The sequence below is a fragment of the Microcaecilia unicolor genome, chromosome 6, assembly GCF_901765095.1.
Source record: "Microcaecilia unicolor chromosome 6, aMicUni1.1, whole genome shotgun sequence".
NCBI classification, from domain to species: domain Eukaryota; kingdom Metazoa; phylum Chordata; class Amphibia; order Gymnophiona; family Siphonopidae; genus Microcaecilia; species Microcaecilia unicolor.
Window position 1 is genome coordinate 324,851,920 of NC_044036.1, and position 60,948 is coordinate 324,912,867.

At 45.1% G+C, this 60,948-nt stretch overlaps 1 protein-coding gene across 2 annotated transcripts; it reads right to left on the reverse strand.

Annotated features, from left to right (window-relative positions):
- Positions 1-42,264: 42,264 nt before the first annotated feature.
- Positions 42,265-60,624, reverse strand: TMEM100 (transmembrane protein 100). Of its 2 annotated transcripts, none has more exons than XM_030206432.1 (3): positions 60,556-60,624; positions 46,861-46,995; positions 42,265-43,703 (listed from the first exon to the last, which is right to left on the reverse strand). In XM_030206432.1, the coding sequence occupies exon 3, from the start codon at positions 43,630-43,632 to the stop codon at positions 43,228-43,230; it is 405 nt and encodes a 134-aa protein (XP_030062292.1). In that variant the 5' UTR covers positions 43,633-43,703; positions 46,861-46,995; positions 60,556-60,624; the 3' UTR covers positions 42,265-43,227. The 2 variants fall into 2 exon arrangements, with proteins under 2 accessions (XP_030062292.1, XP_030062291.1); XM_030206431.1 differs by lacking the exon at positions 60,556-60,624 and adding an exon at positions 60,312-60,543.
- Between the last annotated feature and the right edge of the window lie 324 nt (positions 60,625-60,948).

Sequence of the window (60,948 nt, forward strand, 5' to 3'; positions counted from 1 at the left end):
TGCTATTAGATTGTAAGCTCTTTGAGCAGGGACTGTCTTTCTTCTATGTTTGTGCAGCGCTGCGTATGCCTTGTAGCGCTATAGAAATGCTAAATAGTAGTAGTAGTATTCTGTGAGATGCACACGTTGAAGGTGGAGATGCCCTTGGCCCGCCCACACCCTGCCCATGTGTATACACCCTGTGCAGGTCTGTGTTAAGGGACTTACGCACTACCTTACGGAACAGTGCATAGTGCATTAGGTTGCATAACTGCCCGTATAGGGGTCCACTTGGGCACGCAAAGGCATCATTTCTAGAGCTGCCTCGTTTGACTCCATTTTTAAAGACTGACAGAATGATCCTACAAGGAATCTGATCAGTCCTATAAGATTTTCATGTCTGTCTGTCTCTCCCTCTGCTTCCAGCAGATAAAATTGTTCATCTAATGTCATTCAAATTTATGCCGCAGATTCACGCATTTCATGTTCCCTTGATGCATCAGCACTTAAGAGTTTCTTTCCTATCGGAAAACAAAGCCAGTTCAGGGGATCCCTCAGCTGAACTCTCAGGGACGTCAGAGCGCATCTTGAACTTGCCCTGCCCTTGGTTGACATCAGTGTTTTGAAAACTAGTCTAGCGAAAAAAGGAGACGAACTAGCTTTTGCAGAAACAAAACAAAAGCACTCAAACAGCAAAGGTGACACAAAGAGTCCCAAAGCAAATGGTGTGGTGCAATAATTTATTTTAAGTATCAATAATCATTGTAGGTATCAGTGACTCAACACAAGCTGTGTTTCGGCCGCAAAGACTGCCTCAGGAGTCAATACCAACTGTCTCACTTGATTAAAGCATTCTTCCAAAATACAAAAATGAGCGCACCAAAGGAGCTCACTGTATGTAATCTACCTTATCGTAGCGCCGGCGGTTTGTGCTTTTGAAAACTGGTCTGCCATTGCTTTGTAGTCATCTCCCCTTAAGTTCCTACCCGTAACCTCTGCTCTCAAGACAAATCCCTCCTTTCAGTACCCTTCTCCACCACAGCCAACTCCAGGTTCCGCCCTTTCTGCCTCGCCTCACCCCATGCTTGGAATAAACTCCCTGAGCCCAAACGCCAAGCCCCCTCCCTGCCCATCTTCAAATCCTTGCTCAAAGCCCACCTCTTCAATGTCGCCTTCGTCACCTAACCACTTTACCTCTATTCAGGAAATCTCGACTGCCCCAACTTGACATTTCGTCCTTTAGATTGTAAGCTCCTTTGAGCAGGGACTGTCCTTTTTTGTTAAACTGTACAGCGCTGCGTAACCCTAGTAGCGCTCTAGAAATGTTAAGTAGTAGTAGTATAACCATGTGCCAAAGAAGGGAAACAGACATCATGCAAAGTTCACACAGCTCCTTATTTTTCTTGTATAAAAAGCTAAATCAAGCCACCCACCACTCCACTTCCCTCCAGCACTACTACTGTTCCTTACCCCATCAGTTACTGGAATGGGGGTAGGAGTGATCCCCTGCCACTCCTGTCGTGCCACTGCAGTAGTGACTGCCACATGTTGACCAAGGATTGGGTAAAATACAGAATTGGGAGAGGCAAGAAAGAGAACATGTCCGGGTAAATCCGGACATATGGTAACCCTAACCTTAGTATCCATCTTTGTTTTGTTTACGACGGAGTTCTAAGCTTTAGAAGTCGTTATGTTTGGGTAATCAAATGTGCTATCGAAGCGCCCTTCCTGATGCAGCCACAAGGTTGGCGAAACAAGGCGCTCTTGTTGAAGGGTTGACATCAATTGCCGATTAAGCTTCTAGCGTGGAGCAGCAAATTCTAATGGGACAGATAAGTAGATTTTCATCAAAAGTTCCAGGATTTGACTTGATGTGGAGCTGTATTAACTACCTATAAGTTGTGATGGATTTTTTGTCCTCTGTATGTAACAGCAAGTGGTAGGGGGACTGTTTGGATTTTTTTCAACAGTTTAGGACTTTTTTCAGTCTTTTACAAGTCCCATCATTTATTTTTGGACTGCTCTTTTTGAATAGAGATTTTTCCATGGTAGTTTACTACACATATGGGCTGGGGTCAGTTAGTTTGAGTTTGGTGTCTTCTTATGGGTTATTGATAAGGAGGTAAAGAGTTTTTCACCTCATTCGTTTTTTTTCTCATTCTTAATGAGTTTTTTACGTCTGCGTTTTTTTTTCTCTTATTCCTCCTTATGGGAACCAGTGATAATAATTGACTCCTTAAAGCATAGGGATATTGCTTATACATTTTTGTATTTTCCTTATGAGGAGTTCTAAGGTTCTGTTTTGATTATTTGGATCTTTAGGATTTCCGTGTTGGAGTCCTCACCATAATTTAGTAACTAACTACTATTTCTCAAACTCCTTTATTAGGTTGAACCCTAACCTTAGTAAAAGGACCCCTCAATTTGCTTTAACTGAAGGAGAACAGCTTTGACTAGGACCGTGAATGGATTTTGAAAAGATGGTACCGATCTCCATGGAACTTAGCACATGTAACCAATTTCTGCCTTTCTTTTTTACATTTTAATTACACAGTAAAAGTTCACAGGCCAGAGATCTTACTGATGAGACCAACACCAAGCTCCCTCCGTAGAGCACAACAGACCGAGTGCGTTTACAGTGGAGGTCTGCACTTCAGACCCCACAGACAGCTCCTTTGCACATTCTGGTTTTCATTTGAAGGCAACTTCTGCCAATACTTGCTTGAAAATGGAGCTTTGAATAAACAAAACCACTTGTTCATATGTTGTAATGCTAAACATTTTGATTTATTTTCTGGAACACTGCTGAGGCCCTGCTTAATGGTTGACTCTGGTGTTTAGATTACAGGGTCCTTATTTTGGCTTGAAGTCATAACTGACGGAGCTGGTTCCTGTGGTCCCAAACAGAACAGTTTTTTGCAGGTATGGAAATTAATTTGATTCAGAGACCAAGAGGCATGTTTACCAGGGATGTGCTTTAGTTTGAAATGACTTGTCATGGAGCTCATTTGCAAAAGAGAAAAACGTCCAAAAAGTGGCATAAATTTGCATTTTGATGTTTTTCTCACAAAAATGTCCAAATTGGTATTTTCAAAACCAATTTTTAGACTTTTCTATGAAGTCTGTCAGAAGTGCATTCAAATCACAAGGGGGTGTGTCAGGGGCGGTATCTGGGCATTCCTAATACTTGGGCGTTTTTCAGCCATAATGGAACAAAACAAAACCGTCCAGGACTAAAACTAAGACGTTTTGAGCTAGACATGTTTTTATAATGAATAAGGCACAAAAAGGTGCCCTAAATTACCAGATGACCACTGGAGGGAATCAGGGATGACCTCCTCTTACTCCCCCAGTGGGGTTCTACATGGAATGTTGCTACTAGTTGGGGTTCTGCTAGGTACTTGTGACCTGGATTGGCCACTTTTGGAAGCAGGATACTGGGCTAGATGGACCATTGATCTGACCCAGTATGGGTATTCTTATCTACTATAATAAAACTCACCCTCAATGTTCTGAAGACAACGTTCTGAAGTCACTCAGTCACTCCCTGAAGGGTTCATGGATTCATGGTGGTGAAGCCACAACACTGACCATGTCTCTCTGCCCCGCCCTCGCATGACAGACCAATCAGAAAAAACACCCTCAACATTCTGAAACACAAAGGACCATCACAACACCGTTCCCAGGCAACACTAGGCAACGTAAGACGGACCAATCAGAGGAAACTACGTGACAATAAGGGAGGAGCATTCCCCAGCAGAATGGCTCATTATCTGTGCAGCACGGAGAGCACAGAACCACCGCTGGAACGAGAGAAGAATATTCCTGCTGTGGGTATGTGCAAAAATAGACCGGGGGGGGGGGGGGGGGGGGGAGAAACACTCACTCACTCACACACACACACAAAATAACTCTGTGACACATACACACATACACAAAAAAAGCCACATGCTAGCGGCCGTTTCATTGGTTTCGGAAACGGGCCTTTTTTTACTAGTGTTCTTAATATAAAAATATAAGCATTGCCACAGTGTGACAGACTGAAGGCCCATCAAGCCCAGTATCCTGTTTCCAACAGTGGCCAATTCAGGACACAAGAACCTGGCAGGATCCCAAAAGAGTAAATGGTTTTTATGCTGCTTATCTTGTAAATAAGCAGTGGATTTTCCCAAGTCCATCTCAATAGTGGTTTATGGATTTTTCTTTTAGCAACTTGTTTAAACCCTGCTAAGCTAACTGCTTTTGCCACATTCTCTGGCAATGAATTCCATAGGCAAACTGTCCCAATCCCCTCTCCAAAACCATCCCTCCAAAGAAGAACCCTGCTACAGCCTCTAATCCCAAATGTCAAAAGCAGCAACCCAATCAAACAGCTCTCATACTGGAAGATGCTAAACCAATACATTTGTTCCTAGAAAATAACAGTCTTCCTCACTCATCATATATAGTAGCAAGGAATTCTATAAATTAGGACCAACCACTAAAAACATCCTTTTCCTAGTACCAGACAGCCTGGGTTCTAGACCAATGTGTACAACAGAATTTGTTTATTTTACGTTAAATTTCATTGGTTGCCCATTGAAGCTAGAGTTCTTTTGAAATTGGGCTGTTTTTTAAATATATGACATTACATTGACTGGCTCCAAAGTATTTATATTCCCATTTCTAATTCACTGTCTCTTTAAGAGACAGAAGGCTGAATTGTCCAACTGGCATTTCAAGCCGCTAGTCTTTGGAAAGAGTTTGCAGGGACATTTTGGTTATCTCACTCTTTATCTGTCATTTAGGAAGAATATTAAGACCCTGCTTTTTCAGAAATTGTTACTACAAAAAGATTTTTAACCATAATTTTAATTGCTGATTTTTTTTAACTGTCCTCCCAGAGGATTGTTCTGGTTTCCTGTTATCCACTTTGAACTGCACAAGAGTGAGAAGAGGAGAGAGATAAGGTGGAACAGAGAACAGAGAAATGGAGAGCAGGATGGAAAGAAGAAAATTGCAGGGGAAATCTTTTTTTTTTTTTTTTAAGGTTGTGCTCTAAGTCAAAGGAATGCATTCACATGTGCTTGTGATGTCATGCTGTAGAAATAATTATGTAATCTCAAATACTACAAGAATAAACACTGGATGGATTTACAGTCCCTGAATGTTAGCATCAAATCATTACCAGAAGACACAGGCATGTAAGGGTTATATATCTGATACACTACCTTTCAGTGCTACAACCAAAGCAGTTTACATACTTTCTCTGACTCTAGTGGGATCACAATCTAATTTTTGTACCTGGGGCAATGGAAGGTTAAGTGATTTACCCAGGGTCACAAGGAGTCACAGTGGGAACTCAACCCAGTTCTCCTGGTTCTGAGCCCATTGCTCTAACCGCTAGGCTACTTTTCCATGTATGATGCGTCGATCACTGTTCTCAGGGCCATAATGTTAAAAGGAAAAAAAGGAAATCATTCCCCTGAGCCATTTGTCTGATGAAAAAAAATAAATGCCCCTTGGCCCCCCTCTCTTGCACATCAATAGTACCTCAGTGAAGATCCACTTCTTCCTCTAAACCCTGCTCCCATCCAATATTCTGTAAAAGACCTCATCTACTACATCTCCTAAAGATTCCCCTTCCCTTGCACCTCCTGGATCCTACCCAGGTTAAAACCCTTTAGTGTCCAATGTTCCCATCAATCTGTTCCCATATGGCTTGTTATTTATTGCATTTGTATCCCACATTTTCCCACCTATTTGCAGGCTCAATGTGGCTTACATAGTTTTAATAACATTGTCATTCTAGGGTATCAGATACAGTTAGTATTGTGCCGAGATTAAGTAGGGAAGAGAGAAGAAGAAGGGAGTGATTAGGGTAGTTATAGAAGGTGGGTTTTCATAACTGAGTAGGTTGGTGAGGTGGATTAGTGAGGTTATCGGTTCTCGTTGTAGGCTTTGTTGAAGAGGTATGTCTTCAGGGCTTTGCGAAAGATGGTTATTTCGTTGATTGTTTTCAGGTCTGTAGGTAGTGCATTCCATAACTGTGTGCTCATGCAAGAGAAGGTGGTGGCATGCATCAGCTTGCATTTTAGTCCTTTACAAACTGGGGAAGTGCAGGTTGAGAAATTTGCGGGATGATCTTGTGGCGTTTCTGGGAGGTAGGTCCACGAGGTTTAGCATGTAGATTGGGGCGTCTGCGTGAATGATTTTGTGTACAAACGTGCAGATCTTGAATGCAATTCGTTCCTTAAGGGAATATTGGACACTAAAGGGTTAACCAAAGAAACCAGCTGACCACTGGCTTTCTTTTGCCCTATATGTGGAGTTAACATGGCTTAGTAAATAGGATCCAGATTGACTGCTGCAGAGTGACCATAGTTCAGATTTCGAAAGGTAAAATGATTACATTGGAAATTCAAATCCAATTCCAACTATGTTTCAGAGAGATGTACAAGACAATAATAACGGTGAAGGACGTGGAGGGGCATAATCAAATGGAAACGCCTATCTCCATGGGCGTTTATCTCTGAGAACGGGTACGTGAAGGGGTGGGCCGAACCGTATTTTCAAAAAAATGGACGTTTTTGAGCTGGGCGTTTGTTTTTTTTAGCGATAATGGAAACTAAAAACGCCCAGCTCAAAAACGTCCTAATCCGAGCCATTTGGTCGTGGGAGGGGCCAGGATTGGTAGTACACTGGCCCCCCTGATATGCCAGGACACCAACTGGGCACCCTAGGTCAGTGCGGTGGACTTCAGAAAAAGCTCCCACATGCATAGCTCCCTTACCAAGGGTGATGAACACCCAACCCCCCTCCCCCAAAACCCACTACCCACAAATGTACAACACTACCATAGCTCTTAGGGGTGAAGGGGGCACCTACATGTGGGTAAAGTGGGTTTTGGAGGCCTCCCATTTACCAGCACAAGTGTTACAGGTGGGGGGGGGATGGGCCTGGGGCCACCTGGCTGAAGTGCACTGCGGTACCCACTAAAAGTACTCCAGGGACCTGCATACACGCAGGCCTCTAGGACTGGTTGCTGTTATATAACATTGGCACACCAGTTGACACCTGAAGACTAATCTCTCCAAAACGTCCTTTATTGGAATAACCGCCTTTACTCACAGTTAACTGCAGATCAGAGGTTGTGCCCCACTGGCAACGAGTCTCCCTGGTACTGAGATGAGCAGTAGGTCAGAGCTGGCAGAATGCTGTACAATGCCCTCTTTCAGCCACATTCAAGGGAAGAACTAAGTTCTGTAACGTGGCTAACACAGGAAAGGGAACTAAAACTGGCTTACAAAAATGGCCACAACCGCATGGACTACAACAGGAAACACAACAGGGCACACTCTGACCCAGTAGGCAGGGGGAAAAGCACCATGGGAGAAGAGCCTACCAACTACCAACATGGTGAGACTGTAACACAAGCTAATGAAATCACGGAGCCCAATACCTTACACCCACCACAATGCAATTCTGATGTGACCCTGTAGTGCACCCAAGAGCCACATCTGACCCAAGGAAAGGCTGTGACAGGATCGAACACATTCTGCTGTCATGGAGGTGAGTACGGCATTTGAGGCTGGCATACAGGCTGGAAAAAAAGTTTATAAAGTGGGTTTTTTTTTGGTGGGAGGGGGTTAGTGACCACTGGGGGAGTCCAGAGAGGTCATCCCTGATTCCCTCCAGTGGTCATCTGGGCAGTTGGAGCACTTTTTTGGGACTTGTTCGTGAAAAAAAAGGGTCCAAAAAAAGTGACCCAAAATCGCGGTAAAAACACCTTTTTTTTTTGATTATCAACTAAAGACGCCCATCTCTCCTTGGCTGATAACCACACCCTAGTTCAGCCTCCACCTCGCCTCCGACACGCCCCCGTCAACTTTATTCATTTCCGCGATGGAGTGCAGTTGGAAACGCCCAAAATCGGCTTTCGATTATACCGATTTGGGCACCTTTGCGAGACAAACGTCTATCTCCCGATTTAGGTCACACTATAGGCGTTTTTCTCTTTCGAAAATAAGCTGGCTAGTAACTTAGTAAATGATGGCAGATAAAGACCTGTATGGTTCATCTAGTCTGCCCAATAGTCACCATTATCAAATCGTTATCAAACCAATAATCCATTAGTAACAGAGATTGATTAGGATCTTTGAGAAGACCACAGACAGTAATAACTGAGGAGCCAAAGCTACTTATATCTGAAAGCAGTTTGTTCTTATTCTGCCTCTGAAAGACTAGGTGTCCACGCCACTGAGGAGAACCACCAAGGTAGAGGAACAAAGACACCACTACGTAGAGTCACAGGGCAGAGAAGATACTACACCATGTTCTGCTTTTGTGAATGGAGTGGAGGAGTGGCCTAGTGGTTAGGGTGGTGGACTTTGGTCCTGGGGAACTGAGGAACTGAGTTCGATTCCCACTTCAGGCACAGGCAGCTCCTTGTGACTCTGGGCAAGTCACTTAACCCTCCATTGCCCTGTGTAAGCCGCATTGAGCCTGCCATGATGAGCCTGCCATGAGTGGGAAAGCGCAGGGTACAAATGTAACAAAAATAAAATAGATACTATTGGAGATTCTACATGGAATGTTGCTATTCCACTAGCAACATTCCATGTAGAAGGCTGTGTAGGCTTCTGTTTCTGGGTCAGACTCACAGAAGCAGAAGCCTGCATGGCCACATTGGTGATCTGCAAAGGTCGACTTCTACATGGAATGCTGCTAGGGAATAGCAACATAGAATCTCAAATAGTAGCAACAGTGGAGGAGTGGCCTAGTGGTTAGGGTGGTGGACTCTGGTCCTGGGGAACTGAGTTCGATTCCCACTTCAGGCACAGCTCCTTGTGACTCTGGGCAAGTCACTTAACCCTCCATTGCCCCATGTAAGCCGCATTGAGCCTGCCATGAGTGGGAAAGTGCGGGGTACAAATGTAACAAAAAAAAAAAAAAAAAAAAAAGCAACCCTTTCATAGGGACCTCTTCTGTTCCTTTCAATAAGAACCATTTGAGCTCTGCATTTGGTTGCTCAGATATACTAGAGGTTGTTTATAGTGGAGTCCAAGGTCCCCTCTGATAACTACCTTGTCTCAGGGAAGGGCTATAATATATGGGAGATCCTTCTCTGATATATTTCTACTTACCATAGGAAATATACCATTTGGACCTGTGGGGCAAATAGGGTTTCTGCCTCCTTACACCCACCCCAAGATACAGTGGACAGAGGAAACAGAGACGACAGAGAAGACAGAGACTATGTTCCTTCGAAGGGGAAAGTCTTTATTACTTACCAAATTAATTTATTACTTACTGTGGTAAAGACTCAACTGAGTGACTCTTTACCACAGTGGTCTCTCTACCTCTCAAAACAAATTGTTATTTTTTACTGACTGATTGCTTTGTTGTTAAAGAGTCACTCAGTTGATCATCTCAGCCTCTGTCTAAATACCACACAGCAGCCACTTATATGCTCTTTTGCACAATGGAAATTCCCTCCCAAATCATACAACCTTGCAATTTCAGCTATTTTCTGTGTTACATCAGCTAATCTCTGTCTTACTTTATTGTTTACATAAAATGGAAAAACACTATCTGAATGTTATGGAATACAGAACACAATATCTACATGTTTATGAAAAACAGAAGTCCAAGGTTTCTTTCACAGGAGATTATAGTCGCCATTTTGCTACAGGAATCTTTCCAAGACCCAGGACTTTGTCATTGTTTTGTCTAATACCCTCCACACATCTTCGCTTTCAAACTGTTTACATAGTCTTGTCCTTGTCTGAGTCAGTCAACCCTGTCAGGGAGGGGAAGAGTGCTCCTTGCTGAATCAGCATGACCTCGAATTCACAGCTCTTAGCAGAGAGTATAGAAAAAATGCAGCTCTCAGGCATGTCAAGTTTTGAGCCTTTAGCTATGTAGTTCATGGGTCATAAGTGTCAGTGGTCAGAAAAGTGCAAATCAATTCAAGATTATACTTTCTAGACTCCTGATGTAGGCGGCCACACCGAAACATGGCACTGCGTCGATTTTTCATAGTGTTCCCTATCTAATAAACTTTTAATAGATTTGCATCCTACGGCTCCTTGGTTTTCTGTTGGAAGAGTCATCGGATAGCAAGCTAGCACCTACTGGCCATTTCAATTACGTTTAATGTGAGCAAGTGCAAAGTGATACATGTGGGAATGAGGAACCCGAACTATAGCTAGGTAATGAAAGGTTACAGATTAGGAGTCACCAACCAGGACAGGGATCTAGGCATCATTGTTGATGATACATTGAAACCCTCTGCTCAGTGTGCGGCGGCAGGTAAGAAAGCAAATAGAATGTTAGGCATTATTAGGAAAGGAATGGAAAACAAAAATGAGGACATTATAATGCCTTTGTTTCTCTCCATGGTGCGACCACACCTCGAATATTGTGTGCAATTCTGGTCACCGCATCTCAAAAAAGTTATAGTGGAATTAGAAAAGGTACAGAGAAGGGCGATGAAAATGATAAAGGGGATGGGATGACTTCCCTATGAGGAAAAGGTAAAGTGACTAGGGCTCTTCAGCTTGGAGAAAAGATGGCTGAGGGGAGATATGATAGAGGTCTATAAAATAATGAGTGACTCACTTGTCTACTCTTTCCAAAAATACTAGGACTGGGGGGGGGGGGGCCCACAAATGAAGCTACAAAGTAATAAATTTAAAACGAAATCAGAGAAAATATTTCTTCACTCAACGCATAATTAAACTCTGGAATTTGTTTGCCAGAGAATGTAGTAAAAGTAGTTAGCTTAGCAGGGTTTTAAAAAGGTTTGGATATCTTACATAAATACAAAAGTATTGCCACACTGGGACAGACCAAAGGTCCATCAAGCCCAGCATCCTGTTTACAACAGTGGCCAATCCAGGTCACAAATACCTGGCAAGATCCCGAAAAAGTTCAATACATTTTATGCTACTTATCCCAGAAAATGGACTTGGGGAAAATCCACTGCTTATTTGTATGATAAGCGCATAAAATGTACTGTACTGTTTTGGGATCATGCCAGGTACTTGTAACTGGATTGGCCACTGTTGGAAACAGAATGCTGGGCTTGATGAACTTTCAGTCTGTCCCAGTATGGCAATACTTATGTACTTATTTGTCAGCTGGTTGGCCTGGAATTAACATGTAGAAAAAATAATCGCACAATTAAAAAGAAACAATAAAACATGGATAATTAAATAGCACATATTAATACATCAGACATTTTGGACTAGATTCAACATATCATGCCTAAAAAAGTGGTGCTGAAAAGAAATATGCGAAGGTGTATTGAATACGCCTACATTTCAGTGCGGTTTATAGAATACACCAAGCACCCGTCCACGTGACTAAATTTAGTTGTAGACAGTTATGCCAAGTAAAATTTGGTGTAATTGTCGATGACTAAATTAGACATGGACTGGGTATAGTTTATAACAATGCACATAGATTTTATGTCAACATCCATGACCTGGAGAAAGGAAGGAGTGGGAACGAAACCAGGCTCTTCAAAAAACAGACCGAAGACGTCCAATGTTTCAAATATGAAGTTTATTGAGGAACGACTCTACAGGGTACCCTGTTTCAGCACGTAAAGTGCCTTCTTCAGGAGTCTTGGTACTTTGTGTCAGAGAGTAAGTTGACAAGACTTATACTGGAATAGAGTCTCTGATGAATCATGTATTGGTCTTGAAAAAGACCCTTAGTGCGCTGTTGAAAATGTGGTTGCTAGACACCGCTAACTGAATCATAGAAAAAAAAACATCCGTGACCTGCCCATTCCATGCCCATGGCCATGTCCCCCTTTCAGCTATGCGCATTAGAATTTATGCTCATTACATTACAGAATACGCTTAGACAGTTGTGCGTGTAAATTCTAATTAATGTCAATTAGGGTCAATTGGTTGTTAATTGGCAACTATCAGTGCTGATTGGCTTGTTAGCTAATTAAGCTGCACGCACAAATCTAGAATACGACCGGATTAGCATGCTATATAGAATCTGGCGGATACTGTACCAAGTGAGCCTCAAAGGAGTTCACCTTTTCACATGATGGATTTCAAAAGTAATGGATGTAAAGCGTTGAGGGTTCTTCACATTGAGCTGTTTTGTGAACAATTATCAGAAAGGAAGTTTGCCTGGGATTTTGAGCAGATTTCCCAGTGCTGGGCTCCTCAACAGAATGGAAGTTAGTTTTCCTGTTGTTGACAGTGACGTTTTGCAGATGTCTTTTAGGCAGCATTGACAAGCTGAATCCTTCTGCAATGCTGCTCAACGTGTGGTGTGATTAGATTACAGTATGCCAAGCATTAGGACTGATAGGGATTTCTGCTCAAAAAGTAGATTGTTTGCTTAGAAACACTGCCACTTTTCCATGTTTTCTTGATGGGGTGGGCGATGGGGTATGTTTTTAAAAACAGCTAAGAATGAATTAATGCAAGCATAGGAGCCAACTTTTCAAATACAGGGTGATGAAATCAACACAAAATGACACCTCCCTTCTGGACACAGTGAAGGAGTTCATTCAATATTAGGGGTGTTCAAGCACCCACTGAGCTGGCATCTATGAAGGTAAGCCCAAGATCTTCCACAAAACATTTGGATCCAGGACTCAGAGGTGAATCTTACTGCTCTAGTTTGGGATCATACAAAATTCAAACACACACAAAAAAACGACTCCTGCAATGAAAAAGTAGTTCCACCGGTTCTAAATTCCATATCGATGGTGAAACCTGACCTCCATTCTTTAATGTTGTTGATTCAGAATTACTGTGTGCAATTTAATCGAAAGGAGAGAAAACGTTTCAAAGGGATCTAGATGGCTGACTAAATTTATGCGTAAAAACGGCATAGCTGAAAAGGGGGCGTGACCACGGGCATGGAATAGGTGGGTTGTGGGTGTTACTAAAATCTATGCGCACAGTTATGGAATACACCCGGTCTGCACCTAATGCAGTCTCAGGCATTTACACCAAGTTTTACTTGGTGTAAGTGCCCGCGACTAAATGTATTTATTTCTTGGGATTTATTAACCGCCTTTATGAAGAGATTCACCCAAGGTTAGTGTTGCTTTAAAATGCAGCAGCCTTTTCTTATATCCAGGTGTACAGCAGGTACAGTTTAACATAAAACTTACAATTTTGTTAACAGCATAACAATAGTAAAATAACCAAGAATAAACATAAATACAATAAATAAGGTAGACTTGAGAACGGTAAATTGAAACCTAATAATACAAGTACCGTGAAACAGTATCAAAAGTATACACATTTAACAGCACTGGAATTCAAATAGCAGCATAATACTAATGATCCACCTAATAAGTATCATTACAACATTCAACTAACATAGATGGAGTGGAGGAGTGGCCTAGTGGTTAGGGTGGTGGACTTTGGTCCTGGGGAACTGAGGAACTGAGTTCAATTCCCACTTCAGGCACAGGCAGCTCCTTGTGACTCTGGGCAAGTCACTTAACCCTCCATTGCCCCATGTAAGCCGCATTGAGCCTGCCATGAATGGGAAACTGCGGGGTACAAATGTAACAAAAATAAAATAGATACTATTGGAGATTCTACGTGGAATGTTGCTACTATTGGAGATTCTACATGGAATGTTGCTATTCCACTAGCAACATTCCATGTAGAAGGCTGTGCAGGCTTCTGTTTCTGTGAGTCTGACGTCCTGCACGTATGTGCAGGACGTCAGACTCACAGAAGCAGAAGCCTGCAAGGCCACATTGGTGATCTGCAAGGGCCGACTTCTACATGGAATGTTGCTAGTGGAATAGCAACATTCCATGTAGAATCTCCAATAGTAGCAACAGTGGAGGAGGAGTGGCCTAGTGGTTAGGGTGGTGGACTTTGGAACTGAGTTCAATTCCTGGCACAGGCAGCTCCTTGTGACTCTGGGCAAGTCACTTAACCCTCCATTGCCCCATGTAAGCCGCATTGAGCCTGCCATGAGTGGGAAAGCGTGGGGTACAAATGTAACAACAACAACAACAAAAAAAAGATATGATGCTAGAGATTTTCCACAATACGGCTTACCATATAGCTGAGGGACCAAGAGCAGATATATGATAGGAACAAGATGCATGGTGCAGAGTCAGTTGGGATAATTTGATGGTTAGCTAAAATCAAGGCAAGTTCTTTGTGTAGTTTAACAAGGTGGATGGCCGCTCAACGTATTCTATAAACAGTGCCAAAATTTAGATGTTTTCTAGAAAGTACCCCTAAATCTAGGTGTACTTTATAGAATATGCCTAGTCGTATTTAAAAAAAAAATATTTTAATTAGATTTTAAAGATACATCAAACAAAACAACAACAACATGTACTATAGTACAACAGAATAAAATACGCAAAGCTGAGTTCAAATCGAAAAGTTAATCGGTAGATGAAAGAAAAAGGTCTAAAGTTCTCCATTTTCGAAGACTGGTTTTATGGCCATGAGTAGAATTTAATGTGGACTGCTCATATATTTTGTATAGTAGAATCCAGTTCCACCAAACAACCACGATAACTTGAGAATTGTCTTTCCAATGCGATATGATCAGTTTCAATGCAACTGAGACCAAGAAGTCAAACAGTAGTTTATCGTTTTCTGAAAATAGAAAATGTAATACAAGTATTTTTTTTCATGCATATTTTTTAGGTGTGATATATAGAATCTTGTTCTATACGCAGATAGCAGAGGACTACAACCAGCCTGTGCTGAGATTAAGCTTTCATCATTTACATAGTAACATAGTAACATAGTAGATGACGGCAGAAAAAGACCTGCACGGTCCATCCAGTCTGCCCAACAAGACAACTCATTTGTGCTACTTTTGTGTATACCCTACTTTGATTTGTACCTGTGCTCTTCAGGGCACAGACCGTATAAGTCTGCCCAGCACTAGCCCCGCCTCCCAACCACCGGCTCTGGCATAGACCGTATAAGTCTGCCCAGCACTATCCCCGCCTCCCACCACCGGCTCTGGCACAGACCGTATAAGTCTGCCCAGCGCTATCCCTGCCTCCCAACCTCCAGTCCCGCCTCCCACCACTGGCTCTGGCACAGACCGTATAAGTCTGCCCCGCACTATCCCCGCCTCCCAACCTCCAGCCCCGCCTCCCACTATCAAATACGATTGGTATCAACCCCTCCTACTCTCTGGCTTATTGCCAGTTTGTGCATAAGTGCACTAGGTGCTGTCCTGTAAAGTAGTGCTTAAGTGCTATGGAGGGGCATAATCGAAAGGCGCCGGCCAAATAGCTGGCCAGCCATCTCCGGGGGCACCTACATGTGGGTACAGTGGGTTTTGGGCGGGTTTTGGAGGGCTCCCATTTACCACCACAAGTAGAACAGGTAGGGGGGGATGGGCCTGGTTCCACCTGTCTGAAGTGCACTGCACCCACTAAAAACTGCTCCAGGGACTTGCATACTGCTGTCAGAGAGCTGGGTATGACATTTGAAGCTGGCATAGAGGCTGGCAAAAAAGTTTTTTTTAGGGTGGGATTGGATTGGTGACCACTGGGGGAGTAAGGGGAGGTCATCCCTGATTCCCTCTGGTGGTCATTTGGTCAGTTGGGGCCCCTTTTTGAAGCTTGGTCGTGAAAAAAAAGGGGACCAAGGAAAGCAGGCGAAATGCTCATCAAGCCTGGCTTTTTTTTTTTCATTATCAAGCAAAGTCGGCCATCTCATGAGCACGCTCCTGTCCCACCTCCGTCCCGCCTTCACTATCCTACTGGCACACCCCCTTGATGTTTCGCCGGCTCCGTGACGGAAAGCTTTTGAATCCGGCCAAAATCGGTTTTCGATTATACCGATTTCGCCAGGTTCAGGAGCTCGCCGGCCATATCCCAATTTGTGTTGGAAGATGGCCGGCGATCACTTTCGAAAATGAGCTGGGTGGGGTAAATTCTGTAAATGGCGCCTAAAAAATTGGCGCTAAAAAAAGGTTTAAGTAGTATTCTATAAGCCGTACCTAAAGTTCAGAGCAGTTTATAGAATATACGCTTAAGCGGTGAGTCGTGCGTAAATATAGGCATGGCCATTTGCACCAACGAAAATGTGGTGAAAATAGCTGCACCTACATTTATGCGCAGAGCACCATTATTCTGTAATTGCTCAAAGACACATCCCCCATTCCACCCCGAAATGCCCATGACCCTCCCATTTCTGGGCCTCGTTTTTGGAACACACATAAATTTTAGCTGTGGATCCTGTGCCTAACTTTACATGTGTTGGTCCCAATTAAATTTAAGTGGTGCCAATAATTGCTTGTTAATGTGGCACTAATTGGCTCGTTATTCAATTAAATTGCACATGCAAATCAGGAACAGTTACAGTTATTTTTCTTATAGTCCACTAATTCCATGTGCATAGTTCAAAGCAGATTACAGAAAGATACTAGATCACAAACCTGTTTACTTTCGAAGGAGATTGCCGGCCATCTTCCGACACAAATCAGGAGATGGCCGGTGATCTCCTGAACCTGGCCAAATCGGTATAATCGAAAGCCGATTTTGGCCAGCACCAACTGCTTTCCATCCTAAGCATATTCATTAAGCAGCACCTAGATTTAGGCACAGGATATACAATACGCTTAATTGATATCTCAGCACCTAAAGCTACATGGAGTAGAGGAGTGGCCTAGTGGTTAGAGCACCAGTCTTGCAATCCAGAGCTGGCCAGTTCAAATCCCACTGCTGCTCCTTGTGATCTTGGGCAAGTCACTTAACCCTCCATTGCCTCAGGTACAAACTTAGATTGTGAGCCCTCCTGGGACAGAGAAATATCCAGAGTACCTGAATGTAACTCACCTTGAGCTACTACTGAAAAAGGTGTGAGCAAAATATAAATATATGGAATGTTGCTACTATTGAAGATTCTACATGGAATGTTGCTACTTTTTGAGATTCTGGAATGTTGCTAATATTTGAGATTCTACAAGGAATGTTGGTACTATTTGAGATTCTACATGGAATGTCAATGTTGCTATTCCACTAGCAACATTCCATGTAGAAGCCTATCCTTGTAGATCAGCAACGCAGCTGCGCAGGCTTCTGTTTCTGTGAGTCTGACGTCAGGACGTCAGACTCACAGAAACAGAAGACTGCGCGGCCGCGTTGCTGATCTGCAAGGGCAGGCTTCTACATGGAATTTTGCTAGTGGAGGACTGGCCTAGTGGTTAGAGCACCGGTCGTGCAATCCAGAGGTGGCCAGTTCAAATCCCACTGCTGCTCCTTGTGATCTTGGGCAAGTCACTTAACCCTCCATTGCCTCAGGTACAAACTTAGATTGTGAGCCCTTCTGGGACAGAGAAATATCCAGAGTACCTGAATGTAACTCACCTTGAGCTACTACTGAAAAAGGTGTGAGGAAAATCTAAATAAATACATGCCCCCATTTACACCAACAAAAACATGGTGTAAATCCCAGCACATACATTTAGGCGCAAAGGGCCATATTTCCCCACCCATAACCATGCTCCTTTTTGCCTGCGCATATTAGAATTTAGGCACAGTGCATTACAGAACTTAGTGAGTTGCGTGTGTAAATTCTAATTGTGACCAATTAGTGAATTAATGCTCATTATTGCAGATACAAATCAAGGTAAGGTATACACAAAAAAGTAGCACATATGAGTTTATCTTGTTGGGCAGACTGGATGGACCATGCAGGTCTTTTTCTGCCGTCATCTACTATGTTACTATCCAGCTTATAATCGAAAGTGATCGCCGGCCATCTTCCGACACAAATCGGGAGATGGCTGGCGATTTTTTAAAAGCGGCGAAATCGATATAATTGAAAGCGGCATTTTTGACTACATCACCGCTTTCCCGTCGCTTCACCGTCGAAAGTTCAAGGGGGCGTGTCGGTAGATTAGCGAAGGCGGGACATGGGCGTGGCTACCAGATGGCCGGCTTTCGCCGATAATGGAAAAAAAAAAGCGGCGTTAAGCAGTATTTCGCCGGCTTTACTTGGTCCTTTTATTTTCACGACCAAGCCTCAAAAAGGTGCCCCAACTGACCAGATGACCACTGGAGGGATTGGGGGATGACCTCCCCATACTCCCCCAGTGGTCACCAATCCCCTTCCAAACTAAAAAATAAAACTAAAAACCTTTTTTGCCAGCCTGTATGCCAGCCTCAAATGCCGTACCCACCTCCATGACAGCAGAATGTGTTGTATCCTCCGACAGCCTTTCCCTGGTTGCGATGTGGCTCTCGGGTGAGTGTGACACCTTTTCTGTTAGGTGCCCTGCAGAGTCACATTAGCAATGCATTGTGGTGGGTGTAGGGTACTGGGCTGTACTCCCATGGTGCTTTTCCCCCCTGCTAACTGGGTCAGAGTGTGCCCTGTTTTGTTTCCTGTTGTAGTCCATGCGGTAGTGGCCATTTTTGTAAGCCAGTTTTAGTTCCCTTTCCTGTGTTACCCACATTAGAGAATCTAGTTCTTACCTTGAATGGTGCTGAAAGAGGGCATTGTACATCATTGTGCCAGCTCTGACCTACTGCTAATCTTAGTACCAGGGGACTCTTTGCCAGTGGGGCACAACCTCTGATCTGCAGTTAACTGTGAGTAAAAGTGGTTATTTCAAGAAAGGACTTTTTTCAGAGAGATTAGTCTTCAGGTGTGAACTGATGTGCCAAAGTTATACAGCAGCAATAAGTCCTATAGGCTGTATGCAGGTCCCTGGAGCAATTTTAGTAGGTGCAGTACATTTGTGGGTAGTGGGTTTGGGGGGGGGGGGGGGTTGGGGGGCTCAGCTCCCAAAGTAAGGGAGCTATGCACATGGGAGCTTTTCTGAAGTCCAGCGCAATGACCCCTGGGGTGGCTGGTTGGTGTCCTGGCATGTCAGGGGGGCCAGTGCACTAAAAATGCTGGCTCCTTCCACGGCCAAATGCCTTGAATTTGGCCGGGGTTTGAGATGGCCGACATAACTTTCCATTATCGCTAAAAAACAAACCCGGTCATCTCAAACCCGGCGAACTCCACGGCATTTGGCCGGGCTAAACCGTATTATTGAAAAAAGAGATGGCCGGCCATCTTTTTCGATAATACAGTTCCGACCAGCTGTAGCGCCGCCGCCAACATAGATCGCCGGCGATCTATTTGGCCGGCGACGTTCGATTATGCCCCTCTATGTTACTATGCTTGTTAAGACCTGTTATCAACGCTGATTAGCTTGTTAAGCCAATTAAGTTACGCGTGTTTTAGAATATGCCTGGATTTCGGTGCAGGAAACTAGGGGCGATTTATAGAATCCTTTCCTTCATGTGGTACTGGTCTAAATAGCCATCTGAGTCATTTATTCTGCTTAGTAAAAGAGTTGCAACCCAGCTAGGTGAAGGGAGTGACATGTTTATGCACATTAAGCAACTCTAAATAAATGCTTGAAATTTGATCCACTTCCTTTCCCACAAAGATCTGAGGGTCATTAAAATTTTGCCATATAGAGATTTGCTCTTAGTTATACGATGCAGCTGTTTGGACAGCGAAACTATAACAGTTGAAATCCTTCTCTTTAAACTTCCTGCACAGGAAATGTAGCACTCCACTCGTTAAATCAGCAATCATACAGATCGTTCTATGGCTGAAGATCCACATGCCAGGAGGCAAGTTCTGCAATCCTTCATATCAGATGCTTTAAAACATTCCCTGAGATACCCTGCAAAAATAAAAGAAACCAATTCCCTCCCTCCCTCCTTCCACAAAGCAGCAGAAAGAACTTCTACTCTGCGAGTTCTATTCATTCCACTTTTAGCTTGCGATTCAAAGCGAATCGCAGAGCAACTGGATGGAATTACATTAAAATCAATAATCTAATCTTAATCATCTATGGTGAAGCCCCGGATTATATGATTGATTTACTTGATCTTCCGGCGAGGAACAGAAACAGATCATCTCATAATTATATGAATCTTCATTATCCCAGTTGCATTGGTCTTAAATGCAAAACCACCAACGCGTCTAATTTCTCCTACTTAGGAACGCAGATGTGGAATGCATTACCGAACTGTGTGAAAATGCTGCATGAGCATCAAGACTTTAGGCGCTCTTTAAAGACCTATCTGTTTGTAAGGCCTACCCTACTGATGCTACTCAATAGACTCTACATTATATTGCCTCAAAGGACCATTTTATTCCTTATTATTTTGTACCTTATTTTACACATGTACCCCTCCCTTACCTGACCCTATTTCTTATTGACTTGTAAGCCACTTTGAGCCTGCTTGTGTGTGGGGAAAATGTGGGATACAAATGCTGCAAATAAATAAATAAATAAATATCCATCTAAGTCATCTCTCTATATAAAAAGCAACACCAACGTTCTATGAAGCCTCCATCCGGAAGTGAGAAGGGGGGCGAGATATCCGGTTTCCCTATGAGTGTCTGCCCCGCCCTCTCTGTAACACAGTCAGTGAAGGAAAACAGCAGAGCACGAAATCAAATCGCTGGCTCTGTAACAGTGAAGGACTCAGAGGGGGGAGGGGAGAGAGGCCAGAGGGCAGGGACACACACACTCCCACATGCACACAGAACAAAACATTGCTAGCCCCCGTTTCATTTGCATCAGAAACGGGGCTTTTTTACTAGTTTTTTTATAAAACATAACATTAGGAAACTGAAATGAATCTTTATCTGACTGCTGAATTAAGATCTAAAGGGTCATTTTCAGCCTAAATTGAAGCAAAACCATGGGAATGTTTTTTTTTTTTTCCATTGCACTTTCAAAGAGAAAGAATGTGTGTGCTTTTGCTTTGAAACATGCCATGGGGTACAAACTACCAGGAGATATTTGCACACATATTTGTACGCTTTTTTTAAAAAATTTGTATGGAAAATAATATATGTTACTTAGGATCCTTTTACTAAATCGTGTTCCTGTGGGCTAAGGGGCCCTTTTACTAAGCTGCGGTAAAAGGGCCCTGAGCTAGCGGCGAGGGGTTCTTTTTGCCGTTCGCTAAGGCCCTTTTTCCCACAGCGGCTAAAAAGGCCGAAAAAAGAAAACTTACCTCATGGCCATGTGGGGGGAGAACTTACCGCTACCCATTGAGGACAGCGCTGGGTAACCCCCTGCAGAAATATTTTTCGAATATTTCCACTAGCACTGGATGTTGCATGTTGGCACCTACACTGGGCTGGCGGTAGGCCCGGAAACGTGTTCCGTAAGCCCGCGTTGGGCTTACTGTCACTGAGTAAAAGGGCCCCTGAATTTTAACGCATGGCAAGCCCAAAACTAATGCTACCTGAAGAAGAGGGGGTTCCCACAGTTATTTTTCATTGCAGATATTGCATTAACATTTGGATCAATGTGCAATGTGCGATTTGATGTGGAAGCAGTGGTGTTCCTTGGTCGGCTGTCACCCGGGGCGGATTGCCGCTGCGCACCCCCACGGATGCAGCGCCATCTTCCCCGGGTGCTGTCACCTCCCTCTGATACAGTGTCACCCCCCCCCCCCCCGGTGCATCACCTCCAACCCCCCCCCCCCATGCATTGCTCTTACCTCCTGGGGTGCTGGGAGCAGCTGTGCGGCTGTCGGCTCCACCAGTTCCCTGCTCCCTCTGTCCCAGAACAGGAAGTAACATCCCCCCTTTCAAAGAGCTACAAATTCTCCCGAGTCGTAGGAAATGACCTGTGGGGACCACTCTCTTCAACTGACGTGGATGGCAAATAGAATATTGCAAATAATTGTTTACGTCCGTGGCCTTTCGACAGACTGTGGAGATAAGGCTATTTTGTCCTTTGACACCTTCGTGTCCAAAAATGAGACCTCTTTTTCACGGAATGAAACTGAAAGTTAGTTCATTCAAAGGTATCACAATTTGCAAACAGTCCTAGAATTTTCAGCCTAATGGTCCCAGAGGAGCACAAAGTTAGAGATCGCTCCAGTAGTGGAGAGAAAGATGGAGAACAGAAATAAAAGTATAAAGAGGGATGACATGGCTTCTTTTAGCTACACAACCTTTGGGCTTTTGGTTGCCTGCAGTTTCTTTTTAGAACAGCGTATGACCCGGGAGGATTACAAACCAAGAATAGCATCTTAGCATCACCTGACTCATGCCTCACTCCATAAATAATGCTTCCTTTCTTGTAATGTACTTTAAATTTCATTTATCACATAACACGCACAATACAATACTGTTATAGGTGAAAGAGAAAGAGAGATTTCTGAAGCATACAGAAAAGACCTCGGAATCATTAATTACAATCCGAAGATTTAACTTTTGAAGTGAGTATGTTAGGGATGTGTACGGCCCAAACCTTTCTAGTCCATTTTTTGGTTTGTTTGGTTTTTTTTTGTTTTTGGTTCATTACTCACATTTGTTTTAATAACATTTTATGTGAGGGCTTAGAGTGCAATGGCCTGAGAACCAAGGGAACTGGATCCATTCCCACTGCAGCTCCTTGTGACTCTGGACGTCACTTAACCCTAAGTACCTGTATATACTATGTAAACCACCTTGAATGTAGTTGCTAAAACCACAGAAAGGCAGTATATCAAGTCTCATTAACAAGATTCCATGCACAATCTCAAAGAGTAGCAACAATCCATTTAGAACCCCAATGAATAGCAAGATTCCGGAATCCCAAGGAGTGGAGGAGTAGCCTAGTGGTTAGTGCAATGGACTTTGATCCTGGGGAACTGAGTTCGATTCCCACTGCAGCTACTTGTGACTCTGGGCAAGTCACTTAACCCTCCATTGCCCCTGGTACAAAATAAGTACCTGAATATATGTAAACTGCTTTGAATGTAGTTGCAAATACCTCAGAAAAGCAGTATGTCAAGTCCCAGTTCCCTTTCCCTATTTGAGATTCTACTTGGAATGTTGAAACTATTTGTTGATTCTACATGGAATGTTGCTATTCCACTAGCAACATTCCATGTAGAAGCCTGCCCTTGCAGATCAGCAATGCGGCCGCGCAGGCTTCTGTTTCTGTGAGTCTGGCGTCAGACTCACAGAAACAGAAGCCTTTGCGGCCGCATTGCTGATCTCCAAGGGCAGGCTTCTACATGGAATGTTGCTAGTGGAGGAGTAGCCTAGTGTCTAATGCAGAGGACCAGTGGCGTTCCTAGGGGGGCTGACACCCGGGGCGGATCGCCGATGCGCCCGCCCCCCCGGGTGCAGCGCCCCCTGGAACAGCGTGACGCCCCCCCCGGTGAAAGAACCCCTGATCCCCCGGCGAAAGAACCCCCCCCCCGGGTGCACGCTGCTGGGGGGGGGGGGGTGCCACGCGCCTGCCGGCTCTTTGTTTTCATGCTCCCTCTGCCCCGGAACAGGAAGTAACCTGTTCCGGGGCAAAGGGAGCATGAAAACGAAGAGCCGACAGGCGTGCGGCACCCCCCCAGCGGCGTGCACCCGGGGCGGACCGCCCCCACCGCCCCCCCCTTGGTACGCCACTGCAGAGGACTTTGATCCTGGGGAACTGAGTTCAATTCCCACTGCAGCTCCTTGTGACTCTGGACGTCACTTAACCCTCCATTGCCCCAAGTATAAAATAAGTACCTGTATATAATATGTAAAGCACTTTGACTGTAACCACAGAAAGGCGGTATATCAAATCCCATCCCCTTTCCCTAGAACTTTTTAACGCATGGAAATCAATTGTGTGCACATTAATTCATAGGTTTACATGTGTGCAATTTCTTTTGTATGCACTAACATTTTTTAAGGCACCCAAATGAACACAGGGTTAGATTCAGTAAAAGGCACTCAAAAATCAATGTCAGAAAAGAAATCGGCATTCAGAGCTATTCTAGAAAGGACTGTCCCAGCTGAGCGCCCTTTATAGAATAACGCATAGCTTTGGGCATGAGGATTTATGCAAATCATGATGTGCAAGCTGGACATGCATCCCCAGTGTTCTATAACACTGCGTGCAAAATTTCGGAATGCCCCGGCCTGCCTGTGCCCCTCCCATGGCCATGCTCCCATCGGGTTGCACACTAATGGGATTTGGGTGCTCAGTGTTATAGAATATTGTGTCAACATCAATAATTGAATGTTAGCATCCAATTATTGCTTATTAATGGCTCGTTAACCAATTAAGTTGCATGTGTATCTCAGGATCACACCCAAATTTGGTGACCTTTATAGTATCTGGTGGTTAATGTACACTAATGAATGCCCATCCTAAAAGAGTATCACTTTAGCTATGGGGTATGCTACCAAGAATGTTAGGCTTTGGGTAGGGTTAGCCCAAATTGTATCTAACACCCTAGGAGAACCTTGAGCAGTACACCCCCATGTAATCCAGCATCTCCTCTTACCCTCCCTTACCCCCCACCACCAAGGATCTTCCCTTACATAGGTGCCAGCTACGTGAGTGCAGAACACCTCCAGTATTAAGCAACCTCCTTCATTTTCTAATCTATGTTGTGTTTAGCATCCCCAAACATTTTGAAAAGTTGACATCTATGTCCACTTTCCTTCCCTAGAACCCCCCTCCTCAAGGTCACCAACATCTTCCTTTCTCTTGATCCCACCATGGCTAGTACCTCTCTTTTCTTTTTGCCCCTCCTCTTTAGTCCAAATTCTCTCCCACATTGTCCCAGTCCTTTACTCCTTCTGACACCACCATCACCACCCCACAACCCCACCTCCCTATCTCTGCCCAAACACCATGAAGCACTGTAAAACAGCAAGCATGACATGGGACCTCTGAGCGAAAGGCACATGCTCAAGCTCTGCTCAGTCCTACCCCTTCTGGAAGGACGTCAGAGGGAGCAGGACCCTGCAGATTTGACCATGCACCTGTACTTAGAGACCACACAAGAGCCATACAATTTTACAGGGTTTCAAGGTGACTGGACAGAGGTAGGGTGGTGGTGGTGGTATCACAGGAGGGGGATGGAATAGGCTCTCTTTTGCTGTGCTGCTGCTCCCAAATTCTGTCATCCTAGGCAGATATCTAGTTTGCTTAATAGCAGGGTTGGCCCTGGCTTTAGGATCTACTAGTTCATCAAGAATAACAAAAGGGTCCTTCTACAAAGCTGTTTAGGCATTAGTGTGTGCCTGACGTATCAAAAAATGGCCTAACATGGGATGCACTAAAACTTCATGCATTAATTTTGGAATGTTTGCATAGTAATAGCACAGTAAATATGTTAAAAAAAATTTTCAAGGGGGCGTGTCAGGGTGGAGAGTGGGCAGTCCTGCACTAGCCAGTTAGTGCATCTATGTTAATAGATAATGCGAGAGCCCTTACTTAGGGTTACCATATGTCCAGATTTACCCGGACATGTCCTCTTTTTGAGGACATGTCCGGGCAACCGGGCGGGTTTTGCCAATCTGCCCGTTTGTCCGGATTTCTGGACGGCCCGTCCACCAGCCTGCCCGTTTGTCCAGAAATCCGGACAAACAGGCAGATTCCTAGCCTCCTCTCCCCTTAGTTACTACTGCCCTGGTGGTCTAGTGATCTCTTCCACCTTTGGGGCAGGAAAGAGCCCCCTCTTTCCTGCCCTGCATGCAACCTTCCTGTTGCTGATCTCGGCGCCGATTCAAAATGGCCACCGAGAGTTGAAGTGACCTTGTGAGATTTCAACTCTTGGCGGCCATTTTGAATTGGCACCGAGATCGCCAACAGGAAGGATGCATGCAGGGCAGTGCTCCGGGCATGAAAGAGGGGGCTTTTTCCTGCCCTGAAGAGGTCACTAGACCACCAGGGCAGTAGTAAGGTAAGGGAGGGGGTGACGGGGTGTGTGACAGGGGAGAGGGGAAAATGTGACAGGGGGCGGAGCGAGGGCATGAAAGGGGGCGGGTGGGGTGTGTTGTGGGGGCGGGGCATGTGTCTTCCTTTTGGGGGGACAAAATATGGTAACGCTACCCTTACTGGTTACAAAATAGGTGTCGGCAAGTGCTCCCTTAGTAATCTTTAAAAAAGGCTGTGAGCTAAGGGCAACATTAGTGTATGACCATAGTGGAAAAAATAGAAAATCAGGGTTTTTACAGCTGCAGTAAAAATGGCCTTAGTGTGTGGGAAAGACCAGCGTAAGGCCACTTTTTACCACAGCTTTTGAAAAGGACCCCAAAGATAATTAAAAAAAGAAACATCTCCCCTTCCATTTCACCTTCCTGTCCTACCGTGTGGCCCAGGTGGTAATTTCATTTTCTGCGTGTGCCCACTACGCACCCCTGAAAATTTCTGGTGCACGGCGCTAACCGGGCAGTAATCAGCATTGCATACACGCTGATGATTACCGTCCGGTTAACACGCGAGACTTTACCACTAGGTCAATGGGTGACAGAAAGGTCTCAGGCCTAAAATGGATGCGCCATTTTCAGCTAAAAAAAGAGGACTTTTTTGCAGGTGCGCTGAAAAATGGACCTGCGTGCATCCAATACATGCATCTACACCAGCGCAGGCCACTTTTCGGCACGCCTTAGTAAAAGGAACCCCTTAGATTTTTCTCCCAATTTTATTAATTTTCAATGCAAAGTAAAAAAAAAAAACAACAACAACAAAAAAGGGTCCAATATTCAAAAAAAAAAACAAAAAACAAACAAACAAAAAAACAAAAGACTGATCTCCTAAAATTAGACTCTTAGGCAGTCTTTTACTAAGCTGTGCTAAGAAATGTACTTAGCATGCCCTTAACGGGTCTTTCATGCATGCTAAGCTGATTTATTGCACAGCCGTGAAAAAAGCTTTTTTGTTTCTGTTTCATTTATGGCCATGCCCATACACTAATGTTTCAATGTACAATGTTCTGACCCGTGATGTCTGCAGTGTACCAAAGGGGTTCAGAATGATTCTGCTGAAGTCTTTTTTTTTCCATATAAGGGGAGCTCTTGATTCCCAGTTAAAGTTTTTTGAACAGATTAGGTTTTGTGGACAGCATGCAGTAATGTTACCGTTAGAACATGGCCATTTAAAAGAAATTAATGCAGGAGCCTTTACCACCTCCTATTTCGGTTCCTGCATTAACCCTGCGATAACCAGTTAGTGCACGCCAATATACACACATGAACTGGGTTACCGCTTCCATTCCCACTCTCTTTGCATTCTTCACTGCTCGCATGCCCCCTCGAAAAAAGTTACAAAAAGCTTAGCATGCACAAATGTCAAAAGTAACACAGGGTGCTTTAGTGCGTCCTGCGTTAGGCCATGTTTGCTGCATTAGGCGCATGTTAGCACTGAGCCCGCAAAAAGGTGGGAAAATGTGGGATACAAATGCAATAAATAAATAAATAAATAAATAAATAAATAACACAGCTTAGGGAAAAGGCCCTATATGTCCCTTTCTTTTTTCAGTCAAAATAGACGCCTACATTTTCTGCTGAAAATTTACCAAAATTTACGAGCTTAAAGGTTATGGGCCAGATTCTATATAAGGTGCCTAAAAAATCCATTGCGGTAAACATTTCCGGCTAAGCATATTCTATAAGTGGCACCTAGATTCAGGCATCTATATAAATAAAATCCCCCTCAGACATTCTGAATCCCCCTCAGACGTTCTGAATCCCCCTCAGACGTTCTGAAGCTCACCTCACTCCAACTGTGGCTCCTGACCTAGGCTATTCGGACTCCCGCACTCAGCCACGCCCACCTGCGCCCTAGGCCACGCCCCATCTGGACATAAAAAGCACTCTCAATGTTCCATTGACCACTGACGTCAATGAAGCCAGTTCGTTTGTTCGAAGCTCTGAAGCAGCAGAAACACAGTCTGTGGGCCCCGCCCTCGCGTCAAACGTAATGACGTTGAGGGCGGAGCACATTCAAGGAGCCAATCAGTAGCCGAAAGCAGGAGAGAGGGCGGAACGACGAAGAGGGACGTGTAGCTCCGCCCTCACATCACCACGCGATTACGTGGATGGCAGGGCGGAACAAACAGCGTCGCACATACACAACTTGGACGGAGATCCCGAGCCCCCCTCGGTAAGCGATGACGTCGACGGCGGGGCGGTAAAGAGAGCATCACACAAACACAACTTGCACCGAGATCCCGGAGCCACCCTCGGTAACCGACATCAACACACACAACCTAATCTCATAGCAACAGGGTCAACTCTGCCTGGGAGGGTATGCTGGCATGGAGGAGGAGGACATTAGGGAAGGAAGACAGAACTGCTTAACAGAAGGAAAAGCAGGTGGGGAGGGAGGGGCACACACTCACTCAGTAGAGATGGGGAGGGGGAAGGCAAGAGAGGGGAAAAGAGGGAGGAAATGGAGGGGGCCCAACAAAAGGGAAAAGTACGAATGGGGGGGTAAGTAACCAGACGCTCTGTCAAACACACTGTAGCTCTCGGAAAACTCTGTCTCTGTCACTCACTGTGTCCAACATACGCACTCGCACACAGTCATTCTGAAACACACACACTCAAACACAGATACACAAGCACTCAATCTCTCTCTCTCTCACACACAGTCACTCTCACACACACACTCACTCTAACATACACACTACGAGGAAAACCTGGCTAGCGCCCGTTTCATTTCTTTCCGAAACGGGCCTTTTTTACTAGTGGTATATAGAATACACTTAGTTGATATCCCAGCACCTAAAAACTATGCGCCTCTATTTACACCAAAAAATGTGGCGTAAAATACCTGCGCGTAGATTTACATGCACTGGGCCATATTCTATAACTACTTACTTAAATTTTGGAACAACCACGAAATGCCAATTTCTCTGCCCATAGCCATGTCCATTTTGAACTGCACGCATTAGAATTTAGGCGCAGTTCATTACAGAATACGCTTAGCGAGTTGTGCGCGTAAATTCTAATTATTGCCACTTAGTGCTTATTATTGCTTGTGAAGTGCTGAGATCAACGCTGATTAGCTTGTTAAGCCAACTAACTTACATGTGTTGTTATGGAGGCATGCTATATAGAATCTGGCAGTACGCACCTACATCAGTGGCGTAGCTACGGGTGGGCACAGGCCCACCTATTCTTGACTCAGGCCCACCCAGCGGCAGCATCCCACATCAACATCTCTCCTCCTCCGCGGCATCCTGGCATCTGCCTGCCCGTCGCTGAACCCCGTCCTTTCCTGGTTTGTCTTACAGGCATCCCCGGCGCCTGCAGTGATTCAGTTATAGCTGCCTGTGCCGGCCTTGCAGGTTTTCATAATTTCCTGTCTGGTGGGACCCGGCTGATGGAAGCCTGCGGAGCCGGCACAGGCAGCTATAATTGAATCACTGCGGGCGCCAGGGACGCTTGTAAGGTGCACCAGGGAGGGACGGGGGTTCAGTGACGGACGGTCAGATACCGGGACGCCGGAGAGGAGAAATGTTGATGATAGTGGGGTAGGTGAAAAAAATCTATAATTTTTTAAGTATCTCGGGGCCGGGGGGGGGGGGGGGGGGGCATCCAAAATACTGGGTCTGGCTATGCCACTGGCCTACACTTAGCCTTTTCATTCTTTTGCCTCAATTTATGAGTCTAATTTAAGTGACTGGTGCTGATCATTAGTGCCAACTTCAAAGATCCATGGAGGCCAATTTAAGAGCCTGACTCAAATCAACCCCAAAGAATTCTTCTGGTGGAAATAAGATGGGTTGAGTTGCAATCTCATACACATCATTACTTCCTCTCCTTGAGTCATCATCTCCTCTGGAGGGATCATTAATTGGCAGTTAATGCCCTGCCTGAAGGAGCTGAAAGCAGGAAGCCAAAAGGGGATGATTGTTCTGATAAGTGTTTAAAGGCTTTTGATGATGTTGGAAGCATCTACATGAACATTCCGAAGAGTTATTTTAGGAGATCAGCACCCAAGTGTTCCAGCTAATTCGAATTGTGCATTCTGTGATCTGTCTGTACAATTTTCCCCATCTTTCGCATTGCTGAGTAAGAAACAGGACCACAGAGAGAGAGAGAGAGAGGGGTGGGGGAGGAAAAATTCCCTGGGCCCGGGCCTCCAAGGGGGGCCTGGCGCCAGGGTCTCTCTCTCTCTCTTCCGCTTGTGATGGCACCTGGCTGATCATGTCCCGACAGGAGCAGGAGAGGGAAAATGTACTTATTTATTTGTTGCATTTGTATCTGGCGCCGGGCCCCCCTTGGAGGCTGGGGGGGGGGGGGCGGAGGAGCAGACACTGCAGGTCTTCCTTCAGCGCTGCTCTTCACTCTGCCCATTGCTTGCCAAGTGGCTGATTTTCCTCTCAGACTGTACATACATAGTAACATAGTAGATGACGGCAGAAAAAGACCTGCATGGTCCATCCAGTCTGCCCAACAAGATAAACTCATGCTCGGTTTGACTGTGAGAAAAAGCAGCCACAGGGCAGGCAATGGGCAGAGTGAAGAGCAGCGCTGGTGGAAGACCTCTTCTGCTGACGGGGTCTTGGGATCCCACCAGCCAAGATATTTATTTGCATTGCAGTTGCAGAGGTGGCAATCTGGGGGGTGGCAGCGGTGGCGAACCTGAGGGGGCAGCGGCCCTGCCCTGGGCCCGGTGGCAGCGGCGGCCCTGTCCCAGGCCCGGCTCAATCTCTCGGCGGCCCTGCTGTGAAACTAGGGAAAGAAGAAAGAGAATTGAAATCACTTTTAAAAGCATGGCATCTTCTAGAATTACAGCCCCAAAGTCTAGCAGCACCCTACATCATTCTGTAATGAATAAATAAATAAAAAAGGAGAGGGTTGGAAAAAGGTCTCTTTAACTAACTGTGTTTGAACTCCATCTCTGTGTTGCAGGGCAAAGTGTGTTAAAAAGCAGTAATGGCTGGCGGAGTGCCCAGGACCTGGTTTTTTCGCATACTTCAATGTTTCGTTCATACCCCTGGCTGGATGTTGTTTTAATGCTTCTGCATCCCACCCAAACATGTCTGTGGGTTGAAAAGCTGCAGCTCTGACGACTTGAGAGCTTTCAACTTATTCATGTTCAGGAATGGGAGGGTCAGGTCTATTGACACACACAGGCATCCTGCTGCCTATTGCTTCCTGCACATCCTGGCATCCCCCCAAGCCCAAACCCCCGAACATGACAGGTGGATGAAGTTCACAAGGAAATAATGTCAGGAGTCGGTTTTCCAGGAAAGCTGCTAACTTTTGTATTCAAAAACGAAGGCCCTGATGGGCCGAAGGGGAATATTACAGGGGAGACTGTCGCTTTGAGTGGGTGGGCGGGCATTTGCATTGTTGATAAACATAATTACATTCTTGAATGATTTCAGATAATTTTGTCAGGGTTCTATGCATATTCTGATGGCAATTTATCTTATACTAGTAAAAAAGGCCCGTTTCTGTTTGTAAGGAAACGGGCGCTAGCAATGGTTTTTTTTTTTTTTGTAACTGTAGAGTTGTTAGTAAAGTTTTACAATATAATGAGAAGGAATAATTGTTACATTTGTAAATCATCTGTTGCTGTGTTGTACTATCATGTGAAGCCACTGCCTTTCCAGGTGCAGTGTATGTTTGAGAGAGTGCGAGTATGTGTGTGTGAAAGTGTGTGTCTGACAGACAGAGTGTGTGAGTTTGATGGAGTGTGTCACAGAGACACACAAAGAGTGAAAGACTGTGTGTGTGTGTGTGAGAGAGAGAGAGAGAGTGTGTCTGTCTGTCTGTGTGTTTTTGTGTGTGCATGACCCCTTCCTTCTGTCCGAGTTGCAGGGTCAACCCCTCCCGCCCATGTGTTTGGATTTTCAGTAACTTTCCCTTGTTTTAATTCTGTGATTGTGTTCTTTTGCCCATGCCCTCCATCCATCCTTGTTTAACATTTGTCCTCTCCCCTTTCCCTCCGGTTCTGTTCTCTCCCCCCCTCTCCATGTGTTGTGTTGTGTGTGTGTGTGTATGACCCCTTCCTTCTGTCTGAGGTGCAGGGTCGTCCCCCCCCCCCCCCCCCCCCCCCTCCGTGTTTGGTTTTTCAGTTCCTTTTCTTTTTTTTTTTTAATCTTGCGATTGTGCTCTTTTTTTCCTGCCCTGTAGCTGCTGTTAGGAAAGTTGGTCCGTCTGCTAAGCTTTATGCAGCTTGCTTTGTAGTCCACATCCCCTGCTGAGGTGCCAGGAGCATGTGTGTTCCCTTTTTTTTTTTTTTTTTTGGTTAGTGCGGGACCGAGGGCCAGTTCCTGCCTTCAGCTTTGTTTGTTGACGTCATTGAGTTCCATGCTGCCTAGCAGACCACCTCCGTGCTGAAGGAGCCACGGTCCCAAGCACTTTAGAACATTGGAGGTGAGTTTTATTATATAGGATGGATATTCTAGAATCCTCTATGCTAATCAGGTCCTTTAACTTTCCTACAGGATTTTTTTCTTTCCTTTTTTTTTTGTTATATTTGTACCCAGCGCTTTCCCACTCATGGCAGGCTCAATGCGGCTTACATGGGGCAACGGAGGGTTAAGTGACTTGCCCAGAGTCACAAGGAGCTGCCTGTGCCTGAAGTGGGAATCCAACTCAGTTCCTCAGGACCAAAGTCCACCACCCTAACCACTAGGCCACTCCTCCACTGTTGCTACTATTTGAGATTCTACATGGAATATTGCTATTCCAACATTCCATGTAGAAGTCGGCCCTTGCAGATCACCAATGTGGCCGCGCAGGCTTCTGCTTCTGTGAGTCTGACGTCAGACTCACAGAAACAGAAGCCTGCGCAGCCTTCTACATGGAATGTTGCTAGTGGAATAGCAACATTCCATGTAGAATCTCCAATAGTAGCAACATTCCATGTAGAATCTCCAATAGTATCTATTTTATTTTTGTTACATTTGCACCCCGAGCTTTCCCACTCATGGCAGGCTCAATGCGGCTTACATGGGGCAATGGAGGGTTAAGTGACTTGCCCAGAGTCACAAGGAGCTGCCTGTGCCTGAAGTGGGAATCAAACTCAGTTCCTCAGTTCCCCAGAACCAAAGGCCACCACCCTAACCACTAGGCCACTCCTCCACTTTTTGTTTGTTTGTCACCTTTTTTATTGGAAAATTAAGGAAATAGAGCAAGAAAAAGAGAATAACAACTTTGTGAAAACTTACAATGCCTCCATGTATAGAGCAGCTAAGACCACAGAAATCAGTCATTGGAACCAATCGATCATGGGGCTGCCAAATCTGAGCGATCTTCCTTTTCCCAAAACTTTCTCCTCAGCTGCTATTTCAGACTTATGCATGACACACAAAAGTATTCCACCACATCTTAAAATCTAACACTGCGTTGGCTTTCCAGCCAGTTAAAATAAGTTTTATCATAAAGGAAATCAGGAGTGGAAATAAATCTAAAGTGTCCCCAATCCCACTGTCCTCCCTAACTCAGTTTTAACAGTTAATTGCACTTAAACAGCCCCAATAGAGTCCTAGAAGGACTTCAAATTGTGGCTGAGCAACAGCAGGTGGGAAAGACCAACATCTAGCATTTTGTTATCTGTAGTCATTTTGGCCACTTTAACTGCTGTCTAAATGGTTTCATGAACCAGGAAGAATATGGACTGGAGGCCTCTTTTACCAAGCTTTGGCACGCCGAGGCCCCCTTTTACTGTAGCTGGTAAAAGGGAAGTCTTGCTCCTGAGAAATACCTTTTTATGGGCTGCTAATAGCTTCTCCATTCCCTTTTGGGCTCCTGCTTCTAGAAGGGTCCAGAACTTTCTCAATTGTACTTACGTCTTAAAGAAAACCACCCTGTTTCCCCGAAAATAAGACCTAGTAGAGGTTTTGCTGAATTGCTAAATATAAGGCCTCCCCCGAAAGTAAGACCTAGCTCCAAATTGTATCTTCTGCCTCCCGCCCCCCCCCCCCGGCTGAGCCTGCCATCAACTCCCCAACATATTACCTTCCATTCCGTTCCGGACACTCCGCCCTGTGTTTAAAGCTCAGCTGTTATTTTAAGTCACTGCGGCAGCTTGAGTCCAGTCTCTCCCGTCAGTGTCCCGCCTTCCTCTGATGAGGTATTTCCTGTTTCCGCGAGGGCGGGACATTGAAGGGAAAGGCTGAAGTCGAGCCGCCGCTGCCCTTCCCCACAGACATTCGGCAGCCTCCTGACATCTTTAAAACTGGGTGAGTGTCCCAACAGAAGGTACATGGGGGGAAGGGGGAGAAGGGGGTATTAGGAACCCTAAGGACTAAGCTTACTTAGAATGCTGTACTTATCTTACGGTAGGTAAATGGAGATTCTGTGCACTGTATTGCTCAGTCTCCTTTTTCGTTGTAGGGGGTTGTTGTGCCGACTCATGTTTCACCAAGCTGTATCAAGGCTTCCCCTTAATTTACTTAATGCTGATTTTTTATCTATCTAACCCCTTTTTAAACTCCGTCAAGCTAACCGCCCGTACCACGTTCTCCGGCAACGAATTCCAGAGTCTAATTACACATTGGGTGAAGAAAAATTTTCTCCGATTCGTTTTAAATTTACCACACTGTAGCTTCAACTCATGCCCTCTAGTCCTATTATTTTTGTGGTAAGCCTTTTCTCGCATACTAAATGTAGATGAGGGCTTAAGGCCGTTTCTAAAAAGGCCCCTTAGAGCTGTAAAGTACCGTGCACCAAGTATAAGGGTGCAATGTACAGTCCCAGCCTCGTTCCCCACCCAGTTCTCATGCCATAACAGGATATGTGGTTGTCCCTGGATTCTATATATAGCACCCAAAGTCATGCACACAGCATTGGGCACGCTTCCAAGATGCATGCGCAAATAAAGGGCTAAATTCTGTATACCACGCTAAAAAAAAGTACGCCTAGGCATATTCTATAAAGTACGCCTAAATTTAGGCACGGTTTATAGAATACACTTACCTCCAAATCCTGAATATGATGCCTTAAGTTGTGCACGGCCAAATTGTGCACAGTTGATTGACAAGCTAATCAGTGCAAATAATTGGTACTTAACAACCAATTAGCGGCACTAATTGGATTTAATTAGAATTTATGTGCACAACTTTCTAGGTGTATTCTATAATGCGGTGCACGTAAATTCTAATGCATACAGTCAAAAGGGGGCGTGGCCATGGACATAGAATGGGCGGAGCCAAGAAACAAGGAGTGGGAACTGAATGTGAAATTAAAGATGTTTGTTTAAGATGACTCAACACGGTACCATGTTTCGGCTCACGCGCGCCTGCCTCAGGAGTCTTGATGCGTTTACTTGATAACCACGACTATCCTTGGCAATACGTCTTGTAAAATAAAAATAACTTGGTCTTTAAAAAGACCGTTGATGAAAGAAAAAGTATTGATGGCATATAAAATGCAGCCATAGTGCCATCAATACTTTTTCTGTCGTCAACGGTCTCTTTAAAGACCAGTTTATTTTTATTTTACAAGACGTCATCTTAAATAAACATCTTTAGTTTCACATTGGGAGTCCTGAGTCTGATTTCAAAGAGTCCTGATCCAGACAAAGCCCTCCTCTCAGTACCCTTCTCCACCACTGCCAACTCCAGGCTCCGCTCATTCTGTCTTGCCTCACCCTATGCCTGGAACAATCTTCCTTTACCCATACGCCATGCCCCCTCCCTACCCATCTTCAAATCTCTGCTTAAAACTCACCTCTTCAATGCTGCCTTCGGCGCCTAACCGCTCGAGATATATAGAATGCCCCAATCTATCCATCCTATCAGATTAACTGTTCACTCGTCCTCTAGATTGTTCACTTGTCTTTAGATTGTTCTCTTGTCTTTAGATTGTTCACTTGTCTTTTAGATTGTTCTCTTGTCTTTTAGATTGTTCTCTTGTCTTTAGATTGTTCTCTTGTCTTTTAGATTGTAAGCTCTTTGAGCAGGGACTGTCCTTCTATGTTTAAATTGTACAGCGCTGCGTAACCCTAGTAGCGCTTTAGAAATGCTATTTAGTAGTAGTAGTAGTAGTAGTTCTCACTCCGTGTTTTTTGGCTTTGTCTATCCTGTGGAACTTTTGTGTTCTTTCCACTTTTTGTGGTCTTTTTTTTTTGCATAGAATGGGCAGGTCATGGGCATTTCAAAAAACTATGTGCACTATGATAGAATACACCCGATCTGCACTTACCTTAGGTGCAGGTATTTAAGCTTGGTTTTAGGTGGCCTAAATGGGTGCGCCAACATTTTATGTGAATTGCGCCTAACTTTAGGCATAGTTTATAGAATAGCGCTAACCACGTGGCTTTACGGCACCGATTTTTAAGGCGCCATGTATAGAATTTGGGGGTTATCGCCTATCTGCTTGTCTACATTTAATCACGGGCAGTCATGCCAAGTAAAACTTGGTGTAAATACCTATGCTTAAATTAGACATGGACTGGGTGTCTTCTATAACAATGCGCACAACCCGCCCATTCCATGTCTATGGCCACTCCCCTTTTCAACTATGCACCTTAGAATTTACATGCATTACTTTTCAGAATACACTTACACAGTTGTGCACGTAAATTGTAATTAATGCCAATTAGTGTCAATAATTGCTTCTTAATTGGCAATTATTGGCATTGCTTGGCTTGCTAGCTAATTAATTTGCATGCACAAATCCAGATTATGACTGTGCCTTATACTGGATTCTCTCCTTGGTGTGTAAATTACTCTCATGCTTCTGCGGTGATGGTTTCTGAGCTCATGGGCTAATAGCATGTGAGATATTCTTTTGCTTAAAGGTTGTGGTGTATATGGAAAATGTACTAATGGAATAGTGTCATGTTCTATTACGTGTTTATGATAATGCTATTGGTTGTTATTTCATTGTTTTTAAGTGATGTGGTCAATTTGCTATAAAGGTGAAATATAACTTCTAGAAAAAGAACTCCCTTCCCCCACCCACCTTGCATGGTAGCCTTCTATGCTTCATGAAGGTCAGCTTCTGTCAGTTGAGAAATGCCCTGGCCACATGTGGACTGAAACTTTAAATAGCAAACCTGCTGTAGTCATGTGCTGGGAGTCCAGAGAAGTACTGAGTTCAATGAATTCCAAATTAAGGGGGGCCTTTTACAAAAGCTTAGCTCGAGTTATCTGCAGCAGGGCCCATTTTATTCCCAGGGGCCCTGCTTCAGATAACTCAAGCTAAGCTTCAGTAAAAGACCCCCTAAGCACTTTACTTTAAAATGGGGGTGGTTTGCATGAAACCTCAAGAGCCTTTCTCAAGAGGACTTCTCTGATCTACAGTAAGCTACTGACAATTCCAGATTTGAAAATCTATTTAGCTTGTAGGTTCCACCCCTGTTATGGGACTTTTACTGTGGAAGCTCAGTATGATTCCCGATATTGTTACTTCATGGATTAATCAGTATTGCCAAATGGCAAAATGTTTTCCAGCCCAATATTCATATAAATATTAATAAGGTAAACATGAATATTAATGAGGCCAATATAAATATTAATGGGTCAATATAAATAATAAGGTCAATATAAATATTAACGGGGCAATATAAATAATAAGGTCAATATAAATATTATATTAATTATATTATAAAAAACATATTATAAATAAATATTAATAAAGTAACCAAAATCATAAATGGTCCCCCCGCTACGAAGAAAAGAACTTACTGAACTCACCACACATGGCAGACTGAAGAGGTACAGAGTTACTCTGTGTGAGACTCTGAAAGGCTTCCTGCCGCCACGCAGGTGCACTCAGGCATTTAAAAGAAGCCTGCAGTCCAATTGGACCAATAGTAGCCTGCAGCCTGCCTATTGGTCCGCAGCAAAATATAGCCAACCCACAGCTGCGGCTTAAAAAAGCCGCCCAATATCCCACGACCTGCGGCTTTCAAAGAAAACCACAGCGTTCACGTGAACCCCCCCCCAATTCTGTGGCTGAACCACGGAATTGGCAACTTTGGAATTAATGGTCAATTATGCAGACACCACTAAATGTGATGGAAGCATTTCAAAATGCTGAGTGGGAAAGTCTCATCACTTAAGGGTCTCTTTACTAAGGTGTGCCGAGAAATGGCCTGTAGGCACGTGTTTTGGACATGCGCAGGTCCATTTTCCAGTGCACCTGTAAAAAAGGCCTTTTTTGGCCAAAAATGGACGTGCGGCAAAATAAAAATTGGCATGCGGCCATTTTGGACCTGAGACCTTACTGCCACCCATTGACATAGCGGTACGGTCTCGCGTGCTAGCCGGGCAGTAATCGTCAGCACGCATACACTGCCGATTACCGCTCAGTTAGCGTTGCATGGTAGAAAACAAAAGATATTTTCTGACACACATATTGGACGCGCGTAAAAAATGGAATTACCAACCAGGGCACGCGATAGCCGGGCGGTAATCCCAAATTAATGTGTGTTGGTTGTGCATAGGCACCTACATGTCTTAGTAAAAGGGCCCCTGATTTTCCAAACAAGCGGGGAAATAAACCCACCTTTATGTAGGGGGGGGGGAGGTGTAGCTCAGGGTATATTCACCTCTGTCTTAGGGCAATTTCCTTCTTTGCACAAATTGTTGCATATCTCCAAATTCTTTGGCAAGGATGCCGGTGAATACCTTTATCCGTCACATGCAGTGACAGTATATTTCCTTAGCATAAATAATAATAATCTAAAAAAAAAAAAAAACACCCAATGTGAGCATAGCAGATAGTGTCACCCAAAAGGCGCTGATCTGTCGGAAGCAATCCTCCTTCTGGTATTGAAGAAGAAAAACCATTAACTGGATCCATTCCCTCAAACTCTTTAGCATAGTCTGCATTCGTGCACAGAGTTTTATGTTGTAAGAGGACACCCTAATATTTTTAATGGCCTGGCCTTAAGGGAAGAGATTGACACTAGATCCCAGGGTCAGATGTTCTGATGACGCAACACGTACTCCCAGCTGCGGGGAAGTTTCCTGTCATCATTAGTTTAGGGCTCTGACAGCGATCAAATGTGTTGTCAGCTTCCCTCTGCTGCCAGCAATTTATTACAGTGTCTGGCAACAGAGGAGTCTAGTAACGCAAATGCTGACTTTAAATATCCTTCTCCGCCAACATGTGTAGCCTGCTCTATTTAGAAACTGGAGGATGTGCCGTGTCCTTTTCATGTGCGCTTTCCTCGCCCCATTCCCTACCCTTTCCCCACGTTTCCCATAGCGAATATTTTCCTTTTTGTCCATGCTGTTGGAATAATAAAAAGACAACCAGCTTCACGACTGACGTTTAGCCCCTTGGATAAAGAAGTGGAGTGTTCATGATAGTAGAGAAATAAATATGAATTAAAAAAAGACAATAAAACAATATCTTTTTATTGTTGAGTAGTTTTCAGGAGCTGAAGGCCCTTTTCTCAGTTCAGGGCAATAAGAGGCCCTTTTACTAAGCTGTGGTAAAAAAAAAGGGAGGGCCTGCACTAGCAGCAGGGGCCATTTCTGCAGTGTGCTGAGGATCTTTTTACCGCAGTGGGTAAAAAGGCTGAAAAAAAGAACATACGAGTAGCCATATACTGGGTCAGATCAATGGTCCATCTAGCTCAGTATCCTGTTTTCCAAACAGTGGCCAAGCCAGGTCACAGGTACCTGGCAGAAACCCAAATCGTGACAACATTCCACGTAGAACCCCAAAGAATAGCAAGATTCTGGAATCCTAAAGAGCGACAAGATTCCATGCAGAATTTCAGAGTAGCAACATTCTATGTAGAACCCCAAAGAATAGCAAGATTCTGGAATCCTAAAGAGTGACAAGATTCCATGCAGAATCTCAAAGTGTAGCAACATTCTATACTATAAATCGCAGGGCAAGCAGTTGCTTCCCATGTCTGTCTCAATAGCAGACTATGGGCTTTTCCTCCAGGAATTTGTCCAAACCTTTTTTTTAAACCACATCCTCCAGCAAAGAGTTGCAGAGATTAACTATTCGTTGAGTGAAAAAATATTTCCTCCTATTTGCTTTAAAAGTATTTCCATGTAACTTCCTTGAGTGTTCCCTAATCTTTATACTTTTGGAACGACCGAAAAATTGATTTACTTCTACTCGTTTTACACGACTCAGGATTTTGAACACCTCAATCATATCTCCCCTCATCCTTCTCTTTTCCAAGCTGAAAAGCCTTAACCTCTTTAGCCTTTCCTCATATGAGAGGCGTTCCATCCCCTTTATCACTTTGGTCGCTCTTCTTTGAACCTTTTCTAATTCCATGGCCATGAGGTAAGATTGCTCTTACCACATGGACAACTGGGGAGGGGGGGGGGGGGAGGAGGAGCACTTATTGCCACTCATTAAAGTGGCAGTAAGGGCTCCCATGCTAACCCGGTGGTAACCGGGTAGCATGTGACGCTGCTCGAGTACCACTGGGTAAACCCCTACAGAAATATTTTTTAAATATTTCTGCTAGTGGCTGAAATGCCGCACGCTGGGGGTAGAACTACCGCTGGTGCCCGCATTGGGCCGGCAGTAACTCCAGATTGGCACGTAATAAGCCTGTGGTGGGCTTACTGCTACTTAATAAAAAGGCCCCTAAAAACATAACGAGGTCCTTTTACCAATGCATGCTAGAAAGTGGCCAGTGCATGGGTTTCCTGTGTGCTCCAGCCTCTTTTTAGCATGGATTAAATTGGCAGCAGTTGTCTTTAAAAAAAAAAATGGCCACATGCTAATTTCCCCATTAGCACGTGGCCATTACCGCCATTCCTGCGCTAATCAAGTAGAGTGTGGTAATGTGCCCATGTTATTATTATTATTAACATTTGTATAGCGCTACCAGACGCACGCAGCGCTGAACATCCAACATAGAGACAGTCCCTGCTCAAAAGAGCTTACAATCTAAAAAAATCCGATTAGCACAGGCGTACCTACTCTCTGCCACCAGACATGCCTCCCACGCTGGAAAATAAAAAAACATCGTCCAGCGCAGGATTAGTAAAAGAGTCCCAAAATGACAATACTAGACTATTCCAGTGATAGTTTGAAAGGGGAAATGTAGATGAGAGGGGGGAGATGGATGTCTGATCAGAAAGTGGCAGGCGGTAGGATTTTATAATACGTTAGAAAACCCAGTTCTCTTTTTAAGTCCTTCCTTTTAGTTTCAATGATTCTGACTATTTTGTCTTCGAAAATGCTTTAGTTTTCTGTGGTTATCTCTGACCCATTCAAACAGAAAGATTTGCTGCCTCATGCAGAAAGAACTGGGGATTTAACCATTTTTAAAAGAGCTCACATCAGGGATAGGCTGCCCTATTAGAGGCAAACCCTGCTGGGCCCCCTGATATAAGCAGCGTGCCCCCCTCGCTCTCAGCCTTTTCTCTTACAGTAGTTTGTAAGCCACCAATATAGGAAACTCTACCAATTCATGAGCTCCTGTGCCTTTAAAGAGAGGAAACTTGGGGGGGGGGGGGGAATTTTGCTGCTGGAATTTTTATTAATATCAGTTGAGGTAGGGGAGAAGCAGCACAGGCCTGCAGCATTAAGGTTAGATGGAGGAGGTGGGGCAGAGGAAGGCCAGGGAGACTGAGAGGAGAGGAGGGGCTGGGGGCAGGATCCCCACTCCTATGCTGATTTTTGGTTGCAATCTATCCCTGGCTCACATCTCAAACTCATCCCGTGGTTTTTGTTCTGATTCCAAGGGTAAAACCTGCTGGTAAAACACAGCTGTACTTTAATGTAAAACAAAAGAGATTCTTTATTTTTCTAAGCCCTTTGGAGCAGCTTCATGGAAAGCAGTATGCAATATACATAATCAAACCAGCATGAACAGCTGAAGCAATGATCTCAATGAAGCAGAAAAAATATAACAGTTTCATCTCATAAAGGGGGGGGGGGGGGGGAAGTCACTTACTAACAAAGGGGTCCTTTTACTAAGTTGCGCTGAAAAATGGCTTGCGGTAGTGTAGGCGCTTGTTTTGGCCGTGCGCAGGATCATTTTTTAGGGTAGTTGTAAAAAAATGCCTTTTTTGGGGTGGGGTGGGGGGGGGGGGCCAAAAATGGACATGCGGCCAAATGAAAATTGCCACGCGTCCATTTTGGGTCTGAGACTGTATCGGACCCGGTTAACGCGTGAGACCTTACCACTAAGTCAGTGGGTGGCGGTAAGGTCTCAGGGCCAAAATGGACGCGTGCTGATTTTTATTTTGCCGTGAGTCCATTTTCAGCAAAAAAAGAAAAAAAGGCCTTTTTTGCAAGCGCACTAAAAGTGGACCTGCGTGCGTCCAATACACGCGCCTACGCCAGTGCAGGCCATTTCCTGGTACGCATTAGTAAAAGGGCCCCTAATTGCTGAATATTGCACTTAATCAGCTATGTGTTTACCAGCTTCAGAAACCAGAAAATTCAATGCTGGTGCTCAGACAAAACCCGGCGTTGAATTTCCAGGTTTAATGCCAGCGGTGGGTCAGCAAAATGCTGATTACCACCAGCTGAATATTGAACCCTTTGATAACAGACATCTGATCAGACTTAGGGCCCTGTTTACTAAGCCACCCTAGCGTTTTTAGCGCACGATAAAAATTAGCGCATGCTAACGCTAGAGACACCCATAAGAATATATGGCTGCCTCTAGTGTTTCACGCATGCTAATTTTAGCGCACGCTAAAAACGCTAGCGCACCTTAGTAAACAGGGCCCTGATTTAATCATCTCCATGACGGACAATGTTGAAAAGCAGCATTCAACGGGCAAATCATAGCCACCTGCATACAATAAGACCCCAAAGCTAGCGAAAAATAACAAAACTTCAATAGCAGCACTGAATACTTATTATTTTATAGGAAATGTACATTTTTAAAAATTTTATATAAAAAAAATGGCCACAAAGTGCTGGTTGAAAACTATGATGATAATTTACAAAAAAAAGTTGCATTTTAGCTATAGTCATACCTTGGGTTGCTTGATTGGACATAGGGATTTACAACTAGCTGCCTAGATCTAATCAATCAGGTAATATTACTCTTTAATATTAATAACAATAACAATAGTAATATTAATAACAAAAATAAAGTACCACAGAAAAGTCATTCATGTGAACCAATACAATGACATTCATAAACCAGATAATTCATTTTAGAAAACAGAGAAATAAAACAAACAATTTATCGCTGTTGTGTTTTAGATGCTAAAACGTTTTACCGCATTCTCCTCATTTTTGGGTATTAATATGTCTTAATCCACTTCCTTTCAGTATGATCACACTCTTGCCTTAGCTCCTCTTGCCAGTTCTCTGAGTGCTGACAAGTGACCTGAATCGCTCTTAAGGTTATTACTTTTACAAGTGTCAAACTTAACGAAATGCTTTCTTCTTGGGAAGAGGGATTGGCTTTGAAGGAAATATCATCATATCTTAGTTTCTGATAGCGTAGACTTACAAGCATTACCATTATTGTAATGCAGGCTTTTGGTCAATGCCCTCTGTCATCCACCCCAGTCGATGTTTAAACATCTGCAGCTCTGTCTGTAAATAAATGGTATGTTGGAGGTGGGAAGGGTCAACAACTCTATACATAGTTTCTAGCAATTTCAATGCAGCTTTAGGCAAACAAGCTTCTCTGGTTGGCTACCAGTGCGGTCTGACTCTCTCGCCTCTTAGCTCTCTTGCTTCTCTGTCTGATTTTCCAGCAAAAAGCACTGGACAACACCAACAGAAGTCCGCATGACAAGACGACCAGTCCGAAGACAGAAATGATGGATCCGTGGGAATTGAAGCTGTACGCCACCGCTGTGACGACCACTCCCATTATAAGGACGACCACACCGAAGGGGATGGTGCAGCGGTAACAGGACAGCTCCGCACCCCCCGTCGCAGCAGACAGCTGGGATTCACCGAGCCGCGGTGCAGCAACAACTGTGCAGTCGTTGTTGTTGGCCTTTTCCGTCAGTACGGGCTCTGAATACTTTGGATCCCCTAGGACCTCCTTGATGGGCTCCTCTGTCATCTTGAAGCCACACCCTGGAGTGGCTCCCAGAATCCTTAGACAAGATTTCTTCGGCACCAAAATCTGGCAAGCTGTGTTGAAAATATACAAATATTCGACTGATGAGCATTCCAACATTGTACACGCCATTATTCTTCATTTAAATTGATAACCACTGTCATAAAACGCTACAGAAAATACGAAGCCATGCTTGCAACAAATTTCAATATACCTGTGCATCCACATACTGATTTGTCATGATAAAACTATGAGGCCCTTTTACTAAACTGTGCTAAGCAGTTTATTTATTTATTGGTTACATTTGTATCCCACATTTTCCCACCTATTTGTAGGCTCAATGTGGCTTACATAGTACCGCAGAGGCATTTGCAGACTCCGGTGTAAACAAATACAAAGTGATGTTGTGGTAAAAAACCCTGAGACAATCTTCTGAAGAGGTGAAGACATTAAATCTGAATGTGCAGGAAGTGAAGAACTCTATGGATATTGCTAAACAAGAATTTTCCACAAAAATTGAGGCCTTGCAGATAGAATCTAAGCAAATGGAAGAATTTAACGTGGCAGTGATTAATGGTAACATTGAGATAAGAAAGAAGATAGAACAAATGGAGAACTATAATAGGAGATTAAATCTCCGTATATTAAATTTTCCTAGATTGCTGGGGATCTCCCCAAATGATATGTTTTGCAGATTTTTGAAAGAAACTTTGAATTTTCCCCAAGAAGTTTTTCCTCCATTGAATAAAATTTACTATATTTCAAGTACAATGAAAAAAGCAGTTGCAAACTATGCCAAAATATTTCACAGGACCCCAAAGTCATCCACAAAGGAAAGATATTCAACATAAAGGGATCTTTCACTTGCTCATCTTCCAATGTGGTATATATCATTCAGTGTAAAAAATGTAACGAAGGATGCTATATTGGAGAAACAGGCCAGATGCTTAAGACAAAATTCAATTTACGTAGACATCATATGAACAATACTGGTGCCAGCAAGGTTCCCACGCCTGTTGGTCAACATTTTACAGGACCAGGACACTGTACCAGTGACTTCACAGTGAGAATCCTGAAAGGTAACTTTAAAACCATACAAGAACCTAAGACCTTTGAAGTCAGAATGATTGAATATTTTAACACCCAACAGAAAGGACTTAACAAGGATCTGGGGTTCCTAGCCCTTTATAAACCATAAAGCTGTATGTCTCTGTTGATCAGCCTCCCCTCACCTATCCACACCCATCCTGTTAGAATATCAATGATATGCTTTGATGTCCCCATGCATACTTCCTACCCACCCCCCTCCTCCCACCCTGTCAGACTGTCATAGTAATGCTTGAATGTTTTCACTTATATACACTGTCAGCTAGCACATTTGCTTATTTCCAATCTGAGGAAGAAGGGCAACCTTCGAAAGCTAATCAAGAAATGTATTAAGTTATGTCCAATAAAAAAGGTATCATCTTATTTTCTTTTCCATGTTTTATAACAGCGTGTGTAACTTAATTGGCTTAAGCATTGATAAAAGCACTTAACAAGCAATAATGAGCACTAATTGGCAATAATTATAATTTATGCGCACAACTCGCCAAGCATATTCTGTAGCGCACTGCAACTAACTTCTAATGTATGCAGACAAAAAGGGGCATGGTTAAAGGTGGGGAAATGGGTGTTCCGAAATTTATGTGTGTAGTTATGGAATATGGCCCTTTCTGCCTAAATTTACTTGCTGGAATCTATGCCATGTTTTCATTGGTGTAAATGGAGGTGCAAAGATTTCGGTGCCATGATTGTCACCTAAGCATATTCTAAATCTAGCCACCGATTGTAGAATACGCTTAGGTGTAAATGTTTTCCACGTGGATTTTTGAGGCGCCATACAGTGGTGTAGGTATGTGGGGCCACATGGGCCTGGGACCCCTCAAATTTCCTCTAGGCCCCTGATTTTGCTGGCAGGAGTCCACAACCACTGCCAGTTGAAGTCTTGCCGCTGCATTGCCGGCCCTGCTCTCTCTTCCCCTCACATCTTGCACGCTCCTTTAAGTGAAATTGAGCATGCTCAGTTTCACTAAAAGGAGTGTACAGGACGTGAGGGGGAAGAGAGAGCCATGGCTGCCAAGAGACTGGGCCGGGCCAGTGGCAAGGCCGCCCCAGGGCCCCACCCCTGATGCCGCCCCGCCCCTCGAGGTCACCGCTCCCCCCCCCTCCGTCGCCCATGGGGCCGGGCCCCCTTCATTTTCACAGCACCTCTCACCTCCATGTGAAAGCGCTGCAGGCAGCAGACCACCTCCCTTCGGGCCGTCTTCCCTCCCTGTGTCCCGCCCTTGCGGAAGTTACGTCAGATGAGGGTGGGACGCAGAGAGGGAAGGAGGACTGAAAGGAGGCGATCTGTTGCCTGCAGCGCTTTCACACGGAGGTGAGAGGCGCTGTGAATCAATGCAGGGGGCCCTGCCCGGTGGTGGACGGAGGGGGGGCGGACGGAGGGGGGGGGCGGACGGAGGGGGGGCGGACGGAGGGGGGAGCAGCAACTTCAGAGGGGGCGGCAGCGGGGCTGGGCCCCCGGGGGTGGACGGTCGACGACGGAGGGCAGATGGGACTGTGGCGCCGGGCCACCCTCGGAGGCCCGAGCCTGGGAAATTTTGTCCCCCCTGCCCCCTCCTCTCGGCAGCCCTGGAGAAAGCAGGGCAGGCAATGCAGTGGCACCGGAGACCGGCTCTAGAGAAGGCTTCAGTTGGCGGGGTCAGCCAAGGTATTTGCTGCAGCAGTGGGTGGGGAGCGGTGAGGCAGCAGGGGGGAGGGGTGGCGGCAGAGCAGCAGACTAAAAGGTGCCTCCCAACTTGGACTATGGCCCCCTCCCACCGTGAGGTCTGGCCACGCCCCTGGTGCCATATATAAAATCCCCCCCTTAGCACATGGTAATACAGCTGCACTACTTGGTTAACGAAGGAATGCCCACTCTCTGTTTCCTGCTACTTCTTCTCATTTGGCAGTTACCATAGCATGCCTGAGCACGTCCTGTGGTACGCCATTTTAAGATTAATTAGGTGTGCGTTAGTACCTAATACGACTTATTAAAGGGACCCCTTATTTGTCTATCTTTATGCAATGAATACGAACAACGCATTTTCGAATAACACGCACTGCGAGTCTACTTTGTAAGATGAAAGAACAAACACAAAAAGAGAAGCATGAAGAATGAAGGGCCACATATGCCTTTTAACATCTTACCACGTCTTTAAAATCCATCACCCTGAAGATTAATAGAAATCTTTATTTGCCCAGGAAGTCTTTTATTGTAAGGGATTTGGAGGAAAAGCTGTAGGTTGATGCTGAACTAGAAGCGCATCTCGGTGCAGAGGTTTCCTGTGGCAATAAAATACAAAACATGAATAAGAAAATAATGTATGAAATCTAGCAATAAGCATTCTGTCAGCCCAAGTTCTTTTCTGTTCTCGAACTCCAGGAGAAAGCTGAAGAAGCAGGAATAAATCCAGGACAGTTATCTCTTCGTCAGCACCACAGTTTCAGCAACTTCCTGCTGGTTTGTAACCTTTGCTAAATTTCTGTCCAGATGATGATGGTCCAGTGAAAAGCTGCTTCCCTCCTCCCCCCCCCCCCCACCCTTTCAGTGCACCCAGGGGTGTGCTGGTAAATTTTTAACAACAGGCTCTTTCGCCGATCGATCGTAGCCAGCTCTGCAGTTGGAAGGGCCAGGGGTGGCCGGGGGGGGGGGGGGGGGGGAGCAACACTTGCCTCTCTCCTCCCTCCCTTCGTGCGGGCACGCTAGGCATACCTTTGCTGGCAGCTTCCAACGTCTTGCTCTGAGCAGCATGCTGGAACTTCTCTCACATGCTCGAGAAGTCCCAGCCTGCTGCCCAGAGCTGGAAACAAGCAGCGGGGAGCAGCAGTAGTCTATTGACTTGGCTGGCAGGGCTCAGCATCCCCACCAACAAAGTAAAAGAGAATTCAGCAGGGGGCCCAAGCCCACATTTTGGGAGCCAGTTGTTAAAGTAGCCATGGAGGACCCTACTTTAACAACCGGCTCCCAAAATTCTTAAAAACTTAACAACTGGCTCTTGCGAGCCTGTGAGAGCCTGCTCCAGCACACCACTGAGTGCACCCCAATTCATGCAAAGCTGATGTGAACAAAACCAGCATATTTCCCTACTAATGACTAATTTAGCACAGATAATTTTGTGGCTGGTCTTTGAGGGGTCCTTTTACCAAGCTGTGGGGAAGAAGGCCCTGTGCTTGAGGTGGGGGCTGTTTTTCCCATGTGCCAGGGCCTTTTTTTTTACCGCAGCAGGTAAAAAGCCCCCAGACAAACATGGCCATGCGGTAAGAGAACTCTTACCCAGTGGCGTCGCGAGGGCAGCTGACACCCGGGGCGGGTCGCCGCTGCGCAGCCCCCCCCGGGTGCAGCGCGACGCACCCTCCCCCCTCCATAGCGCAACACCCCCCCCGCCCCGCCCACGAGAACATACCTGGAAGGCGGTGAGGGGCGGGTGGGAGGGCCAATCCGCCGAGAGCACGCCGCTGGGGGGGGTGTCAGCGCCTCGCTGGTTCCTTGCTCTCTCTGCCCCGGAACAGGAAGTAACTTGTTCTGGGGCAGAGAGAGCAAGGAACCAGCGAGGCGCCGACACCCCCCCAGCGGCGTGCACCCGGGGCGGACCGCCCCACCGCCCCCCCCTTCCTACGTCACTGCTCTTACCACATGGCAGTGGTGTAACTACGTGGGGCCACGGGGGCCTGGGCCCCCGTAGATTTGGCCCTGGACCCCCCTGCCGATGACCCTCTCGACCCCCCTCCCGCCAACCCTCCCCCGCTGTTGCCGTGGGCTACCTTTGCTGGCGGGGGACCCCAATCCCCGCCAGCTGAGGTACAACGTGCAGGACGTCAGAAACAGAACGAAGCCTTCGCGGGAAGAAGAGGACCTCGGCTGGCAGGGACTGGGGTCCCCCGCCAACAAAGAGCCCACGGCGACGGCGGGGAAGGGTTGACGGTGGGAGGGGGGGGTCGAGAGGGTCGTCGGCAGGGGTTGTCAAAGTTGGCAGCGGTGGCTGCGGCAGGGGGGTCGGCAATGGTGTCGGGGGGTGTCGGTGGCACCGGAGGCGGGGGCTAAAATGTGCCCCCCTCACCTCGGGCTCTGGACCCCCTCCCACTGAAGTCTGGCTACACCCCTGCCACATGGCCATATGGTGGGGAGCCCTTACCGCCACTCAATGAGGTGGCGATAAAGGCTCCCGCGGAAACCTGCTGGTAACCAAGCAGCTCGTATGATTCACGATTACTGCTAGGTTACCGCCATGCAAGCCATTCATAGGGGTTTTCTTTTTTCCCCCGGACATGGCATGTGTTCAGGATGGAAGTACCATTGGCAGCTGTGTTGGGCCAGTGGTAGTCCAGATTTAGCATTCAGTAAGCCTGCATTGGGTTTACCGACGCTTTAGAAAAGACCCTCTGAGTTTCTAATGAAGATCCTCAGGGGCCCTTTTACTAAGCCGCGTAGGCGCCTACGCATGCCCAACACGCGCCAAATTGGAGTTACTGCCCAGTTACCGTGTGGCCCTTGTGGTAATTTCAATTTTTGATGCACGTCCGCTGCGCACATCCAAAAGATATATTTTTATTTTCTGACGCACAACAGCTAAATGCGTCAAGTGGAATTTGACGCACGTAAATCATTACCGCCTGGTTACCATGTGAGACCTTACCGCTAGGCCACTGGCTTGCGGTAAGGTTGCGGACCCAAAATGGACGCACGGCAATTTTCATTTTTGGGTCTGAGACCTTACCGCAAGCCATTGACCTAGCGGTAAGGTCTCAAGCGGTCACCGGGCGGTAATGGTCTACGCGCGTCAAATTCCACTTGACGCACGTGTAGAGTTCAGCAAAAATTTTAAAAAGGCATTTTTGTAGGTGCGCTAAAAATGATTCTGCGCACGCCAAAATCAAGCGTCTACACTACCGCAGGCCATTTTTCAGCGCACCTTAGTAAAAGGACCCTTCAGAATCCCTAGAGAAAAGCCATAGTGAATCAACCCTAATAGTTTGGCCAAAAAGGGAATAAACAGCCCTCATATTATTGCACAGCCTTGGAATACCACAGCTTGGGCCAAGGGTTTAACTTGAAGTGGGGGAGGGGGGTTAGCAAATAAAGAGAGAGGCAAAAAAAAGTAACCTCTAGAGGGTTTTTTTTTTCCCTCTTTTTTCAGCAACTGCTGGGAATTTCAGTGAGAAATGTTATAGCTTTATTTGATGCTACTATCTATGTTTATATGCAGAGTGGAATGTGATTATCTTTAAACACTGCAAAGTTAAAGACTTTTTAGTGTGACCACCCAGCAATTTTCTTGCATTTAAAAATGTTTGCACAGTAGAACTCCATTATTTGAGGAAAAAAAAAACCCACAGGGTACCAGCTTACTGTTAATAATGTCACAGTGAAGTAGACGTTTGTTTTGGGGGGGGGGCAATGTTGGAGGCCTATCACAAGTTCCACCCTAAGCCGCAAGCAATTGCCAAACTCAAGGAAGCGCTGCAGATGATCTGGGACAGCCTTCCACAGGGACTGATAGACAAGGCTGTTAAGAACTTCCCAAAGGGACTGAAGGCCTGTGTTAAAGCTGGGGGTGGACACGTTGAGCCTTCACACTGTTAATTGCATCACCTGAATGTCATCATTTTACTGCGGTTTAGGTCGAACATTTTTAACACGCACAGATTGCTAGGTAATAACGTTAAATTGTCAGTAACGTCAACATTGCTTAAGATAATTAAGGGTCCCTTTAACCAAGCAGCGGTAAAACAGACTCCGTGGTGGTGTTGGTGCGTGGGTTTGCCACACACCGAGGCCACCTTTTACTGCCACCCAGAAAAAGGAAATTCTGATTGGGGGATGGAAATGGCCGTGCAGTAAATGAAACACTTGCCATGCGGGCATTTCCCGAGGAAGCCCTTACCACCACCGCGCTACCCCAGCAGTAAGTGGGCAGCATGTGGCGCTGCCCAATTACCACCGAATAAGCCCCTGACACGAAATGTTTTTTTAAAATCCAATACGCCAGAAATGCATTGGGGGCACGAACAGATTGGCTTGCTTTATAGAAGGTGCCTTAAATGTTTGTTTAATAGTAATATGCAAGGGCATAACCAGACCTTGGTGGGAGAGGGGTCTAGAGTCCAAGGTGGGGGGACACATTTTAGCCCGCCTCCCCCAGCCGCTGACCCTCCCCATCACTTTTGACCCCCCCCCACACTGCCGCCACCATCGACCCTGCCCCGCCACTTTTGACCCCCCTCACTGCAACCCCCGCCAGCCAAAGTCTTCTTCATCGCTGATCTCCGGCGCGTTCGCTGATCTGTTCTGTGAGTCCTGACGTCCTGCACGTTCCTTTAAGTGAAACTGAGCAGCTTCAGTTTCACTTAAAGGAACGTGCAGGACGTGCTGGACGTCAGGACTCACAGCACAGATCACCGAATGTGCCAGAGACCGGCGCTGAAGAAGACTAAGGCTGGCAAGGGTTGTGGACCCCCGCCAGCAAAGGTACCTTGCAGCGGCGGCGGAGGCAGCAGGTGGGGGTCAAAAGTGGTGGGGGAGGGTCAGCATGGGGGGGGGTTGAAGGTGGAGGGGGCCAGGACTAAATCTGTGGGGGCCCATGCCTCCGTGGCCCCACCTAGCTATGCCCCTGGTAATATGTAAGTATGATGACTAAATAAGTGTGTAAAATTTCTTGTTGAAATTCAAAGCGGTTGCTGAGAAAATAGCAAAAAAACTCCAGGGGGTTACTTTTTTTTTTGGCCTCACCCTGTACCTTCTGCAAGACATATGGGGTAATGGAGACCCTTTCAAGCAGATCTCACCGAGCCCTGTACAAATGAGTTTGCTTGAAGAAAACCTCATGTGTATATGTCCTAGAAAATATAATTCTTTGCTAAAAGATGTTTATTTTATTATTTCCAAACTGTCTTGAAGGGTTTGTGAATTTACATCTTGCCCAGAATGATCCTTAGACCCTTGAGTCAGCGCTGAGCAGTCAAAGGGGAAGCACAGTGCTGGGGGCTTTTAAATCTAGCTCAGAACAGCTGTGAAGCTGCATGCAGAAGTTAACCCTGTCAAGCATCCAGGACTTTTGTTGCTAATCTCATTCAAGATTCCTGCCCCTCCCCCTCTCCCTCCCCCTCCCCCAACCAGTTAGCTCATGGTTAAAAATTGATTTCACAGCAGAACATTTCGGGGGGTCAATGAAAATCATTTGATAGCTCTGTAAAATCTTCTCTGACTTGCGAACTGACAATGTTCATGACAACTTAAAACCCTGCCTAGCAAGGCAGTTCAATCACAGAAACATTTCTTATCCTAATCCGTCAAGGAAATGATAAGAAATATTCCAGATAGGGGCTGAATGTGCTAAACAGACAGAACCACTTAATCATGTTTTAAATTAGGATACGTTTGATTGATTTCCAGCATACGATGAAGCTAAGAGGGAATAAGCTTAGGAGTAATCTAAGGAAGTATTATTTCACAGAAAGGGTGGTGGAGGCGTGGAATGGCCTCCCGGTGGAACTTGTGGAGTCCAGGACTGTGTCTGAATTTAAAAAGGCATGGGATAAGCCCGTGGGATCGCTTAGGAAAAGGAAGAGTTAGGGTTTACAGAGGATGGACAGACTGGATGGGCCATTTGGCCTTTATCTGCCGTCATATTTCTCTGTTTCTAGATATTATCCCCTGGATTCTATATAGCGTGACTTACGCAGATGATGTTACAATATACATCCCCTTCAGACATGATCTGACAGAAATAACCAACAAAATCAACGATAGTCTGAACATCATGGCCTCCTGGGCAAACTCATTCCAACTGAAAATGAACACCGAAAAAACACATTGCCTCATCCTCTCCTCTCCATATAACAAATACAAACCCACAACCATAAATACTCCAGGACATACCCTCCCTACCTTGGACAGTTTGAAAATACTGGTGTCACACTCGATGGATCGCAACCTTACCCTCGAGAGCCAAGTACACTCTGTAACAAAGAAAATGTTCTATTCAATGTGGAAGCTCAAACGATTAAAACCTTTCTTCCCAAGAGCAACTTTTCGTCAAGATCCTACTTAAACCTACACTACCCAAATTGCAAAGGACTGAAATGCAAAACAACTTACGCAGCCGGCTTCTCCTACATAAGCGCACAACTATGGAATGGGCTCCCAAAAGCTGTGAAAACAATCCACGACCACTTGAACTTCAGGAAATCACTAAAAACCAACCTCTTCAAAAAGGCCTACCCCAACAACCCCATGTAACCCTCTACACCTACCAACAAAGCATGACTATGATCGCACAGGACAACATGCAATCTTCATCCATTTCGACCCTCCACTTATACAATCACTATACAACTTTGTATATGTTATCCACCAACTGGGCAAACGCCTTTGACAGTACTATGTAAGCCACATTGAGCCTGCAAATAGGTGGGAAAATGTGGGGTACAAATGCAACAAACAAATAATTAAATTGCACGCACAAATCCAGTTGCATTCTGGATTTGCCCATGTAACTTAACAAGCCGATCAATTATCGACACTAATTGGCATTAATTAGAATTTATGTGCAGAACTGTCTAAGCGTGTTCTATAATGTGATGCGTGCCAAATTCTAAGTCGCATAGTTGAAAAGGGAGTTTGGCCATGGGTGTGGAATGGGCGGGTCATAAGCGTTTCTAAAATCTATGTGTGTTGTTATAGAATACACCCGGTCCATGCCTAATTTAGTCGTCGGCACTTACACCAAGTTTTACTTGGCGTAACTGCCCACGACTAGACTTGGTCACGCGGATGGGTTATATTCTATAACCCACAGGGAACTTTAAGCTTATTCTATAAAGTATGCCTACATTTAGGCGTACTTTAAAGAATATACCTAGGCGTATTTCATTATGGCGCCAATTTTTAAAGCGTGATTTATACAATCTAGCCTTAAGGGGCCCCTTTACTAAACCACATGAGCACACATTTAGGTGCTCATTTTCAAAGCAGATGGACGTCTTCCATCTGCTAAATACGTCCAAATCCTGATTTTGGAAAGTCAGAATCTGGACGTTTCACACTGCAGTTCATCCAAACAGCAAAGGAGCGTGTTGTGGGTGTATTTTGGGCAGGACTAGGGGAGGGGGGGCCCACAAAACTAGGATGCCCAACAAGGATTTTTAAATAGGAAGAACGTTTTTATCTACACCCATCAGTCATGTCCAAATTACAAAAAAGTCCGAGGTGAGGGGGCACATTTTAGCCCCCCCCACCCTGTCGACGACCTTCTCGAAACCCTCTCCCGCAGCCAACCCTCCCCTGGCGCTGCCGTTGCCTACCTTTGCTGGTGGGGGACCCCAACCCCCGTCAGCCGAGGTCCTCTTCTTCTGGCGCAAGGCTTTGTTCTGTTTCTGTGAGTCTGATGTCCTGCACGCGGCCGCTGGCTGATCTGTAAGGCTTCGTTCTGTTTCTGTTGTACGTGCAGGATGTCAGACTCACAGAAACAAAACGAAGCCTTGCGCCGGAAGAAGAGGACCTCGGCTGGCGGGGGTTGGGGTCCCCGGCCAGCAAAGGTAGCCGACGGTGACGGCGACGGAGGGTTGGTGGCGGGAGGGGGGTCAACAGGGTCATCGGCAGGGGGGTCCAGGGCCAGCTACGCCACTGCTGACCACTGGAGGGATTAAGACATGACCCCTGGTTAATCTCCCCCCCCCCTGTGGTTGCTGTCCCCTTCCCTCTCCTCTGAAAGGAAAACCAGTCTCTATGTCAGCTGCAGGTATTATGATTCTTCTGAGCAAAGCAGCAAGTAGGTGAAAGGAGTAGCTTTGTGGTTAGTGCAGTGGGCTGTGACTCAAGGGCCCAGGTTCAAATCCCACTTCAACTATTTTATTTTAAATAATTCTGAGCCTTCCACAAACTGTAAACTACCTACTGTTCGCCTGTATCAGGGGTCGCATAAGATTGCAGAGTTCTCTTAAAGTGGTAGCAAAACTGCCACTAACAGGGCTTAGTTGTGAAAAAATGACAGGCTGCAAATACAATCCTGGTAGCAAAATATACGTTTTCAGTGTGTAAAGGTAAGATAAATATCTTAGTCGATCTTTTGACAGCGTTTTCAGCGTCCACTGGACTAAGATATTTATCTTATCTGTACGCACTGACAAGCAGATGATCAAAAGCCCCGCGCTATTCCAAACAGTGCTCTAAAATAGCGCTGGAACAGCGCGGCTCTTTACCGCACCGATGATCAGAGATAATTGCATGCAAATTTATATGGTATGTAGCCCCACCCAGCGCATCCCAGGATACACTGGGCAGGGCCGGACGCCGCCATTTTGCAGCGTCGAAGGAAGAGGAGGGAGGCAGGCTACCTCCCTCCTCCGACCCACAAGGTAGGGGGGGTAGGGCGGATTGATCACTGGACCACCAGGGACCTTTTGCTGGGGTGTTGGGGGGGCTGGAGACCCAATGGATCTCCAGCCCTCCCTGAACCTAGGAGGGGGGGGACCAGTGGTCCAGCAGACCTCTAGCCCCCCTATTGCTGGGGGGGGGGGTTGGTCACCCACTGGGCCACCAGGGACTGGTTGCACATGTTGACAGGAGTTAGGGGGGGCTGGAGACCCACCGGATCTCCAGCCCTCCATGAACCTGGGGGGGGGGGGGTCATCGGGGGGACTGGGCTCACCATTCCTCCCCAGTGATCTGCAAACTCTAATGCCAGCTCAGAGCTGGTGTAGTGTTTGCCGCGGCCAGCGACCCAATCTTTGGCGCGCTGGTCGCTGATCATTGGGGATGAATATGTTTAGCCCTGTTTAGCATGCATCTGCATGCTAGTTATGTTCAGAGCCCGCAAGTTGTTTCACTCGCTTGAGGGCTCTGATCATGGGGTGGTAGCAAACGCCGGAGCTAGTATGGCGCTAACAGCCTCTAGCGCCGGCGTTTGCTTCTGATCATCCCCCGGTGCAAGTGTATATTTTGTTATCAGGATTGTATTTGCAGCGTGCATAAGAGCCAACTCTGTGGGTGCTTGAGCACCCCCAATATTAAGAAAATTCTTTGTATGTGTCTGGAGAGGGGTTATTTCCACTGGGCTTAGCACCCCCAATAATTTTTAAAAGTCGGCTCCTATGGCAGCGTGTCATTTTTCACAACTAAGCCCTGTTAGTGGCGGTTTTGATGACACTTACTCTGCAACCATAAGCGACCCCTGATGCAGGTGAACAGTCGCCGAAACATGGCCCATGTCGGGTCCTTCTAATAACAAATTGGGGCTTCTCCAATTGTCCTGCTCCTGAAGGTCTGTCTGTGCTTTTTGTTTTGTCCTGTTTGATAGGTCTGCTTTGGACCCTCTCTTTTTCCAACAATGTAAGGGATCCAACATATGTGTCTATGTGCCTTTTTAAAATAGGATACCAGACCCAGAATCCCATGCTCCAAAAAGAGCAGTGCATGCGTTGATATCGGAACCTTACTTCCACACCACCTAAAATATGCCCTTAACAACAAGTTTTGTAATAAGCTATAACAACCACCAAAACTAAGGAGGTTTCTCCCAAACATCCAGCTTCCTGAGAGCCCTGTGGCCTCGGGAGGATAGTACCCAGTCACCAACTCTATAGCAGTGATCTAGTAGCATGCTGGCACCAACCTGACTGCTTCATTGCCTACACCTTTGCGTGCAGGACGTCAGACTCACAGAAACAGAAGCCTGCGCGGCCGCATTGCTGATCTGCAAGGGCAGGCTTCTACATGGAATGTTGCTAGTGGAATAGAAACATTCCATGCAGAATCTCAAATAGTAGCAACAGAATCTCAAATAGTAGCAACATTCCATGTGGAATCTATAAATAGGGAAAGGGAACTGGGACTTGACATACTGCCTTTCTGTGGTTTTTTTGCAACTACATTCAAAGCGGTTTACATATATTCAGGTACTTATTTTGTACCAGGGGCAATGGAGGGTTAAGTGACTTGCCCAGAGTCACAAGGAGCTGCAGAGGGAATCGAACTCAATTCCCCACAGGATCAAAGTCCACTGCACTACTAGGCTACTCCTAGTGCAGACAAGACTCATTAATCCCACCTGGTCTGCCCAGTTCTTTCCTAGTACAGAGCCATAAACCCGAGGTGATCTCTACCTTTCCTTTCACGTCGTTGTCACTATGGATCCTCTGCGCTTATCCCTCGCTTTGGTTTGGTGGCTGTTTCTGAACAAGGAACCCTACAAAAACATGCTACAACTGATATAATTATAGACCTGTACACTTTCAACCAGAGCAGGTGGACTCCAGGCAATCCATCTCATCGCCTCCCCCTCCCCCATCACTATTTAAATACATTTTAAAGCTCCCACAAATGGGCTATATGTAATTCTGACTACAGCTGAGGAGGAAGCAGCAGGTAAGAAGTGCTGCCTGACCATTCCTCTTACTAAATGGAAAAACAATGCATGGGGGTGGGGGAAAAAAGACTCCTGCACAGCAAGCAAAGGCTCTGTTCCTCTGTTGTTCCCCCCCTGCCCGCCTCCCACACTCTTCTGCCAGAAACTGGTGTGCCAGGGTAAAAACCTGCCTTGGGAGCCACTCCTAAACATGTGGGCCCTAGGCATGTGCCTAGTTTGCCTATACCTTAATCCTGCCCTGCTTTCAACATTCTTAGCATATAGGAATTCATCACAGCTCTGGGTTTCCCTCAAAATCAGCAGCTCCAGTCTGAAACCTTGGAAAGCCTGTACAGAAGCTGCTCCATTCTACTTCATTAATTATGGTAAGCAAACCAAGCATAATAAATAAATGACTTATTTATTTATTATCTTCAATTTTATAAATCACTACATGCCCACAACAATGTACAACCTCAAACTGTAACAACTGGACACCATCTTGAATGGCATAGCCAAGAAGAGAGTATACAAAGGTATTATAAATACATTTAAAAAATAAAATAAATAACGTACATTATTACAATACATGGTCCCTCGGCTATATGGTAAAGCCGTATTATAGAAAATCTTTAGCATCATATCTATGTTAGTTGAATGTTCTAATGATGTTTATTAGGTGTATCAGTATTATGCTAACATTGTATTATATCTCTGGTATTTGGATTCCAGTGCTGTTAAATGTGTATGTTTTTGATACTGTTTCATGGTAGTTCTGTTATTAGGTTTCAATTTACCGTTTTCATTTATTGTACTTTTGTTTATTCTTGGTTATTTACTATGTATTTATTTATTTATTGCATTTGTATCCCACATTTTCCCACCTCTTTGCAGGCTCAATGTGGCTTACAATGTGTTGTTATTGGTAGATAGTAGATTAGGAGATAACAGTTAGTGTTACATAAAGAATAGCATAATCGAAATTTGAACAAGTAAGTATAAGTAGAAAACAGCACTGATATTAGGTAAGGTGGGGGTGTTATAGAAGGTAACGTAATCGAAATTCAAACAAGCAGATATAAGCAAAAACATTCCTGATAGTAGGTAAGGTTGTAATGTACTACATTTATAATTGCTGCTCTTATTGGTATGCCTTGTTGAATAGGTGGGTCTTCAGGGATTTGCGAAAGTTAGTTAGTTCATAAGTAGTTTTTAAGCTGTGCGGCAATGCGTTCCATAACTGTGTGCTCAGGTAAGCGAAGTTTGACGCATGCGTTAGTTTGTATTCTTAAGTTGTCAACAAAATTGTAAGTTTTACGTTAAACTGAACCTGTTGGGTGAATCTTTTCATAAAGGCGGTTAATAACTCCCATTAAATAAATATGATAAAAACCAAACACATCATGCAAGAATTACATATGAACAAATCCCCCCCCACACTTCTGAAAATTATGCCCTGCAGCAAACCAGACTGGCTGAAAAATATGATGAAATCTTCAGTTAATACGGTACGGGTGATAACCAAATAAATCTACAGTGTGCCCAGCAGTGGACCAGTGAGAAGAGAAGTGTATCTTTTACATGTAGCACCAAACCAAGAAGCTGTAAAGTCCTATCAGTGGAAACTTCTGAAACCCACAAATGCTAAAACTGTTGAAGAAACCTCTGTGTGTATTCATTGTGAACTTAGCTTCCCGCTGACTCCTTTAATCTTTTTTTTTCCTCTTTTTATTTTCCAGATTTATGACAGCATCTGTGGAAATGTTACCAGCTGTAGAGCGGGGCGGAAAATTCAATATGTAAAAGAATTTAATATCTTAAATAATAAATATGCAGCCAGAGCAGAAGGGTAGGGGTGGCATTGGACTTTGTTCGGGAACATTCATAATCTCTTCGAAGCCTTATCAAATCAATCGGTTCATTTAAATGAACATTGTGAAAGCCTTGTCCTCAGATGTCACCTCGGAAAAACACACTGGGGCAGCATTTTCATCTGCTCCGTTAGGAAAAAAGCAGGATTAAATATTATGCACGAGGCATGCTGGAGACTGGGGCGCTGGCAACCTTCACCTGCACTGCCGTTAGGCAACAGGGTGATTGTCCTCTGGTCAGCAAAGGTCAGTAACCTTATGGTTCAGACAGTGCTTGGCGATGAAGACAACTCTCTGGCATGCTTAACTTGTGGGGTGCGTGGGGTCTTTTTGCAAAGGCCCGCTGAAAAATAGCTTGCGGTAGTGTAGGCGCGGGTTTTGAGCGTGCACTGATCCATTTTTTTAGCGCGCCTGTAAAAAGGCCTCTTTTTTTGCCAAAAATGGACGTGCGGCAAAATCAAAATTGCCGCGTGTCCATTTTGGATCTGAGACCTTACCGCCGGCCATTGACCTAACAGTAAAGACTCACACGGTAACCGGGCGGTAATGACCTATGCGCGCCAAATGCCACTTGGCGTGCGTCTGTTACGCGCGCCCGAAAATAAAAAATATTTTTCAGACATGCATATCGGACGCATGCCAAAAAATGAAATTACTGCAAGAGCCACGCAGTAGTAACTCCATTTTTGCGAGCATTGGACGCACGTAGACGCTTACGCGGCTTAGTAAAAGGGCCCCTGTGTGTGGAAAGGAGAGCTTCCTACAAATTCCAAGCCGTCCTTACATTAACTTGGAAGAAGTGAAAGTGGTTTATCTGATAAAAGGTTTCATGTAAGAAAGAAAGTCTGACCTATCAAGGGGGAAGGCGAGAGTTTACCACCTCGTGGCTTTAATGATTACAGAGTCCAGCCGGTGGGCCCCTGATTTCGACCCCTTGTCAGCCAGAATAGAAATAGCAAGATCGTAATAGGTATAACACAAAATCAATCGCTAACGAACGGGCAAGCAGAATTAACACAAATCTTCCTTTATGGCAGTGTAAGACACTGTACCGGAATTTGCTCTGTTTAGGACTGTTGGAGAGGAAAATAGGCATTTTATCACATTTAATTCAGTTGTATTTTAATCTTTATATTTTTACTCTTTCTAATCTTACCAGTTTATAAGAACATATGTCGCAGAATCAGTACACTAATAGAGCATTAGAATATGCAAAATACGTATTGTTGGAGATTTAGGAAAGATGCATTTCTTGCAACCACGGGGAAATAAGCACCCTTAAACCCTAAATCCAAGTTAGCCTAAGCCATTTGTCACTCTGCCTAATATTTTTCAATCAATATTAAAAAAACAAACAAAAAAAAAACAAACAAACCATAAACTGTACCTGTAGAAAATCTAAGCAACAGCGACCTGGTAACACTGAGCAAAAAAAATGTCTTGTCTCCCTCTTGATTTTCTTTTACAAAAATAGCAGGAATTTGAACATGGAAAACTGAGCTGAAAAGTTCTGTAGGTAAGAATTGCTCAGTGCTACTAGAGACAGCATGAAATGGTCCAAAAGAACCCAAAACAAGACTGCGGTGTAAATGCCCTTCCAAAGACCCACGAAGAGAGAGCTCAATCCTTACCTCTCCCCTGCCAGAATGGAACTAAAGGCAGACCTTGCAGGGCTCAAACATGAGAGGGATGCAAAGCGGGCGGCTCTAGGGATCGTGAGCAAAGTACCAGTCAGAGCTTGGAAACAATTAAGGGACTGGGGGAAAAAAAACGAAACCACAGTTTGTTTTTTGTTTTTTTCTTGGAAGCCTGGGACTGTTTTCCCTAATGCCCGGGCATATTGTTACGAGTAGAAAGGCTTAATGAAAGAGGATTATAAGAAACCAGATAATTTGTTGGTGAATTTTTAAGTCTTGTGTGTACACTAGTGGAATTTGCCTTCCTAGGGTGGACAGCTTCGTCTGAGCTGTATATTTCTGTAATTGTGACTGGAATCTTAGTGGTTATGAAACCATTCGTTAGAC

Excerpts from the sequence above, each read along its gene's own strand:
- TMEM100 (XM_030206432.1), bottom strand. The coding sequence starts at position 43,632 with ATGACAGAGGAGCCCATCAAGGAGGTCCTAGGGGATCCAAAGTATTCA.